Source organism: Ostrea edulis, chromosome 10, assembly GCF_947568905.1.
Source record: "Ostrea edulis chromosome 10, xbOstEdul1.1, whole genome shotgun sequence".
Lineage (NCBI taxonomy): Eukaryota > Metazoa > Mollusca > Bivalvia > Ostreida > Ostreidae > Ostrea > Ostrea edulis.
The window spans coordinates 28740596-28812684 of record NC_079173.1 but is presented as its reverse complement, the minus strand read 5'-3'; the positions used below and the strand labels follow the sequence as shown (position 1 = coordinate 28812684).

The window sequence follows — 72089 nt, the reverse complement described above, 5'->3', positions numbered from 1 at the left end:
CAACCAATTTTCCTTAACAACACACCTGAAATTTCAGTTCATATAATACAGCTGCACTGGAAAGTACATGTATGATACAAAAATATCACCATATAATTCTCTATTGACATGTATTCTATGTCTAAGTCTTTGGAATTATTTTACATTCATGTTAAAATTTGTAGTTTACAATACATACCCACAATTTTACTTTGTAAAATTATCAAATCAGACCTGTTTCTAAATTCATATGAAACAGAATTTATACAGAAACTTCTACGTGAGAAGAAAATATCTCTTGCTGTGGCCTTCATTTCGGCAGGCATTCAGATATTTCGACGACGTTTTATCTATTAACAATGATACCTTTCATTTATACATGTATGTCAATTCGATATATCCCTGCGAGCTCGAAATAAAAGACATCACATAGTCGTTCACTTCTGCTTCATTCTTAGATATTTTATTGAAAGTAGACATTAACGGCAAACTAACAACTCAACTTTATGACATACGGGATGATTTCAGCTTCTCTATCGTCAACTTCCCATATTTATGTAGCAATGTTCCATTATCACCTGCATATGGTGTTTATATCTCTCATCGGATTCGATACGCAAGAGCTTGTTCTGCGTATGGCCAGTTTTTAAATCGAGGCAAGCTACTGACAAACAAGTTGATGATACAGGGGTTTCAACAGTCTCGATTAAAGTCAGCATTTCGCAAATTCTGTGGTCGTTATAACGATCTAGTTTGCAAATACAACCTATCATTGGGTCAAATGCTGTCTGACTTGTTTCATACCGATTGTTAGTCCGTTTTTGACACACTGATCAAGATTTAGGGCCCACGGCGGGTGTGACCGGTTGGCGGAGGATGCATATTCCTCCTAGGCACCTGATCTCATGCTGGAGTCCGTGTTTGCCAAACTCTCTATTTTGTATTGCTTGTAGGAGTTATGAAACTGATCACTATTCGTTTTCTTCACCTTTCCTCTACACATGTACCTGTAAATATACATATTAGTAAGCTGTTCCCAAAACTATCATAACTAAATGTTTACAGCTTTATTCTCTTTTAGAGTATCTATGGAAACCCATTTTACCATAGCAACATGCATTAGAATCAATAAATTCCCGTCAAGAATCATCATACACATAATATGTATTAATAAAAATCATTTTCATCAAAATCCTGATATGCACAATATCAATTTGTAAGTACATGCAAGTAGAGCAAACACATGTTATTCAACATAATTCAATTTGATAATGCAGATGTCCTTGATAGCCCCTATATTTTCAATGAGGGATAAGTCTGATTTAATGTCCTCAGGACCTTTGAATTGTGTTTGCAGCCAATCTAGAGAAAAGGAAAGCAATTTGAATGGGTTCCAAATTTCCCACGGCCACACGCATGTATTTAGCAACGATGGAAGGATTTGCTTTCTAAAACACTGATTTTAAATACACCTTTACTTTTTCTAAGAAATACACTTTCTTTTTGTCATTTTTCAATGCCTTTCCTTTGTCATCCTTATCAGCTGATCTTTCCTTTGTCATCTTTATCAGCTGATCATGATAAAAAACATTTAATTTTTTTAAAAATTATTTATCATGATCAAATTTTGAAATGTCCAGCGTCTCGGACAAACAAAACTGCTGCATGTATCATACCATCTTAGCTTGATAGAAATGACCCTGTACCCTGTGTAAAGTAAGAAGTATATAATTAAAATCCTAATACATGTTCTGCTTGGTGTGTATACATATGATTGTAGTAGTTAGGGCTATATAAACCGTGGACATCGTCCTGGGTAGCTCAGTGGTTGGAGTACCTGACTAGTAATGCAGGGTCCGTGGTTCAATACCCGGTCCAGCTCGAGTTTTTCTCCTCTTCCCCATATGATTTTTACTCTAGATGGTATTTAGAAGTTAGAATTACGGGTCTTTCGGATATGACCTTAAAAACGGGGGTACCGTGTTGCGGCAGGCGTTGACACGATAAAGAACCCTCACAGATACGGCCTTGAGCGCTAAGCATGGGGCTAAAATTTGTGGTACTTCACTGACAGCCGGTGACGTCTCAACATAAGTGAAGAATTCTCGAGGGGACATGAAACAAACAAATAATCAATCGGATCAATGAGATCTGAGTCCTCCAAATAGTACGCTGCCATTGTGACATCTTTTAAATTTATTTATTATAATTTCTGATACATTGTATACACACTCTCTGGGGTATCTCCACATACCTACTTTTATATTGCTAATAAAAAAAAACCACCAGACTATAGGAACTCTTCAATTTCGGGAGATAAAATATTGCGCCATGGAAGTCATAATTTGAACGAAAAAGTTAGTGATAGATTTTATTATGGAATTTACATACCTAGATGGTAAGTAATGCAGCATTAATAGTGACACAAAGACTATGAAGTCAAATAACTTATCTGAAGTGAGCGGCAATGTCACCTGGGTGCACTTTAATTTCTAAAAACCGACCAGGGCTGAATGTAAATTTGTTTTTCAAATAATTATTTTGGAATATTTTTTTCCAAATATTTGTTTTGAATTCATTTCTGCATGGATTGGAATGAAATTCAAATTATAGAATACAAGAGACATGGCCACAATGCTCACCTGAGTGAACCTGGTCCTGATGTTCGTGAGAAGATCTAAATAAAAAAAAAAAAAAAGAAAAAAAGAATTTTCCCTCCGACAGACAACTGGTGGTGATCAGATAATCTCACGTAAGCTTTCAGCTCAGATGAGCTAACAAAAATATCGAACTAATCTGACTGACATACAGTGACGGGCGCAGTAATTTTTTATGGTAACACATGTGTTGAAGAAAATAAGTCAACATGAGCAATGGAAAGTATAACGCACTATCGCAAAAAATATTTCTCTCTATGGATGCTACCATCTTGATCCATTCAACAATTAAAAGTCTTTGCAGGCTGTGACTTTCGCATACTGTACAGTCAAGACCTCCGGTGACTAGGTTGACTCGGAAATAAAAAAAAAAAATAAATAAATAAATAAATACATAAATCCGGAATCTGAGAAAAGCAATGTGACTGTGACGTCACGGTCCATCTAACTTTTTTATTACAGCAGCCACTCGAGATGCATATTATTGATGAATAATGAAATATCCGTATGACTATTATGATTGATGTCATTATATTGAAATTTATAATCAATGAAATTGTAACAGAAAACAAGGGATTTTTTTTTTTTTTTTTTTTTAGAAACATCACATGAAAGACATCAACATATATAATACGTTGCTAATGCTATATTGTGGAAAGGAAATGTGAAAACATGGACAATTCCGTCGAAAACGTTTTTGAATTTGTACATCACAATATTCGACCTAAAACAGTATGGGGCACTGGTCCAGTTCATTATTATTATTATTATCAAAATAAAGAAAAACAGAGTTTGTTTCATTTTAAACCCTGCAATGTTTTTTTTACCTTTACTATTACGTGTATAGTGCAATACTTTATATATTTATTCACCAACCAAGAACCCCCAGGGAGTGTGTACAATTCTAAAAATAAGATTCATTATGAATACATGTTGCAAAATAGATCATGAATAAGTTTCCACATTGATGTGAAAATATATACATTTCTTATGTTTTAGCCTTTGATGTCTTTACAAATTGTAATGAATTTAGCCATTTCCTATGAAATAAAGAAATCTAGAGACCAATACAATAAAAAGCAATCTTCCTTCACAGACAAGCACCCCCCCCCCCCCCGGGAAAATGGTGGAGAGTTATCAAATTCTTACTATAAACTGAATAAGTCATACAAACCTGTGCCTACTGTCAAACACAATGCACTCTTTATTTTCATCCTGTTGATAAGGCAAACTTACTCTACACATATTTTGCTAATGTGAAAATTACAACTGAACCAGAGCTTCCTCTACATGGACCCGGCCCACTCCTAGATACATCAACTACATCTGAGTTAGATGATCTAACTATCACAGAACAAGAAGTAGCAGATTACTACGCCACCTGGACCTGATCACATCTCTCCTAGAGTATTAAAACCAGTATCATCGTCAATTAAAATACCACTAGCTACATGTAAGTTATTCAATCTTACACTTCAATATAACCCCAAACATTTGGAAATTAGCTATATATTCCAGTATATAAGAATAAGGGCGGTTCCCAAGATGCATCATGGAAATATAGACCCATATCCATATACCCATAACAAGTATAATATGAAAAGTAATGAGAAAAATTCTTCACAATTTTGTAATTGATAAAAACTTCTTATTTATGCATCAGTCTGGATTTCAGCCTGGTGACTCAACTGTCAACCAGCTAATAGATTTATATCATACAATTGCTTCAAACTTTGATAAAGATATAGAAATGAGATTTATTTTTGTGACGTTTCAAAAGCTTTTGATAAAGTATGGCATAAAGGTGCTTTACACAAGCTATATGCTTATTGAATATCTAATGATATTTGTCCAGTGGGTTGAGCAGTATCTTACAGACAGAAAACAAAAGGCAGTTATTGATGGATTTTCTTCCCTTACTGAAAAAACAAGTGCAGGGGTGCCCCAAGGCTCTGTCATCGGCCCTTTCTTATTCCTATTGTAATATAGCTAATACTCTTACTAATGATATAAGGCTGTTTGCAGATGACACTTCTATATGCTATCATTGAAAATGACTTATTTAGCAAACATCCTCCTTAATTAGTAACTTACAGCTTATAGAAAACTGGGAACATCATTGGGCAGTGGACTTTAACGCTGTTAAAACTTTTCAAGAAAAATATTCAGTTTCCCTATAGACAGTGTAACATTTGGCAATCAGGGTCCTGTAATTATTTCATCAACAATCCACACACATTTTGGTGTTAAACTTCATTCAGATGCAACTTAGAGTACACATATCTGAACAATTCCTGGAAATGCATCTTCTTGACTGAAATTAATAACAATGTTAAAGTCACGGTAAACAGCAAAGCACATACTGTCTATTTTTCTTTTATTCGTCCCCTATTAGAATATGCTGATGTTGTTTAGGACAGCTGTACCGATAAAGACGCCTAACAACTAGAAGACATACAAATATAGAAACTGCTAGAATAATTACTGGCTTAAGATACAATTCTTCTCGTTCATGTCTATATGAAGAACTGAGGTGGGATCTTCTTAGTGCTCGACGAAAAAATTACAAACTAGTATTATTCTTTGAAATAATAAATGGCTACTCGCCTCAATATTTTGCAGATCTTTTAGAACCCTATATCCCAAAACATCACTCATACAATCTTAGAAATGTCAAGAAGTCGATCCTTTAAGATTCATCGGATTAAAACAGTCACGTATTTGGAAAGCTTTCTTCCTTCTACGGTACAATTATTTAATAATCTTCCAGTGAACATTAAATTTTTTACCAATGTTTCAAAAAATGAAATTAAAAAAAAAACTTTTTTTATAGGAGTAGTGTTGACTTTTTTAATGTTGGTGATATAAAGTATGATATTATACATTGTCAGCTAAGAAATAAAGCCTGTAATTCGAACTCTGGTCCCCCCCCCCCCAACACTTTTCAGATTCTTCCAGATGTAATAATTGCGACACTGTGAGGATGTCCTGTTTATAAATGATAATTATAGACATGATATAAAAACAACAGGCCATGTAGCAAGTCTGAAACTGACTGTCAATGACGATGGAATTCTAATTTTTAAAATCATTTAAATTGATTAACACAAAATTTGCACACACCACTTTACATGCATTATTTCGTTTTTATTGGGGGTAGGGGTGGGGCGGGTCCTTGGTAACCATCTCTGTATCGTCACTATACACTCGATCAGTTGCATTACCCCCACCTCCACCCCATCCTCAGTTACATGTAAATAAAAATTTAAAACACGACTGTCACAATAGAATTCATTTTTGAGATGCTCTACAATATAATTAAAATTAGTAGAGGAGCGGATATACAAGTCTAATTTTAATTAGATTGAGATGCTCTACTGCTTTGGTTAGCTATTACTATGATATGCTCTTCTTGAGAAAGAAGTTAGATTTAAAAAGCAACAATTAAATTCTTCTCCTCCATATGTTTAAAATCAGTTTCCATAGTAGGTTTTAGTTAGCGTAAACCAATACAAGCACCAATACCCCACGATAGACTACTAGTATGCTTGAGAATTATATAATGTTTTTAATGATAATATATGTAACGATGTTTTCAGAGAAGATCCCTATAGTGATAAATGCACAGATTTACTTTTAAATCACTTGAATATGTAGAATGTAATTACGACCTCCCCATTGGGAGATATCAATTAAGACATCGATCAACTGGTGCCAGGTGCCACATTACAGCGATCAACATGTGCCCGACGCCACATTACAGCAATCAACAGGTGCCCAGCGCCACATTACAGCGATCAGCAGGTGCCTGGCGCAACTTTACGGCGATCAACAGGTGCCCAGCGCCACATTCAAGTTTAAAATCTGCAGACCTGTTTTGGAGCTGTACTGAACGCTACTGGGCAGTGTTTTTTATTCTCGGGAATTGATCGAGATGGTCAGCCTCGGTTTCGGAATAATACATAGAAAATAATAAACTTATGGATGGAAAGAGAAGGATACTATTATGCACAGTAATGTTTTTAATTCATTCGGTGGAAAATACATTAGTAGCATTGGGATGTACATAGTGAAGAAAAAAATCCTGCGAAAAAGTCCCCCCGCCCGATTTTGTTTTCGCCCGTTTTTGTATATGTATGTGTATATATCTTTTCACATACATACACTGTTTGTATGATACATCAATATTCATACATCATATTTATAGCAGATCGTGTTTTGAGAGAGAGAGAGAGAGAGAGAGAGAGAGAGAGAGAGAGAGAGAGTTACATGTACCTGAGGTTGAGTTATATTCTTCCCCTGCGTGTAATCCTACCTTAAAACAGACAGAAAAAAGGAAATTAATGAATACCGGTCGTGGTCGACATAACTGCTAAATACAGCCCTGTCTTTGGCAAATCCTTTTAGAACACATCAAATTCAAATATCGTATTTGATGAAAATAGGAAGTCATCCAGAATAATAATTTGAAATTGAAACTTTAAAATATACTTTATTTAGAGATAAAATCGCAATTTCAATCATTAAGTCACACGGGGGGAAAGTGGATCAGAAGCCAAATTTTGACTCGGGTTCGGAATGTGAAAAATCATGTGATGCGAAGTCACAACTTTCATTTCAGACTGCTTCGACGATGGATCTGAGAGGAATTCGGGGACTTGTCTGTTTCTTTCAGATCATAGTCTGTCTTATTTACCGATCTTCGGGTGAGGGAAAGTTAGTCATGGTTAATTTGGTAAGTTAATATTACTCTGTGCGCTGTGTATAATGCATGAATTCAACCTCGCCACACACCAGCCACACACACTGATACAGGGGCTCCTCGGTTGTCAGATATTGAAGTTTTGTATAATTTGTTCCCGAATAATGAATTTAATTTTTGTATTATTTGTTCCCGAATAATGAATTATATAAAAAAAAAGGTGTATTATGTGTACATTAAAAATCTTATTTTAATGTACACATGATACACCTAGCGGTTTTAAAACATCGGGGGGAAAAAAAGCGATTTTGGTGGTGAATTTTATTTATATAATTTATTATTCGGACACAAATAATGCAAAACTTCAATATTTGACAACCAAGCCTCTGTGCCTCACCAGGGCAGTGCTGGCGCTAGGTTACAGAATAATTTCGGTTTGGCTGAATATTTGGACTGACACCTTCACTGAATCTCAAATTAATAGTGATAAAGAGTTATTTTAACAATGACACTTGACACTTATCTGAAACGGACAGCAGTGTCACCTAAGTGCACATTATTTGCTAGATGGTAACAGGATGTTTCGCCTCAAAAGACGTTTCGCCTTGAGACATTTCACACTGAGACGGTTCGCTCCTATGTGCAATGCGAAACGTCCCATGCATTTTCCGATTACTTCGAAACGTTTTGTGATGATTTCTTGTCACATTTGAATCAAAATTATGCATGTATATCCAGTGGTGGATTTAGGGGGGTATATTTAAGGAAATCATGGTCCTTTGATTGGAAAAAAATTGTAATCAATAATCTTATAATTTATATTCGATAAATTTTGATTTATATTCGATAATCTTGATCAATAAAATGAACAAGATCATTGAATATAAAGCAAAGTTTATTAAAAATAAATAACAAGGTTTATCACATATAAATCAAAATTTTCGCATATGAATATCAAGATTATCGAATACAGTCAAAACTGCCATAGCGACCCACTGTATTGAGCAGCTCGCTTTCGTATGTGACCGTAAAAAGTTCTCCCCAAGGCGTAACCCTAAATATTATACCTGTATTAAACGACCACTTGTCTGACGCGACCAATGACCAAGGTTTTTACAACCATTTCGTGTAATTTCACGAAATTTTACCTTTATTCGTCCCATGCAACGTCTGTACATTTTTCAATGTGATTTCTACTTTCGATTTCAGTTGAGCATGCATGACTATTCTTTAATTTATCACCCCTAACACTTTCGTTTTAAAATGCACAGGTTCGGCAGTGATATTGTTTAGTCGGCCCCATGAATCAATTATTATACCCAAGCTGTCAACATGCAGGGTCGTGTGTGGTTAATTAATAAAATCCGAGTTGTTGTTTATTTAACAAAATCAAGGATCAGGAAAGCAAGGCTGGTATGTTTGAAGGTGTGAATTTTGGCAAACTTTAGGAAGTTCGGCACGGGGTAGATTAGAAATGTAACAATGACAAGTACATGTACTAAACAAATCATGTGTTTACTGCACACCTATAGCCTAGATTCTTAATCATTATTTATTTTATTGATAGGATTCATAAATTGATGTTAAATTAATTTTATTTCATTCTTATTACAGTTTGAAATCAATCTTAATTAAGTTTTGAAGCTACATGTACACTTTGTCTAGAGATAAAAGCAGGAATAAGTCTTATTGAGGTTTTGAAGCTGCACCATCTATGTCTAGAGATAAAACGTGTAGGTGATTTTTCACATTTCAGAAGCTCTTTCCATCTCTGTGCAGAGTCAAGCTGATACACATGTCGCTCACATTATACTGTTTTCCCTACATAATTTTACCAATTGTTCAGGGTAATGTGTGATAGATAAAAATGACAGTTTTATGTGTTGCCCCATATGCAGACATTATTAAAATCAAAGTACTGAGAGTACTGACATTGTTAAAATGATGCAAAACGTATGAGAAATGTTTGATGCTGTAATGTACTTACAGGTAATTTACAATGGATGTTGAAGAGTTTGAAGTTTATGTAGGATATTACAATATATCACATATATACAGAATTGTAAATCAAAATCAGAAAATGCAATTTTCCTTCAACAGCGTATACAACATTTCCCAAAAAACTAGTTAAAACGATATACTAGTATTCATAATAATTGTATGAAACTGTTTCTTTACAAAACTATTCAAAATTTCTGTAAAAAATTAAAAAAAGATATCGCATAATGATTGGATTGGATATTGTTTAACGTCCCTTTCGAGAATATTTCACTCATATGGAGACATCACCATTTCCGGTGAAGGGCCTGCAAAATTTAGGCCTATGCTCGGCGCTTATGGCCATTGAGCAGGGAGGGATCTTTATCGTGCCACACCTGCTGTGACACGGGACTTTGGTTTTTGCGATCTCATCCGAAGGACCGTCCCATTTAATCGCCTCTTATGACAAGCAAGGGGGTACTGAGGATCTATAGATGCTAACCCGGAAAGGATTCAATGAAAACAGAGTTATTGCCCTTGGATTCAATATATTGAAATACATTATTGATTATTTATATATAAATTAGATTTTTGAAATATATTATGCTTAACAAGGTTTTTTGCAATAACCATTAGAAAAGACTCTATCAAAATTTATGGTAATATCATGCATAAATTAAAATAAAATCATTGATTTTGTAAAACGTTCTGGCATCACAGGAGGGTGGAATTACTTTAAATACAACATAAGTGATCTTTAGAATAAAAGACCTGTTTTATACTGAAACAAAATTGCAAAATCATCTCATATATTTCATTCTCTGAAGATACATGTATTCTCCTGATTTGGGGGTGGGGGGGTGGGGGTAATAGCTAGTCTTTCTAGATGGATGTCAATTCATTCATTTTATTTGTGCACTTTTGTGAAATTTTACTTCCTGGTAAACAAACTGAATTACTTCATTATGTATCATAAACTGTGTTTAGAAACATACTGGTTTTGCTGGGCTTCTTAGTATCCAGCTTTTTTATACAGTGCTCCCTCGATATATTGCCCCCCCCCCCCCCCCCATTATAATGCTAATCCCGCTTATTGCCTGAAATCCTAAAGAACGGATTTCCCCCCATGTTCACACCCCCATTACAATGCAAACCCTGCATAATGCTATATGCCACTGATTTTCACAAACAAATGGTCAAATTTTATAGAGTTTACCCTCGATAATATTGCCAATTACCTAACACACATCTATTATTCAGTAATCACACCTGTACTTTGATAGTGGTGCTGTGAAGTGTGACAGTTTGGACAGGGTATTCAGGTGGCAGGCCGGGTTAATTACTAATAGTTAATTAATTGCAGAAATGAACTCGAGATAATTTAAATGTTAATGCAGAATGGAGTCCAAATAACTGTATGGTATTGAATTTCTATTGATTGCTCAGTGCATTGTCTGTAATGGCAAATGTGTTATAATGCCACCCCCGCTTTATTGCCCAAATTCGTCTTGAACAAAAGTTGGCAATATATTGAGGGAGCACTGTACATATTTCATTTTCAGAAATGACACAGAGGATTAAAATGAAATCTCTTTTGTTATATGATGATTAGTTTATAGAAAGAATCCCGTGGGGACCCAGGTTAAATAGGTCCTCAGTACCACTTGCTTGTCATAAGAGGCGACTAAATGGGACGGTCCTTCGGATGAGACCGCAAAAACCGGTGTCACAGCAGGTGTGGCACGATAAAGATCCCTCCCCGCTCAAAAACCGTAAGTGCCGAGCATAGGCCTAAATTTTGCAGCCCTTCACCGGCAGTGATGATGTCTCAATATGAGTGAGAGATTCTTGAGAGAGACGTTAAACAATATTTAATCAATCAAATAGAAAGATGATATACACTGTAGTATTCCAAATAACTAAGGGCTGTTCCAGAAATGATCAAATGGGGGGGGGGGGGGGGGGGGTGTCGGGCGGCAAATAATATTTTTTTGTGTGGGTGGTCGTATTTTTTCATGTTTTATTTGGTCCGTGGTTGGACTGTTAAAAAAATGTTTATTATGGATAGTGGGTAGTTTCTATTGTTTTTTAATTTTGTGCCACGTGGGTGTTGAGTTTTCAGAATATTTTTATTGTCGCTCTTGTCGTGTTGGTTACAAAACGTCGGAGGGAAAATTGAAAACGTGCTTTCGAAATCAGAAGTAACGTAGAACTATTTGAGTTAATTGTTGCTCTTTGTAGCGCATAACTTTCTATTTCCATTACGGCACTCTTCAAATTAGAGGCGCGTTTAGTAGGGTCCCTTGGGACGTGATGGCGGCGAACTCTGTAGATTATTACAGTTTACAGTGCATCGATCTTGGGAATATTTTGAAATCAATAGGTATTCCGTTTTTTAATAAGAATAGGCAAACCTTGGTTGATTTATGTGAGGGTACCGATGCGTTATATTTACATGTATCAGTCAGTGTGATGGTGATATAGAGGCCTCCATTAGAAGACGAACGATTCGTGGAAAAACATATCCATACCCATTTCATGATAATAGCATCGCTTGGACTCCCAATCTTTCCAACATTCCCGCCATAGATGCCTTTGATTGTTGATGTGACATCATTTCTTCAGAACTACTGTGATACAATGTCGCACAGGCATTACTGCGTTTTTTTTAAAATTAGATGGGTCATTGTAAAATGAGTTTTATCAATTTGATGGGTCATGGGGCAATTTTTTATTATTTTTCTTGTGGGTGCTTGGTATATACAAAAGGTGCCTCCCTACCCCCTACCCCCCCCCCCCCCCCCCCCCCATGTATTTATTTCTGGAATAATGTGATTTTGCATGAATATACATGCACGTGCATTTCAGTTTTTACAAAATAAACTTTAGAATCAGTCAAGTTTTCTGTTTGTCTGTAAAATTGTTTGTTACAGTAATGAAAATTATATTGTACACTTACTGTTTGATGTGGATCATAAAAAATATTGTCAATTTAATTGTATTTATATTATTATACCCCCCGCAACAAGTTGTAGGGGGGGGGGGGGTATACTGGAATCGGGTTGTCCGTCCGTCTGTAGACGCAATGGTTTCCGGACTCTAAAGCATTATCCTTTCCACCTACCATCACCATATCATATATATGGACTACCCATGGGATGAAGATGTTCCCTATCGATTTTGGGGTCAAAAGGTCAAAGGTCAAACGCACTGGACATCGAAGTATCAATATGGTTTCCGGGCTCTAAAGCGTTATCCATTCCACCTACAGTCACCATATCGTACATATGGACTACCCATGGGATGAAGATGTTCCCTATCGATTTTGGGGTCAAAAGGTCAAAGGTCAAGCGCACTGGACATCGAAGTAGCAATATGGTTTCCGGGCTCTAAAGCGTTATCCTTTCCACCTATAGTCACCATATCGTACATATGGACTACCCATGGGATGAAGATGTTCCCTATCGATTTTGGGGTCAAAAGGTCAAAGGTCACGTGCACTGGACATCGAAGTAGCAATATGGTTTCCATTTAAATTCTTTAATGGCTTTTTTCATCGCATGGAGATGCTGTGTTCCTAGATACCTTTTGGATCATAATACTGAAGTTTTACCTATTACCAACACCCTTTGGGAGATTGGGGTAAGCGGGGGGTATTCTTAGTGAGCATTGCTCACAGTACCTCTTGTTCAACCATGCAACATAAATCATTGAAAATATATGACTGGCATTAGGCCAATTCAACTTACATGTAATTAGTAGATTATCATCCGGGGTCACAAAAAATATGGGGCGGGTAGGAGGATTTTATTTTTTTATTTTATTTCCCAAGAAAAAAAAATTAAATAATGATAAAAGGCATCACCCAAAGTGTTAATCAAGTTAACATTCAAAGAATCCTTGGTAGAAGATATAAAACCAACATTTCGTGACTTTTATCATTTACTCATGTCACTGAGAAGCAAGTTTGTTTCAAATCGTAATTTTTGCGAAAATAACAAAAAATCGGGGTGGGGCCTTTTTTGAGGGACGGTGGGGTAATAATCTATCAATTAATTTTAATTGGCCTTATTATCAATTACATTGTAGCAGCTAGCATAAAGAAGAAAAATTTCACATAGATAATGTCAATGAAACTTGGTATAGCCTAATATCATTTGTAATGCTTGCATGAAAGTAGGACATACAGGACAAATTCATGTTTTTATTTATAATGATAAATATTTGATGTCAAATATGTTTACTCACTCAATTTATATTGCATTTATTTCCAATGAAAAAACCATATAGATAATGAACAATCTTTCCCATGAACTATGTTGTATGAAGTCAGTCTTATAAACAGATGGGGAAAAAGCTGTTGACTTTAGTGAATAAGATGATTATATCAAGATTTAATGGATAAAATATTTACATGTAGCATATGGAGTATGTATATACATATTAACAAGATCTGAGGAACTAATAACTTGGTATATGTTTAAGTTGATCATGTGGGCAATTCACATTGCTTTTTAATAGGTCACTTAGCTGAGTGACTCATTGACTGGTGGCCTATTGCTATCTGTTTTCATTTGCCATCGATTGTGAGACGTGTGTTGGTTGTAAACTTTCGAACATTTTCATCTTCTTCTCTTTAGCGGCTGAACCAATTCTAACCAATTTTGGTATATAACACCCATCATTGGTAAAGAGGAACAAAAAATAATGTGAATTTCATGGACCCTAGCTGCTTCCCTAAACCATCAACATTAATGCAATCTTCAAAAATCTTCTTTACTCCTGCATGGACATCAAGCAGTCATATTGTTTGCATGATTAAAATAAGAATGACTCAGCCCTCTACCAAACCCTGGATTTATGGTTCATTAGGCCCAAGGGTAGGACCAAGTTGGTCATTATATTGAAAATATGCTATATCTTAGAAAAACTTCTTTACTTTTGGACATCAAGGAGGCAAAATGTTTGCATGATTACATGTATAATGAGTGCTCAAGGCTCTACCAAAATTTTGAAATTTGATCCTGACCCCTGGGTTTAGGGTCCAGACTGGCCCAGTTTGGGGCTAAGTAAGTGATATATTGAAAGTGCATTATATCTTCAATAGTACTTCTGCACATGAAAGTGGTAAACTATTTGCATAATTATGATCTACTAGAATTGAGAAATTACACTAATTTCTTGCCTGATCTTGCAAGTATTTGTTAATATTCATAATTTGTTTGTATCATTGAACCTTACTGGTGGTTGTATCACTCTTGGATAGTGCAGTAGTGATCATTGTGTTTCTGTGGAAGTCTTACACAATTTCAGATATACACGTATGTACGTAAATTATTTTTGATCTCTGTCAGTGTTTTGCGCATCATTTATGTCATTAATTCATATTGTACAGAGTCTAATTTTTTGTGTATTGATTTATTGTATGGTAATTTGTCATTCACTTTTGTACACTAATTTATTGTACACTAATTTGTTGTACACTAATTTATTATGCGCTAATTTGTCATACATTTATTATTGTACACTTTCAGGTTTATCGTCATGGTGACCGGTCCCCTGTCATAATATTTCCTAAAGATTCTCACCAGGTTGAAGACTGGCCGAATGGGCTGGGTTGGCTCTCAAAGGTACATAGCATTCACTTTAAATGATGAATCAGATATTAAATGTGAAAATTTTACAAACTTATAAATCTATCTCACACCACGCTGTATATATGTGTGTGTCCTGAATATCAGAAAATATGCCCACCCAAGGTCATAGCATGGTAAAGTTGAAGTAGTTTGTATGGTCATTGCATGGCAAAGTGGACAGACTTTGTGGTCATTGCACAGTAAAGTGGACGGAGGTTATGTGGTCATTGCACGGTAAAATGGACTTAATTGGTGTGGTCTGCTTCCTCCCATCAACCTTGAATTGGCATATGCCTCAATATCAAATCAAGAACCGACCTTTTTAGCTTACCTGAGCTGAAAGCTTAAGTGAGCTTTTTTTGATGACCTTTGGCATGCCGTCTGTCAATCTGTCTGTAAACTTTTCACATTTTCATCTCCAGAACCGCATAGTCAATTTCATTGAAACTTGGCACAAATGGTCCTTAAGTAAAGGAGATTCAATGAGGGATCATGCTTCCTTCAAAAGGGAGATAAAGAAAAGGCAAAAAACTGATTTTAATGTATCGTATTACGGCTCTGAACTTTGAATTTTCTTGGATTTACAGTGACTTTTGTAAAAAAAAAAAAAAAAAAAAAAAAAAAAAGAACCATTGTTATCAGTACAGCATGGATTATACAGTTTTTGTATTCAAGGACATTGTTTGAATCTCTGGTGGAAAGACCTCTAATTGTTCGCGAACAATTAGGATTACTAGTTCTCTATTTTGTATGTAGACAGGAATGAGGCAGCATCAGAAATTGGGCCAGTGGCTGGGGAATCGCTATAGGATGGATAATACATTACTGAATGCTTCCTATCGTCATAACGAGGTAATCTGTAAATGAAGTAATTTATAAACAAGGAAATCTATAAACAGTGTAATCTATAACAAGGAAATTTATGAAAATGTTATGAGAGATTTACAAGTCATGCATGTTACAGCATGCTCAACAATTGTATTGTATGCTGTGAACTAAAAAAATTTCCTGGGAGCTGTAGTTTTCATCGCTTTCATGGTATGTAAATCATCTAGAAATTCAATTCCTCATCGAGGAAGCTATGGTACTGTAAAGAATGACAACTTTTCAATGACAAAATGTTGTATAGAGGATTCGTAAAGAATGACAACTCTCCAGTGACAAAATGTCATACTGAAGTTCAAAACTCCTTGTACAAATGCTATGATTAATTGCTATTGTGTATGGAGTTTTTAATAGTGTTACAGTATAGTTACATATGTAATGTGGAGTTACGAGTTGTATTATATGGTGTAGTTACATGTAATATTGAGTTACTAGTGGTGTTATGGTATAGTTACAAGTAATCTTGAGTTTCTAGTGGTGTTATGGTGTAGTTACATGTAATCTTGAGTTACTAGTGGTGTTATAGTATAGTTACATGTAATCTTGAGTTACTAGTTATGTTACATTATAGTTACATGTAATCTTGAGTTACTAGTGGTGTTATGGTTTAGTTACATGTAATCTTGAGTTACTAGTGGTGTTATAGTATAGTTACATGTAATATTGAGTTACTAGTGTTGGTATGGTATAGTTACATGAAATATTGAGTCACTAGTGGTGTTATGGTATAGTTACATGTAATATTGAGTTACTAGTGATGTTATAGTATAGTTACATGTAATATTGAGTTACTAGTGGTGTTATGGTATAGTTACAAGTAATCTTGAGTTTCTAGTGGTGTTATGGTGTAGTTACATGTAATCTTGAGTTACTAGTGGTGTTATAGTATAGTTACATGTAATATTGAGTTACTAGTGTTGGTATGGTATAGTTACATGAAATATTGAGTCACTAGTGGTGTTATGGTATAGTTACATGTAATATTGAGTTACTAGTGATGTTATAGTATAGTTACATGTAATATTGAGTTACTAGTGGTGTTATGGTATAGTTGCAAGTAATCTTGAGTTTCTAGTGGTGTTATGGTGTAGTTACATGTAATATTGAGTTACTAGTGGTGTTATGGTATAGTTACAAGTAATCTTGAGTTACTAGTGGTGTTATGGTATAGTTACATGTAATCTTGAGTTACTAGTGGTGTTATGGTATAGTTACATGTAATCTTGAGTTACTCGTGATGTTATGGTATAGTTACATGTAATCTTGAGTTACTAGTGGTGTTATGGTATAGTTACATGTAATCTTGAGTTACTAGTGGTGTTATGGTATAGTTACATGTAATATTGAGTTACTAGTGGTGTTACAGTATAGTTACATGTAATCTTGAGTTACTCGTGATGTTATGGTATAGTTACATGTAATCTTGAGTTACTAGTGGAGTTACATTATAGTTACATGTAATCTTGAGTTACTAGTGGTGTTATGGTATAGTTACATGTTATCTTGAGTTACTCGTGATGTTATGGTATAGTTACATGTAATCTTGAGTTACTAGTTATGTTACATTGTAGTTACATGTAATCTTCATTACTAGTGGTGTTATGGTATAGTTACATGTAATCTTGAGTTACTAGTGGTGTTACATTATAGTTACATGTAATCTTGAGTTACTAGTGGTGTTATGGTATAGTGTTACATGTAATCTTGAGTTACTAGTGGTGTTATGGTATAGTTACATGTAATCTTCGTTACTAGTGGTGTTATGGTATAGTTACATGTAATATTGAGTTACTAGTGGTGTTACAGTATAGTTACATGTAATCTTGAGTTACTAGTGGTGTTATGGTATAGTTACATGTAATATTGAGTTACTAGTGGTGTTACAGTATAGTTACATGTAATATTGAGTTACTAGTGGTGTTACAGTATAGTTACATGTAATATTGAGTTACTAGTGGTGTTACAGTATAGTTACATGTAATATTGAGTTACTAGTGGTGTTACAGTATAGTTACATGTAATATTGAGTTACTAGTGGTGTTACAGTATAGTTACATGTAATATTGAGTTACTAGTGGTGTTACAGTATAGTTACATGTAATCTTGAGTTACTAGTGGTGTTATGGTATAGTTACATGTAATATTGAGTTACTAGTGGTGTTACAGTATAGTTACATGTAATCTTGAGTTACTCGTGATGTTATGGTATAGTTACATGTAATCTTGAGTTACTAGTGGAGTTATATTATAGTTACATGTAATATTGAGTTACTAGTGGTGTTATGGTATAGTTACATGTAATCTTGAGTTACTAGTTATGTTACATTATAGTTACATGTAATCTTCATTACTAGTGGTGTTATGGTATAGTTACATGTAATCTTGAGTTACTAGTTATGTTACATTATAGTTACATGTAATCTTCATTACTAGTGGTGTTATAGTATAGATAAGATCGAATTAGAGGATTGTATATACCACATCATCAGGTAGTCTTGTATAAGGTTTTATTGATGTATTTCAGATTGAGATTGCTAGCTCAAACGAGGACCGGTGTTTGATGTCTGCCTACAGCAATCTGGCTGGACTCTATCCCCCCACTGAGCAGGAAAAATTTGACCCATCCATCAATTGGCAGCCGATTCCTGTCCACACAAGACCAGAGAAGGAAGACAATGTAAGCCTTCAAAAGTTATTGGTCAGCGTACATCTAGAGATGTGAGAGGGGGGGGGGGGGGGGGGGGTGCAGCGTACATCTAGAGATGTGTGTGTGTGAAGGGGGAGGGGGGGGATATCCTAATCAAGGATTCTATGTTTATGCTACTGAAAAATTTCGAGTAGCATAATTATAGTCGCTGTAATGTCCATCCATCTGAGCTCGTATCTCATAAACCTTTATCAGAAATTGATATACTTGATCACAAACGTTCCCCGAGATAAGGACTTGTGGACCAAGGTCTCTCAAGGTCATTATGGAAAGTTCAAGGTCAAAACATATGAAAGTTCCTTATTTCAACACTTTTTGATATGGAAGTTCCGTTTTTCTAAACCTTTCATCAGAAATTGAACACACAATCGATCACAAATATTTCTTGGAACAGGGAACTTTTGGACAAAGGACATTTGGAAAAAGTCAAAATTATTTGAAACATATACCTTATATAAGGAAAACATTCCATTATTTCAACAGTTTTTGAACAGATGACCATTTTCAATTCATTCGTCATAAGAAGTTCATTGGTTAGATGCACATGATGCAGTTCGGGGAGCATCCATCAGTTTTACTGATATTCTTGCAATATTAAACTTGAGCGCATACTATACACAGTCTTAAGCCTTATTCTGTTAAGTGTTTAGCCTCGTTGGTACATGTATATTCAATGTGGACTAAGCTATGAATTGATCTGGAGTGAAATATGAACTAGCCATAACAGTTTTAATACGAATGTTGTGAATTTCACACTTGTCAAAATGGATATTAAACAAGAAACTATTGAATGGGAGTTGCATAAATATAATATATCCACTCTTTTGATGTACAACATACTTTCATTTTCGCTTTTATTATGTAGGTCATCAATATGGGAATGTCCTGTCCACGATATGATGAACTGATGTCAGAAACATTGTCATCAGACACTGTGCAGAACGAAGAGACCAAAAACAAGGTGCGTAAAGCGTGTGCATCTGATTTGTTCTTCATTTATAAAATTCGAAAGACTTGGTGTATGATTGTGTTCTTCCATTCCACATTTACTGAATTATATAGAGTGTAACAGAAAAAACAGTTCTCCATTATATAGTGAGTGTAACAGAAAAAACAGTTCTCCATTATATAGTGAGTGTAACAGAAAAAACAGTTCTCCATTATATAGTGAGTGTAACAGAAAAAACAGTTCTCCATTATATAGTGAGTGTAACAGAAAAAACAGTTCTCCATTATATATAGAGAATGTAACAGAAAAATCAGTTCTTCATTATATATAGAGAATGTAACAGAAAAATCAGTTCTTCATTATATATAGAGAATGTAACAGAAAAATCAGTTCTCCATTACCGTATATACCCGCTTATAGGTCGGTTCGCCTATAAGTCGGTTGTATATTTTGTAGGCTATTTTGGAGGGATTTGCCATTGACCCACTTTTAAGTCGGTATAACTTTTTTCAAGAATCGCTTGACAATTTCTAACATTTTCACCTCTGTTTCACCCCTGTTTCAATAATATTTTGTGAAATGCGCTGATATTTAATCCTTTTCTCAACAAATCTATTTCTATTATATATACTTACGATGAATAAAATCATTATAATATGTAATTACTTGTACTTTATGCATATAATCTTAGAATACATGAATAATATAATATTTCCAGTCAACGTTAATCATGATAATCGTCGGAGTACGAAGTTGTTTAAAAAATACTCGACATTACCCTGTCCAAAAAAATGCTAGTTTTCTTAGGACTCGCCTATAAGTCGGATATAGAGTTTTGAACCAATTTTTATCTCCCAAAATTCCATATTATAGGCGAGTATATACGGTATATAGAGAATGTAACAGAAAAATCAGTTCTCCATTATATAGAGAATGTAACAGAAAATCAGTTCTACATTATAGAGAGAATGTAACAGAAAAATCAGTTCTCCATTATATAGAGAATGTAACAGAAAAATCAGTTCTCCATTATATAGAGAATGTAACAGAAAAAACAGTTCTCCATTATATAGTGAGTGTAACAGAAAAAACAGTTCTCCATTATATAGAGAATGTAACAGAAAAAACAGTTCTCCATTATATAGAGAATGTAACAGAAAAATCAGTTCTTCATTATATAGAGAATGTAACAGAAAATCAGTTCTTCATTATATAGAGAATGTAACAGAAAAATCAGTTCTCTATTACATGTATATAGAGAGTGTAACAGAAAATCAGTTCTCCATTACATAGAGAATGTAACAGAAAAATCAGTTCTTCATTATATAGAGAATGTAACAGAAAAATCAGTTCTCCTTTATATAGAGAATGTAACAGGAAAAAAATGTTCACAATGAATTTTTGTCCATTATGTTTTATTTTTTGAGTTCTCCCCACTTTCTGAGTTAGAATTCCTATAGAAGAAAAAACTGCACCAAATGCATGATCAATCTATGATAACTCTTCTGTTGTCTGTACTGTAGAAATTTTATGGTAACTCTATTGTTGTCTGTTTGTACTGTAGAAATTTTATGGCAACTCTATTGTTGTCTGTTTGTACTGTAGAAATTTTATGGTAACTCTATTGTTGTCTGTTTGTACTGTAGAAATTTTATGGTAACTCTATTGTTGTCTGTTTGTACTGTAGAAATTTTATGGTAACTCTATTGTTGTCTGTTTGTACTGTAGAAATTTTATGGTAACTCTATTGTTTTCTGTTTGTACTGTAGAATTTTATGGTAACTCTATTGTTTTCTGTTTGTACTGTAGAATTTTATGGTAACTCTATTGTTGTCTGGTTGTACTGTAGAAATTTTATGGTAACTCTATTGTTGTCTGTTTGTACTGTAGAAATTTTATGGTAACTCTATTGTTGTCTGTTTGTACTGTAGACATTTTATGGTAACTCTACTGTTGTCTGTTTGCACTGTAGAAATTTTATGACCTACTGAAGAAGAACACCGGACTTCCTGACGTCAACATTCAAAATGTCTGGCAGCCAGGAGACACACTGTATTGTGAGGTAATGACACTTTTCATTGTATCTAATTCTGTTTGTATATTGCATAGATGTCAAATTTCTCTGCTCACCGGAACTGAAATCTGAAATGAGCCTTTCTGTTGAGGGTTTGCATGTCTGTCTGTCTGTCTTACTTTCAGCCTGACATTAAACTGTAGAATTTTCTTCTTTTAAACTTCACCGGAGCCACTTTGTGTAGTCCATCCAAATGTGGCTTATTTTTAATATATCCTTTAATGAAGAAGAATAAAGATATTTTAAATGAAGGGTGTTCCTGGGGAGATGATAACAAAAAAATTAGGACGGGGTGTGGAGGATTGAAAGAACCAGGAATTCATTGGAAAGAAAGAATTCATATAAAATGTGGAGGGGGAGGGGAGGAGGGCGGTGAAGTCAAGTCCTACTTACAGTGCCATGGCTGCGTGTTGCACCTAAGATGTAGAAATAGGATGTGATTGCTCCACCGCCAAATGATCAATACTTAGTAATGAGAGTAACTGGTTTTCGAACCTTAAAAATGGAGGTCCTGTGTCACAACCAAATCTGTGGCATTTCACCTACAGCTGGTGATATCTCAATATGGGGGGGGGGGGGGGGGGGGATTCTCGTAGGGACACAAGACAAACAAATAAACCAAACTCTCCAAATAACACTAGTAGCTAGGTGATAGATCTTACAATTGTTATACTGATATTAAAGGACACTAGTACTAGCTGATAGATCTTACAATTGTTATACGATATTAAATAACACTAGTAGCTAGGTGATAGATCTTACAATTGTTATACTGATATTAAAGGACACTAGTACTAGCTGATAGATCTTACAATTGTTATACGATATTAAATAACACTAGTAGCTAGGTGATAGATCTTACAATTGTTATACTGATATTAAATAACACTAGTAGCTAGGTGATAGATCTTACAATTGTTATACTGATATTAAATGACACTAGTACTAGCTGATAGATCTTACAATTGTTATACTGATATTAAATAACACTAGTAGCTAGGTGATAGATCTTACAATTATTGTTATACTGATATTAAATAACACTAGTACTAACTGATAGATCTTACAATTGTTATACTGATATTAAATAACACTAGTAGCTAGGTGATAGATCTTACAATTGTTATACTGATATTAAGTAACACTAGTACTAGCTGATGGATCTTACAATTGTTATACTGATATTAAATGACACTAGTACTAGCTGATAGATCTTACAATTGTTATACTGATTTGAAATGATGGTCATGTAACATTTTGACTTTCTTGTATTGAGTTATGATTTTATGTGTACACTGAATTTATTGCTTATTTTACAGAAATCTCATAACATGACCCTTGACCCATGGGCCTTACAAAAGTATGGTAACACCACTGTTTACGATAAACTCAGGAAACTAGACGCTTGGCAGTTTCACCTTTTGTACTATACCAAAGAAATGGCCAAATTAAAGGGTGGTAAGTTGTTCACCCACTTACGATAATTTTAGAGAAGACCTTGCTTTAATGAGATACATTAAATAACGAGCTTTCGTGTGTGTGTGGGGGGGGGGGGGTGTTGTTTAAGCTTTACAAATTTTAGGTGTTGATTGATAGTGAAATTTTTTTTTATGTTACAATATGCAGCCTAGCTTATAAAGATGTACATCTTAGTACTGGGATTTCACTGGGAGAGAAAAAATCTTCAGCATCATTGCTCGACTGAATTGATATTAATCCTGGTCATACTATTGTCGGATTTTATTTTCCATCAATAGATGTGATCGATTTTAAAAACTAGATTTGTGTTTAGGAAGGAAATATTCTGTTGCTTATAGGTGTGATTGCATGTGTTTTGAAATATTTCAGGACCGCTTCTGAAGGAGATGAGAGACAACATGGTTAATGTATCAAAGGACAAGAATTACACAGGACCCAAGCTTTTCATGTTTTCTGGGGTAAAGTCAGTCACGATATAATCAATATTTACACAGGACCGGGGTAAAGTCAGTCACGATATAATCATTATATACAAAGGACCCAAGCTTTTCATGTTTTCTGGGGTAAAGTCAGTCACAATATAATCATTATTTACACAGGACCCAAGCTTTTCATGTTTTCTGGGGTAAAGTCAGTCACGTTATAATCATTATTTACACAGGACCCAAGCTTTTCATGTTTTCTGGGGTAAAGTCAGTAACGATACAATCATTATTTACACAGGACTGGGGTAAAATCAGTCACGATATGATCATTATTTACACAGGACTGGGGTAAAGTCAGTCACGATATAATCATTATTTACACAGGACCGGGGTAAAGTCAGTAATGATATAATCGTTATTTACACAGGACTGGGGTAAAGTCCGTCACAATAAAATCATTATTTACACAGGACTGGGGTAAAGTCAGTCACGATACAATAATTATTTACACAGGACCAGGGTAAAATCAGTCGCAATAAAATTATTATTTACGCTGGACTGGGGTAAACTCAGTCACGATATAATCATTATTTACACAGGACTGGGGTAAAGTCAGTAATGATATAATCATTATTTACACAGGACCAGGGTAAAGTCCGTCACGGTATAATCATTATTTACACAGGACTGGGGTAAAGTCAGTCATGATATAATCATTATTTACACAGGACCAGGGTAAAGTCAGTAATGATATAATCATTATATACACAGGACTGGGGTAAAGTCAGTCAGGATACAATCAATATTTACACAGGACCGGGGTAAAGTAAGTCAGGATATAATCAATATTTACACAAGACCGAGGTAAGGTCAGTCAGGATATAATCAATATTTACACAGGACTGGGGTAAAGTCAGTCATGATATAATCAATATATTTACACAGGACTGGGGTAAAGTCAGTCATGTTATAAATAAATCAATATATTTACACAGGACTGGGGTAAAGTCAGTCACGTTATAATCTGTTCAATATATTTACACAGGACTGGGGTAAAGTCAGTCATGTTATAATCAATATATTTACACAGGACTGGGGTAAAGTCAGTCACGATATAATCATTATTTACACAGGACTGGGGTAATGTCAGTCACGATATAATCAATAAAATTGTACAGGACCCAAACTTTCCATGCTTTATGGGGTAAAGTCAGCCAGTTACGTTACAGTAATACCCAGATTTAGATTTGCCTATTTAGGATGAGCCCAAGGAGGAAATGAGAAAAAATAAAATGGATGTGCTAGATTCACTCGACATACAAGATACTACAGGAAAATATTCGCCCCCGTTTTATTTTTATCCCTTTTACCCCTTCAGTGGGCAAATTTAAGACTGAGCGAAACAGTCCTCTATCTCATCTTTCTTTTAACACAGCTGTGTCTTGGAGAATTTAAAAAACGTCTGCACGTGACATGTAGAAAGGTGAAATTAACATGGGTGAAAATGGCCCTGTATACAGTATATTAAATCTGTAGGTAATATATCATTTTTATACGCCTACATAAAAATGCACGCATATTATGCTTTACTGCTGTTGCCCGTCTGTCCCTTTAACTTTGTCTTCACAACTCCTCCTAAACCCTTTGGTGGATTTTGATGAAACTTGGTACAAAGAAAGATCACAATGTAAAGTTATGCATATTGCTAGGGAAATGCTGTCCAATGTTTTTTTTAAAGGAGTTGTGGCCCTTGGACTTAATTTTTCTATTCAAAATACTTTGTCTTTGCAAATTTTCTTAAACCCTTTGGAGGATTTCAATGAAACTTAGTACATAGGAAGATCACAATGTGTAGATGTGCATATTACAAGGGGATCGAATGCCGTCACACTATTTTTGAAGAAGTTACAGCCCTTGGACTTAGATTAATTTAATGCAAAATACGTGATTGTTATTACAACTCTTATGAAATCCTTTTGTGGATAATCCATAATTCATATTGATCCACATTATTATCCTTGGATATAGATTTACTTGTTCAAATTCCTGGATCAATAATGTATGTGGACGTATCATGTACCGGTTTAGCGGTGCCCTATTTTTATACGCCCGTCAAAGACGGGACGTATTATGGTATGGCGTCGTCCGTCTGTCTGTCCATCTGTCCGGACCTTGTGGGCAGGATACAGACTGAACCATAAGCCCTAGGACATTACAACTTGGTACATTTGATCACCATGATGAGAGGAAGATGCCTATTGTTTTTCAAGATCAAAGGTCAAGGTCGTAGTATCACTTATTAGGAAAACCTTGTGGGCAGGATACAAACCGAACCGTAAGCTCCAGGATATTATAACTTGGTATATTTGATCACCATGATAAGAGGAAGATACCTATTGTTTTTCAAGGTCAAAGGTCAAGGTCGTAGTATCACTTTTTAGGAAAACCTTGTGGGCAGGATACAAACCGAACCGTAAGCTCCAGGATATTATAACTTGGTAGATTTGATCATCATGATGAGAGGAAGGTGCCTATTGTGTTTCAAGGTCAAAGGTCAAGGTCGTAGTATCACTTATTAGGAAAACCTTGTGGGCAGGATACAAACTGAACCGTTAGCATATTTATGAAGTAGCGCATTCTAAGGCTATCCCTCTTTATATCTTGATATCCATTTCTACAAGCATAATAATGAATTAGCTCACAGAGGACAGTGCTAACTTCACTAAAATATTAATCCCACTAAAATATGTTTTTCTTGAGCAAAATCTACGGACGTATTATGCCACGTTGACGTTGCTCTTGTTAACTTTTGTTTTACAGCATGACACGACCGTGGCAGCCTTACTGAGTGCCCTGGGTCTGTACGCTAACATCTCGTCCAGCCCTCCGTACACGGCTTGTGTGATGTTGGAGCTTTACAAAACGGACAGCTACTACTATGTGGAGACACACTACAAGGACAATCACCTGTCTGACCGAAACGCGTCCAGGATTTTAACTCTGGAAGGTCATAATGATTTCTTAGTTTTAAATGTCATGTGTCAACATTAATTTTATAGATATGTAGTCACAACTGGTTCAAACTGGTTATGATAGTATAGTGGTTAAAGCATTTACTTCAGAACTGGTTCAGACTGGTTGTGGTAGCCTTGTAACGTTCTTAGAGTACTTGCTTCAGAATTGGGAGGCCCTTAATTAACTTAGACAACTGTTCATTTAAATGAAATTCACAGATGTTTCCAATGTGACCTTCAAAACTGAGGTTCCATATCATGGTAGATGTAGGTGTTAAAAACCTCTCATTGCTACAGCTTTGAGTGCCATGAATCGGTCAAGATGTTTAGCATTTACCAATCACCTGGTGGCGTGTCTACACCGATGTAAAATTCTCAGGTAGGGCTAAAACAGCATTCAACTGAAGAAGATGAACAAACCCACAGACATGTAGACTTGTGTGTGTTATGATAAGATCTCAGAATGAGTAAGAGACTCAGGTGGGCATAGTGGCCCGTGGGCCTCGTTTCTTTTTGTACCACTCTGTAGGTTTTATCATTTCCTTCTGTACCACTCTGTAGGTTTTATTGTTTCCTTCTTTACCACTCTGTAAGTTTTATTGTTTCCTTCTGTACCACTCTGTAGGTTTTATTGTTTCCTTTCTGTACCACTCTAGGTTTTATTGTTTCCTTCTGTACCACTCTGTAGGTTTTATCATTTCTTTTTGTACCACTCTGTAGGTTTTATCGTTTCTTTTTGTACCACTCTGTAGGTTTTATCATTTCTTTTGTACCACTCTGTAGGTTTTATTGTTTCCTTCTGTACCACTCTGTAGGTTTTATTGTTTCCTTCTGTACCACTCTGTAGGTTTTATCGTTTCCTTCTGTACCACTCTAAGTTATATTGTCAAAGGTTCACTAAAACATAAGTCTTTTTTTTTTTTTGCTGCAGGATGTGACAAAAAATGTCGTTTGGATACATTTCTGTCCCTCACCGCCTCTGCAGTACCTACAGATTGGAGACGAGAGTGTGAAACTCACCACAGACCCAACAAATCCGGAATCCATCTAAGCACATGTACGTATGAAGCAGAAAATTAAAGTCTGCGAACGTAGATCACTCATGCATGTGTTCTCATGGTTATGCATGTGTTCACATGATCATACAATGTGTTCACACAATCATACAATGTGTTCACACAATCCATACATGCCAACTTTTAAAGATCTCCATGGGGATTTTGCGTGCAACGACCTTTTTTCTAAGCCCTAAATTCGTGACATTTTGTCATGAAAATAAATATTTGTCTTTTCAAATAAAATATTAATCTAATCATTGTACATACAGGTAACTCTCGAATTATCGCCACTCAATTCATCGCCATTTTCGTTATAACGCCGCATTTTTCTAGGAACATTTTTCCTGTTACTTAAAACTCTCGTTAAAACGCCAAATTCGCTATCGCCATTTGCCACAGTGTTTTCATTACAAAAGTCTATTTCAACATGTTAATTATCTCGATAAACCGCCATAGGTGCACATGGTCAGTGAAGCAGTAAATTGGTCATTATCGATCTCCGGCGTACACCTGGACAGAAGGATCCCAGTAATTGCTGTACATATTGAATAAACAAGAAAATTACTCGAGATGAACTGTAGTCAAGTTGTTTATACATCATAGAAACACATTTCAATTTAGCTATGGCTTCGCCACGAAAGAGGGTCCTGTTAAATTTCGATGAGAAAAAATCATTACGTACCAAGGACATCATCCAAAATGTACCCATCAGGATATTGCAAATCATTTTTTTTTTTGTTTTATGGGAAAAGTCTATAAAAAGAAGGACAGTGGGCGACATCTTAGCAGCAAAGGATGCAATTCTTGCAGACCCTGACCCAATCTCTGAAGGCTCGCCTGCCAGGAAACGGCACCGCAGTTCACTTAATACTGACTTAGAAAAGGCGTTGTTTATGTGGTTTACGCAAGTCAGGACAAAAGATAACTCTTACATATAAAAGAACGGTAACTCTATTTCTTCAAGATGGCAGTAATTCAATTCATCGCCAAATTCGTTATAATGCCATGATTTCATAAGAACAAAAGGTGGCGGTTTATCGAGAGTTGACTGTATATCATATATTAAACCAATATCAAGTGTGTTTGACCATTAACTTTAACAAAACTAAAAAAACAACACTTTGAAAGATATACATGATTATTTTATTAACTATTCAGCAAAAAGTTTAAAATAAACTAACATATCCTCTCCAACAACAAGTTACATACATATCAAATAATACGTAAAGTTGCATCCTTTCACCCCATAACATGACTGGACATATCAAAATTTAACTTTAAAAAGCACATGCATTTAGGTACGACTACAAAGGCGATCTTTCTGTCTGTATACATGAGCTTGCAGAGTCTGATGGAACAATCTGCATTGCAACCAGAAAAGGAGTGTTCTGCCCTGTTACGAAGTTTGCGAACAAAACCTTTGCACCCATGACGAAAAAAAAGTCATCAAAATATATATTTTTACTTGTAAATTAAGGCTACTTGCTGATGTCAAATTCAGTAGACTTGTACGAATTACGCATCACAAAGTTTATTGTATACTACGGCCCCTATAATTTTATAATACATTGCTATAGATTCAGATAGCCTATATTATGATAATTGAAAAAAAATATATATTTGACGTACCTATTGCATATTTTGGATGCTGTCAGTGAAAGGCGAAAATCAGGAATGTCCCGATTGTTTGGTGGTGACACTATCCTTGTTGTCATTCACGTTCGTGTAAAGAATATGTCAATTTGAAATCTGTTTTCCCGATTAATAATTACTATCAAAACATGCCCCTCACTGTGCAATAAACACCCCGACACAGGTAAACCAGGTAAATGACACCACCCCGATATCACGCGACACAGGTAAACAGCAATGGCTGACTATTGTCCCGATTTCTGATTGGCCAGCCACAAAGAAATGAAGTGGGATTTCAAATTCCGGTTGGAAATCGGGGTTCTTTGTCGTAAAATGGGAGATATTTTTAGAAAATGGGGATTTTGGGGTATTTTTGCAATCCCGATCGGGACATCAGAATTTGCTTTTTCAACTGCTTCAAATCGGGAGAATCCTGCACAAATCTGGAAAGTTGGCATGTATGACAGTCATACAATGTGTTCACACAATCATACAACATGTTCACACAATCATACAATGTGCTCACACAATCATACAATGTGTTCACACAATCATACAACATGTTCACACAATCATACAATGTGTTCACACAATCATACAATATGTTCACATAATCATACAATATGTTCACACAATCATACAATGTGTTCCCACAATCATACAATGTGTTCACACAATCATACAATGTCCACACAATCATACAATGTGTTCACACAATCATACAACATGTTCACACAATCATACAATGTGTTCCCACAATCATACAATGTGCTCACACAATCATGGATGTGTTCACACAACCATACAATGTGTTCACACAATCATGCAATGTGTTCACACAATCATGCAATGTGTTCACACAATCATACAATGTGTTCACACAATCATACAATGTGTTCACACAATCATGGATGTGTTCACACAATCATACAATGTGTTCCCACAATCATACAATGTGTTCACACAATCATACAACATGTTCACACAATCATACAATGTGTTCCCACAATCATACAATGTGCTCACACAATCATGGATGTGTTCACACAATCATGCAATGTGTTCACACAATCATGGATGTGTTCACACAATCATACAATGTGTTCACACAATCATACAATGTGTTCACACAATCATACAATGTGTTCACACAATCATACAATGTGTTCGCACAATCATACAAATTGAATATGTTCACACAATCATACAATGTGTTCGCACAATCATACAAATTGAATATGTTCACACAATCATACAATGTGTTCACACAATCATACAATGTGTTCCCACAATCATACAATGTGTTCACACAATCATACAATGTGTTCCCACAATCATACAATGTGTTCACACAATCATACAACATGTTCACACAATCATACAATGTGTTCCCACAATCATACAATGTGCTCACACAATCATGGATGTGTTCACACAATCATGCAATGTGTTCACACAATCATGGATGTGTTCACACAATCATACAATGTGTTCACACAATCATACAATGTGTTCGCACAATCATACAAATTGAATATGTTCACACAATCATACAATGTGTTCGCACAATCATACAAATTGAATATGTTCACACAATCATACAATGTGTTCACACAATCATACAACATGTTCACACAATCATACAATGTGTTCACACAATCATACAACATGTTCACACAATCATACAATGTGTTCACACAATCATGGATGTGTTCACACAATCATACAATGTGTTCCCACAATCATACAACATGTTCACACAATCATACAATGTGTTCACACAATCATACAGTGTGTTCACACAATCATACAACGTGTTCACACAATCATACAACATGTTCACACAATCATACAATGTGTTCCCACAATCATACAATGTGCTCACACAATCATACAACATGTTCACACAATCATACAATGTGTTCACACAATCATACAACATGTTCACACAATCATACAATGTGTTCCCACAATCATACAATGTGCTCACACAATCATGGATGTGTTCACACAATCATGCAATGTGTTCACACAATCATGGATGTGTTCACACAATCATACAATGTGTTCACACAATCATACAATGTGTTCACACAATCATGGATGTGTTCACACAATCATACAATGTGTTCACACAATCATACAATGTGTTCACACAATCATACAATGTGTTCGCACAATCATACAAATTGAATATGTTCACACAATCATACAATGTGTTCGCACAATCATACAAATTGAATATGTTCACACAATCATACAATGTGTTCACACAATCATACAACATGTTCACACAATCATACAATGTGTTCACACAATCATGGATGTGTTCACACAATCATACAATGTGTTCCCACAATCATACAACATGTTCACACAATCATACAACATGTTCACACAATCATACAGTGTGTTCACACAATCATACAACATGTTCACACAATCATACAATGTGTTCCCACAATCATACAATGTGTTCACACAATCATACAATGTGTTCACACAATCATACAACATGTTCACACAATCATACAATGTGTTCCCACAATCATACAAGATGTTCACACAATTATACAATGTGTTCACATAATCATACAATGTGTTCACACAATCATACAACGTGTTCACACAATCATACAACGTGTTCACACAATCATACAACATGTTCACACAATCATACAACGTGTTCACACAATCATACAATGTGCTCACACAATCATACAATGTGTTCACACAATCATACAATGTGTTCACACAATCATACAACATGTTCACACAATCATACAATGTGTTCACACAATCATACAATGTGTTCACACAATCATACAATGTGTTCCCACAATCATACAATGTGTTCCCACAATCATACAACATGTTCACACAATCATACAATGTTCACACAATCATACAATATGTTCACATAATCATACAATGTGTTCCCACAATCATACAATGTGTTCACACAATCATGGATGTGTTCACACAATCATACAATGTGTTCCCACAATCATACAACATGTTCACACAATCATACAATGTTCACACAATCATACAATATGTTCACATAATCATACAATGTGTTCCCACAATCATACAACATGTTCACACAATCATGGATGTGTTCACACTATGTTTACACATGCAGTCTCACACTAACAGCTTGTGTTTGTGCATGTATGTGTATGGTTGTAGCTTTTATGGAAAAATTTGAAAGCTGCAGTTTTTTGAAAAGCAAATTCTTTCAGTGCACAACATTAAAATGGAATTCTGGACGAGGAGAAAATGAAGTTATATTGAGATACTCTTTCAACATACTTTAATTATAAGATGCATCGATATAATTTCAAAATAATTTCAAAAATTTTAATACAATTGTTAATGAAAAGAAATGAATTGAATATTAAACATTGAAGGAAGTATATTATACATGTATTACATAGATAATTTATGGAGAATTGTTTTTTGCAGCGGAGATTATTTCTATATCCTTGGCAGTCGTTCTGATTGTGACTTTGGTGTGTCTGATAATCACCTGTGTGAAGTTCAAGCGATCGTCCTCAGAAGGGGGTTACAGAAGCTTTATCAACGCGTCCACGTAAGATCCGAATCACCAGCCCAGTCAATGCTCGGTGTAGCTAGGCCAGATGGATATTTACTGGAAAGAGGAATTTCTAAGAGGTGTTGGTCTCTAATTTGTGATACAGAAAGACTTTATTTTGGGGGGAAAATTTTCCCAGAAGTTCTTGTAATTCTATGCAGATCCTTGTACTTATGTGTTGTTTAAATATTTTGAGTTTTTAGTAAGTCTCCTAAATGATGTTTGCTGTTTTTCTTCATTTTTTTTGCCCCCATAATCGGAGATTTAGGGCATATAGTTTTGTCTGTTTGTTTGCGAAAACTTTAACCTTGGCCATAACTTTTGAATGCATGGTGATAGGGCTTTCATAATTCACATCTATTCCTTGTGACCTTGGAGTTTGACCTACTTTTGAAAAACATTAACCTTGGTCATAACTTTTGAATTATACTCTCCCATTTCACGTGATTATGTATATTCCTTGTGACATTAGACATTTCACATGATTATGTATTATATTCCTTGTGACATTAGACATTTCACATGATTATGTATATTCCTTGACATTAGACATTTCATGTGATTATGTATATTCCTTGTGACATTAGACCTTTCATTTGGTACTAAAATTACTTTAATGCCATCAGTGTTTCACTAACACATCTGTTTTTTTTTTTTACTCCTTTTTGATCGCTGCTAAATTTGTCTGAAGCGGAAATGGTTTGGTGCAAGTTTACAATATCTTATGGTATGGTAGACTTATATTCTTAGATGATCCTAAGCATTCAAGTTTTTCAATTTGTGGGTTTGGGGTATCAAAAGGGGGTGGGGGTTTTACTATAGAAGTCTACGAGAAAATTGTAAAACCACAATTTTTATTGCCTCAAACTTTTACATTGTTTGTTGCGAAATTCAATGAAATTTTGTATACAGGGTTTAGGATGGTAAATATAATGATGAACTAGAAATTTTCAAAATGGCCAACAAAACTGCATTAATTAAATGTTTTATCGTTTTCTGATCTGAACCAAATTTGCAATTTTCATAATAGGTGTTTGAAACTTTGATTTGACGTAATACTTAATATATATGTATTTGATATGTAAAATACAATGTCACCATTAACTAATAGTGTACTTTAGAAAAATAAAAACGTGTTTCCTCTTTGTTACACATATTTCACTTGTGTTGGAAGGTTTTCCTTTCATTTTGAGTGATCTCAGGGAAACTAACTTTCAGGGTTTTGCTAGATGAGTGCAAGTTGTAAAACAATATGCATTTTTTAAAATTATATTTAGTGAACTTAACTTCTTTTTTCGAGTAGGGATGCAATTGGTTTTCGTTCGAGACTTTCGTAACAGCAATAATAACTCGTTATCTAGGAGATAATTATATATATATGTATATAATAAAGAAAAAATTAGAATGCCGAAAATAACTCAACCAATTTTATTTTCAGTCTTCAAGAGTTATATGTATAATATATATATTTTACACAAAATGAATACATACATTGTCAAGTATAGTTGTAATTGTCAAGAAAATGATGGAAAACAGGTTTACGGTTACATGTACATTAAACATTCCATTCTCAATTTATATGCTTCTCGAGTTTTACAAATATTGACATGTTTTCATTTAATAAGCTTCCTTTGTTACATACTGAGTAATACTCACGTGTTTCAAAGTAGATACTCACTAATGTCTAAATCTGCAGGTATGAGCATGATCGGTTCATATTTTACTATAAAAAATATCGGAGGGAAATTCCGAGAAAATCTAGAGACAATTAACTTGTCATACATGCAATGATGGTTATTTTTATATGTTTAAAAACTTTAATTATTTTCATTTTTCAAATCTAGTGTCGATTTGTCTATTAAATTTTCACACACCTGCAACATACATGACAGGTAAGAAATTACATTGGGAACAAACATATATAAATTCATGACAAGAGCGCCTGAGCCATTACATTTTGCTAATGTATGTATATAATGTACCAAATGTAAACGATTGTATTTGCATTTTGATATTTCAACATATTTACTAGAATTTTTTGTTGAATATTTGTTTAGAGGGTTAATTTTTTGTCATTACTTTCTATCTGTAACTATACAGTTAGTAATTTGCTCACATATCTTTGACAACATAAATTCTGTTTTGCCTTGTCTTTAGTTTTCAGTTTTGCAGCTCTCGTGGGATGTCCTTGACAAGTGAGATTTCCTGATCAAAGCATTTTTTGTCTTTTTGTATAATTTAGGTGAAATAAATTGACCCATCTTTTTTAAATTCTCCAATGTCAAGGATTGCTGCAACAGTTCATCTGCAACTTTGAAAAAAATATTATTAATGGAAGAGTATCTAAAATTTCACAAAGAGCCACCGGCATTCTTCAGAAATGGTCTTTGAGCTGGATGTGCATTTATGTGCATTTTCTAATTATAGTGATCAGAATTGATGAAATTTTGCAACCTTTGGCTTTCCATATTTACAGTGGGTGCCAATGTTTTATGTGGCATGATTATGGCGTAGTATTTTCCATAATTATGATTTTTTTCATTAAAGAAAGGAAAACATTTTAAGCAAATGAGTCCCATATGAAACCTGTTAATACAGGGAATGATGAAATAACTACATGTAACAAGGTGTACAAGTTAATTAAGACCTCATTAATCTTGCGCCAAATTAAAGTCGAGCATAATACACAAAATCTTGGTATTCCCTATTTTGAGAGCATCATGTTTAATGTGTTTCCATTTGTTGATTGCTATAGATAGGTGTTCCTTTGCATTTTCACAAAATGAACTTAATAATACAGTTGAACTTCTGCACCTCAAACATTGATATCTCGAATACCATAGAGTTATGTCGAAGAGATTAAAAAGTCTCAACTACATGTTTATGTTTTTCAAACTCAAAATCTGGAATCCTTGGATATCTGAACGTTTTATTTTTCTCGGCCCCATCAAATTCGAGATAACGAAGTTTGACTGTATATAGATTTATTTTTGTTCTTCAACAAGGATGAAGAAAAATGCATTTTCATGAATGTTTTTGATGTTGACACGATTGTTTAAAAAATTACTAATAAAATTTGATTATTAAAGCCTAATGACTTTTGTCCTAATTAATCTAAAAAGTGTGCAAGACTCGATATGATAGATGTGTTGGATTTTCTTCCTCTGCAATGTACAATGTATTTGTTAAACTCATTGTGAAAAACCATTATGTACATCTTTTGGAAGGTAATACAGAATATTGTTGCGACTGCAGAGCATGCATAATTACTTGTAGGTGGCCGTCCAAAAGTTGACCTCTGCATTAATTACACGGAATCCGTGTTCCAGTACTCGCCTAATCCTCGGTTTTATCCTTGTGACATAATGCATGACTTTTTTCTCTGAAGCAGTCTATTATAATGTACGTGTTATAGGACTCTGTCTGCTCACCAACATCACCGTTCGTACTTTTGTTCCAAAACCGTATTTTGTGCAAAAGTCCCCATACAACTCGAATGAATGATTGATTATATACTATCGGAAAAAAGAAACTGCATTATTTAATCTATGAAAAAATAATAAAAAATAACAATGAACAAATTTTATTTTTTGTAATACTGTTAACGAATGTATTCGTTACAACATTTCATAATCCATTAATGTTAACGTCGAATAACGTCAATTTCAGCACACTCGAAAGACACTGGTATTCGAACTTGAATTAACAAAGTTAATAACGCGTGTGACCACCATTTGTATTCACGCATGCTTGACAACGGCGCCTCATTGATGCCACTAAAGTGTTCAGAAATGCTTGAGGGATGTTGTTTCAGATGTTGGTTAAAGCCTGGCCTAAATCAGCCAATGTCACTGGCTGATTTAGTAAACGGCGTAGACATCGTTCCATTTCATCCCAGACGTGCTCGATCGGCGATTAATCGGGGGAAACAGCTGGCCAAGGCAAGACATCGACATTCTGTTGAACAAAAAAGTCCCCGACTACACGTGCATCATGTGGCCTTGCGATGTCTTGCTGTAGAGTGATGTGATTTTGCCGTCTCTGTATGAAGGGTATCGCACGGCGCTGAATAATTTCGTCTCGATAACGTACGCCGATGAGATTTCCATTAACAATTTGTAGAGGGGTCCTTCCACGTGCTGTTATTCCACCCCACACCATAACGCTACCTCCACCGAATTGTGGACGTTGTACAACACAAGCGTCCTGGTACCGCTCCCCAACGCGACGATACACTCTATGTAACGGCCGTCAATGCTATCCAAATGAAATCTGGATTCATCAGTGAACAGAATATTGGCCCAGTCCTGTATTCTGAATCGCAGATGTCGTCTGCACCACGCTAGTCTAGCGATACGATGACGTTGAAGCAGTATTGGGCGCACCGCTGGACGTCTTGGTCTGATTTTGTGCTCGCGCAGACGATTACGCACAGTTCTTGGACTGATTGGTCGAAGTCCAGGAATGTTACGAGCAGTCAAACTTGCTGTCTGGAAACGATTTCTCAGGTGCACAAGTCTAATGTGGTTGTCCTGTCGACGCGATGTCACACGAGGACGCCCAGAACGTGGTCGATCACGAGTGTTACCAGATTGTTGGAAACGTCTCCATAATGACAGGATGGTGTTCCGATGAACTCCAAAGTGTCTTGCTACTATATTTTGTGCCATTCCAGCTTGAAGCATCCCACAGCAGGATTACGTTGGTTTTGCCGAGTCGTGGCATGACAGAATGGTAAATTTTGTCAAAATTAAAGTGCTTTCCTTAACGAATAGTGTCCAAACAAACCTTTTACACTTCTTACTTCAAACAGTATTGGCCAGTAAATCTCTTGCGTACGAACACTTCAATAAACAACATGTGTTCACTAACCATGAAAACGTCCGTGCATCTGAGTCGGGTATTATCAGATATTGTTAAAAAACATCACCTTTATCGATTGTTTAGATTTTATAAATATAAACAATAAATATAGAAAAATTATACTAAATTTTATAATGCAGCGTCTTTTTTCCGCTAGTATATATTGTTTAACACCCCTTTCAAGAATTTTTCACTTGCATGGTGACCATGACCGGTTAAAGACTTCAAAATTAAGGCCTATGCGTGGCGCTTACGGCCTTTGAGCATGAAGGGTTCTTTATCGTGCCACATCTGCTGCGACACGGGACCTCGGTTTTTGCAGTCTCATTCGAAGGTTTGCCCCATTTAGTCACCTCTCGCAACACGCAAGGGTTACTGAGGCCTATACTAACCCGAATACCCACAGAATAACTTGGATGAACCACGGTATAATTATACTGCACATTTCATAACTTGGCTGAATCACGGATACAAGATACGTAGTATGATTATACATGTAGTAAAACTAGTGAAAAAATTGCTTATGCTAAGAAACGAGACATAATTTTGCCTTTCGTTCTTGTATGTACATGTATATATCCATACACGAAATTTTGAAAACATTACAGAACATGATGTTTTTGGTTTCTTTATTGATAACACGTAACTGCTGAATATAGTTCTGAGATCCTTACAGGAAAGTTGAATATTAAATGAGAGTATTATCATGAGACAATTCACCATACACAGTACCAAAGAAATAACAGCGCAAGTTAATACAATTATATATAAACCCCAAGAACCATAAACCTCCACGTTAATAATCATCTCTTTTATACTTATACATATTACATCTTAAGCTCCGATGAATACATCCACCGCGAAATGTGAATAAACCAGCTGACGTCACAATTACCTAGCTAGGATATCAACATGTATCAATTACAATTGGTTGGTGTAGGTCATAAAGAATACTTTCTATTGATGGAATTTTTCTCCCTATCAAATGCTCTTTGTTTCGTTTTTTGGGTTTTAGGGGGGGGGGGGGGGGGGGGGGATCAGACTAAAACAATACATGATTGTACATTTCCTTTATGACAGCAGAAAATCTTCAATCAAAAAAGGCAAATGAAAAAAAAAATTAAAAAGATAAAACTCTATGAAAAATGTGTAACAAAATTTAACTCTCCGAGTCCAATTTGATCTACTACATGGTAATCTGTTGGACTGTGAGGAATGGTATACATGTACACACACTGTAACCGACTCGTATTGCACTAAAATTGATTGTACTGTACATCGTACAATATACACATGTTTAAAAGATAATCTATAACTTCTGGTTAGCGCTTCATAAAAATGTTTACACTCTTAACATCATTTTGCAATGAAAATTTTTAACAAATGTTATTTGACAATAACTCTTAATGACATCAAAATGCCACACTAAACAGTAACATTGATGTCAGATATCAATGCAACCAATCACAATCCAGCTTCCCTGGCTGTTCCATTCAGATGACACACACATGCATAGTTCTAAGAAATAGAATATTACAACACTAATAAATAGATTTGATGTAGTTAAGTTTTACAATATTGTCGAGGTTTTTTTTTTCTGAGTCACTTAAATAGGTGAATTATTGCTATTGGTCTGGGTCTGTCACCGTGCATTTAAACATGTGAGCATTTCAATTAAAACTCCTTGATAATTAACTTTCCAATTTGATATGGAGCATCTTTTCTACAAATGAGACGTAAATTTTAGGACTCCTACATATTCCCTGGGGGCCTTTAAGGGACATAACAAAAATTGACCAATTTTCAAAAATCTCCTCTACAACTGCACATCTGCAAGCAAAACTAAATGCACTGTCATGTAGAGCAGGAAGGCCTCTACCAAAGTCGTAAATTCCAGATAGAGGTTCTGACTCCAGGGCAGAGCCAAACTTGCATAGCTTATAGTGTCTTTAAATATGTGTAAATTTCAAGATTTGAATAACATCTTCATTTCTTCAATGCCATTGATAATAAATATATATTTCGAAGGATCAAGTAGTTCTTTACCAATATAGTAAATTTTCATGATCCCAGGGGTAGGGGTTTTGGTGGCTCTGGGCAAAACTGTTCGTAAGTGCATGATTGAATGCTTTTATCATTTGAAAGACTTCTTTAATTTTGCTGCTAATACTGTACATGCGAAAATATTTGCCCCATGTTATTTTCACCCTTTTTTCTCCTATCTCTCTTTTAACACCACTATGTCCGGGCGAATTTAAAACGGGGCAAAACCGTCTACATGTGTAGAAGAATATAATTGTATACAGTATATTTTTGAGTGGAACATTAAACAAATCATACAATCAATCTGTATATAAAAACTAACAATGCATTCAGAAAAGCAGAAAGGGATGTACCAAAACTGTTAAATTTCACAACCCCAGGGGTAAAGATTTAATTAAGTAGAGGTGGGGGGGGGGGTCAATATGGTCATATATTGTTGCTGACCTTTACATTTAATAAGCTTCTTCTATCATTTTACTGACACCTAATTAGTTTAGATAAAGTAAAAGGCTCTACCTTGCTAAATAATAAAATTTAGCTTAGATATGCAGAACAGGAAAATTACAGATTTTGTAGCCAATACTTTTAACCAATACTCAGGTGAGCAAAAAGTCGGGAGGACTTCTTGATTTACATCCAATGTGCTAATAATATTTATAATGCAATGATGTACAGATAAATACGCATAATTCAACTAGTCTTGTTTGCACATTGTTGCAATATTATCAGCAAAATTGGCGTAAAAAATAAAACATTTGATGCATTATCGCAAAATGATATGCCGTCAAAGAATGCCCATGTAAGCTATTTGATAGAATTCCTGTAGATAATACATGTCCATTACAAAGTCATGTGTAGTTATCATAACATTGCCAGAGCACCATTATCATCAAAGTCCATAACAGTATATAAATATATGGAATGTATAAATACTAATAAAATATATTTAGTATCAAAGTAATTCCACCCTCATGTGACGTCATGGATTTTTGCAAAATCTTTATTTCACTTCAATTTGTGCATGATAGAAATATATCTTCAGGAGCAATTTTATTCACTTGGTTTTATAAAATATCTGATAAACAATTTGATAATGAAAATTTTAATATTTTCTATAGATATAATCAATGATCCATAGTGTTAAAAAAATGTTGTCAAGGGCAATAACTCCTATGCTGGTATACCTCTATTGTATATGGTTTATTATACAATGATTTCCTTGATATCCACAATTAATTCATATATATCTATAAAGAAGCAGTTTTATGAAACTGATGAAATTAAAATTTTGTGATTTTAACCAGTTTTTATATAATTTCATTATGCTGTATTTAATGAAAATGTGCAGTTTTTCTGATGTTAATTGATATAAACTTTTGTTTACATCAACATCAGAAATATATGCCTGACATCTTTAAAACTCTGGCAAGTGAACATACAATGTACATATTTTCATCAGTTATTGATTAAATTAACCTATATTAATCAGGTGGAAATCAAGACAACTTTTTATTTTGAACCTTTAATTTTGTTAAATCCCATGAGGGTGGATCTACCTTAATCGACATATGATAATTCACATCACGTTATAACATAACATAGAGATTCTTAATCAACTGTATTACACGATACATTATAACTATTAACTTAAGGTGCAACTGCGACTTCCTCTTTAAGGAATCAACAATAATAAAGTTCACTGCCACGGCACATGATACGCCCGTCACATATTGTTAACAGTATAGATTGTACCCATTAAAACATTTTTTTTTTATATCACCTTAATTAAATGTCACAGTGACCTTAAAGTAGGATGCGGCACACCTTCTACCTAAGATGCATTAGTTGACCAATTTTGGTGATTCTAGGTCTAATAGTTTTCAAGTTATGAGCCGGACAAGTTTTTGCCATATATGGCCGTATCTTCTTAATGAAAAGTCACAGTGACCTAGTTTTAATGTGTGACACACCTTCTACCCAAGATGTATCTACAGACAAAGTTTGATGATTCTAGGCCTTGTAGTATTTAAGTTACGGGTCGGACACGAAAAAGCTAACAGACGGACGGACATGAACGCCATACCATAATACGTCCCGTCTTAAGACGGGCATATAAAAACTTCATCTAAAAATAATGCGCTAACACACATCAGATCTGATTTCTTTGACTTGGTAAAACATTATTTATGAACAGACACTGGTCATTATCATGACATCACAATCATCAAGTTTTGTAAGCAGACGTGAAATCAGAATCGAATTAAAGTAGTCCCTGGGCATTTACAGTGTGGGCTTTGACGGCTCAGTAAACAAAGCCCGGGTATAAGTCTCTATTAAGCATCAATAGGAAAAAAATATCAAAATATATGTTAAACAATCAGAAAACCTTGGATAAAGACACATCTGTACTAAGTATCTGTATTCAATCTGACACTGACACGGAACATTTCATGTATACACATCTGCACTAAGTATCTGCATTGAATCTGACATTGACACGGAACATTTCATGTAAACACATGCTTTGTGCAACAACAACCTAATACTGTGTGCGAACTTCCTTCAATATCTTCAAAAAATTTCATAAGAATTTAGGTCAGTGAACTATTTGGGTGCTCCGCTGGCCTTGCACATCTGACAGAAACATAGTTAAGGTTAACGTTGGAATGAAGTGATGTTGCCCTTTTGTGATATATAAATACATGTATATAAAATAAATCTGGAGGGCTTGTTTTTACATAATCAACACTTCATTCATCTGTAGTTCTGATCCTGTGTATTTTCATTGGTAACTGTTGTGTCTGAAGTTGTACCAAAGTCAGGAAAATCTGGCTGTAAGTCCAGAATGGTGCCAGACACACTTTCAGGAAGACAATATGGAATTTCTCTGGGCTTCAGGCAGGAGACACACTGAAAACAAAGGACGCGACATTAAATGATACTTTCAAATAATAGTAAGATACACTGTACTAGTGAAATACCAGAAAAGTACAATTCATACTTAATAAGTCAAGGACTGCAATCCACTCTCTCAAGAGAATGAAATGAGCAGATTGTAGCCCATGGGGTTATAGAAAACCTATAGAAAATCTATCCTCGTTATTAACTTAATAGTAATGAGTAAACATTCAGCTATGACGCAGCACTAAATATAATTATTATCCAATTCTTACAGCATTCATGTGAAAATCGTAACATTGGCCCTATTTACTAAGTAAACATAATTCATATTACACACAGCGCTTGTATGTCTCAAGTAAATAAGTAACATATCGCAGGTTTATTCTGCAGGGTGATAAATTTGGCTCATTTTAACGGTTAGATAGCTTTCCGCCAAAATTTCACTCGCCAAATATACACCCAATTGCGACTTCAGTAGTTGTAATTATAAGGAGATACATCTAACACTTCCTTGTCTGCCAAAATTCATTACGCTTAAATTATCAGCATACTTTTGAGCCAACAAATTGCCAAATTTTAGACCCACGAAAAAAACCCGCTATTCGGTAAATTGCAGTATAATTAATCATATAGAATACATGTATATTAAATCCAAGACTTAGTAATACTGGAAATATAAGTGAAGTTGAATATCTTTCATAGTTTGAAGAAATAAAGTTTCCTTATCCATTATATATTAGAATTGAAATCTGACATGATTTTTTGCCTATGCTAAGCATCTAACTAACTATGATGAAACAATTATTAACAGTGACTGTCATGTGTTTATGAAAAGAAATTTAGGATACAGCCCTGTTTTGATTTGGTGCATCACAATTCTCAACGAGACAATTAATCTGTATAATCATGCAGTCGGAACATGTGAACCACTTTAAGCAGGAAAAGGGGTCCCCCGGAGACACATTAACAGGTTATCTGTGTAATCAGTCGAACATGTGAACCAATTTACACAGGAAGTGGGACCAATTTACACAGGAAGTGGGGTCCCCTAGGCCCGAGCACATTAACGGGTTACCTGACTCTACACATATGCAGTGTCTCTCCATGTAGATTTAAAATACTGTACAACAGATTCTGAGCTTCAGCTAATAATGCACTGTATATAAATGGAAAGGAAGTCATGACGACTGTGTACAGAAATCCCTGTCAGTTACAAGAGAGTGTAAAATTAATCATAAATCTATCAATAGTTTATTTCTCATCACAAATAGATAAAAGTATATCCTCACAATGAGTGAAGAGAGGATAATGCCTTTCCTTTCTTTATATTGGCCTCTTATGTTTTAATCATGTAAATTGATATTGGCCTCTTATTGTCTTCATTATGTAAATTGTAAGCTGATATTGAACTCTTATGTTTTTATTACATAAATTGTAAGCTGATATTGAACTCTTGTTTTTATTACGTAAATTGTGAGCTGATATTGAACTCTTATGTTTTTATTACGTAAATTGTGAGCTGATATTGAACACGTTTTTATTACATAAATTGTAAGCTGATATTGAATACTTATGTTTTTATTACATAAATTGTAAGCTGATATTGAACTCTAATGTTTTTATTACGTAAATTGTGAGCTGATATTGAACACTGTATGATTAATTTTATCATGTAAATTGTAAGCTGATATTGAACTCTTGTTTTTATTACGTAAATTGTGAGCTGATATTGAACTCTTATGTTTTTATTACGTAAATTGTAAGCTGATATTGAACACTTATGTTTTTATTACATAAATTGTAAGCTGATATTGAACTCTTATGTTTTTATTACATAAATTGTAAGCTGATATTGAACACTTATGTTTTTATTACATAAATTGTAAGCTGATATTGATCTCTTAATATGTTTTTATTAATAAATTGTAAGCTGATATTGAACTCTTATGTTTTTATTACATAAATCGTAAGCTGATATTGAAACTTATGTTTTTATTACATAAATCGTAAGCTGCTATTGAAACTTATGTTTTTATTACATAAATCGTAAGCTGATATTGAACTCTTATGTTTTAATTACATAAATCGTAAGCTGATATTGAAACTTATGTTTTTGTTACATAAATTGTAAGCTGATATTGAAACTTATGTTTTTATTACATAAATCTTAAGCTGATATTGAACTCTTATGTTTTTATTACATAAATCGTAAGCTGATATTGAAACTTATGTTTTTATTACTTAAATTGTAAGCTGATATTGAACACTTACGTTTTTATTACATAAATTGTAAGCTGATATTGATCTCTTAATATGTTTTTATTAATAAATTGTAAGCTGATATTGAACTCTTATGTTTTTATTACATAAATCGTAAGCTGATATTGAAACTTGTTTTTATTACATAAATCGTAAGCTGATATTGAAACTTATGTTTTTATTACATAAATCGTAAGCTGATATTGAACTCTTATGTTTTAATTACATAAATCGTAAGCTGATATTGAAACTTATGTTTTTATTACATAAATTGTAAGCTGATATTGAAACTTATGTTTTTATTACATAAATCGTAAGCTGATATTGAACTCTTATGTTTTTATTACATAAATCGTAAGCTGATATTGAAACTTATGTTTTTATTACATAAATCGTAAGCTGATATTGAAACTTATGTTTTAATTACATAAATTGTAAGCTGATATTGAAACTTATGTTTTTATTACATAAATCGTAAGCTGATATTGAAACTTATGTTTTTATTACATAAATCGTAAGCTGATATTGAAAACTTATGTTTTTATTACATAAATCGTAAGCTGATATTCATGAATGTCTTAAATGTTGTAAGTTAGGTAACACATGCAGAAACTAACACAGATTAAACACAGGATTTTCTAGTATATTAAATTCCGAGGTAAAAAAAAATATAAAAAAATACACTGCATGCAAATGTGAATTTCAAAACCACGGCAATGGTGAAGAATATTAAATAATCACAACTGTTACAGATATATTTTTCTAATTGTGAATTCCCTCTTTTCACCATACAATATTAAAATACAAACTTCATTATCTAAAGCAATACATGTACATTATACGTACACTAAATCAGATTCTTTGTTCTTGCACCCTATAAACTTTATTTTCTGATGCCTAATGCTTATGAAAGTTATAATCTTTAAAGTTCCATTTGGGTATTTGTGTGATACACTCGTAATACAGTGTGTAGATTACTTTTTAATCAATGACTTGGGTGGCTGTACTGGACCAGTCTGAACAGGTTGAATGAAGATAGGAGGAAGTCAGTTTAGAAATGAAAGGAAATTACAACCTTTTGACAAAAATTCTGTATCTGAATAATGTATATATCTTCTTTCTGGCCTATTCATCATTGCTATATCAGACAAAAGTATGCATGGAATCGTGAACACTTTATACATAAACCATCTAGTGGTGAAGGGGTTAAATTTGGCTAAATTAGATGAATGAAATTAAAAAAAATTATCTGGAACATATATTCAAATGGCTATAAATTAAAATTTTTGTTTACTATGTTGAGTTTTGAATGAATATTGTAGAACAGAGACGATGCACAGATCTGACATTTCAGTCCAGGTGACCTACAAACGTACATGTGCTGCTATAGTGAGTCGTTTTAGTCTCGTCAAGTCACATCAACATGCAATGAAAAAAAACCACTAATGGAAGTTTAAAATTGGATGCTAACAGGCAGAGATAGGGAAACCTTCTCTATTAATACAGAAGAGGAGCTCTCTCGTCCACAGGTGAGTGTTCTGTCTATCAAGAGAAAACAGAGAAAGTACATTCTGAAAACAGAAAATCTTCCCTCATTTATTTGTCAAACTGGAACTTGGAACTATAGTTCTGAGTTTATTAAGAGCTTGGAACTATAGTTCTGAGTTTATTAAGAGCTTGGAAATTTAGTTCCGAGTTTATCAAGACCTTGGAAATATAGTTCTTAGTTTACTAAGAGCTTGGAAATATAGTTCTGAGTTTACGAAGAGCTTGGAAATATAGTTCTGCTTGATTACGAAGAGCTTGGAAATATAGTTCTGAGTTGATTAACCTATCATGGTATATGTACAATACAATACTGTGGAATCAAACACAGTTAATCAGGTTTCCATGGATATCCGTGAAGTTAACACCTCAATGTTATACACAATTTTAAAAACACGTTTCAATGAAAGAAGTGCAAAATTACATTCAAACAAAACTGTAAAATATTGAAAATCCTTGCAAACCCCCATCCCCACCCCATGAATGTGAATGATTCTACAGTAATTGTCTACACTAATTGTTAAATTGTTAAATATCTAATAGTATCTGAGTAATTATACATCATGTGGATCATTAATTTTGATAATTATAGTTAGGTCACACCAATTTGTAAAATAGTTGTTCGGATTTTTAAACAAAAACAGTGAGGCGAGAGGGCAAATGGAAATAAAAATTATGAGGCAAGCGAATACAAGAAAATATTTTTAATTGAATTAAGTGTGATTTTAAAAAGTGAACGCCTAAAAATAAAGATAAAAAATCATCAGATATCATTTGTTTACCACATATTAAACTTAATATTTTTCAAATTTATTGATATAGTTTACAATAAATAAGAAGTATTTCAGGTTTCAAAAACTTATTTTCTTTATACCTACATACATGTATATGTAATACATGTACTTTGCAACATTAACTGATAAGGTCTTTTTGAAGAATTTTATTTAAGTTTCATTTCTACAAACTTTAGATTCAGAGATATGCATATTGCTAGGGACACGTCCAGTTTTGAAATCTCCATTGCATCGCTTTGAGCATTTTCTTGAATTTTGATAGGACAACACCAAACCTTTTGTGAATTTATCGTTAAATGTCGGTTTAAAATAGTCCTCGATCAGTACCCCTTGCTTGTTGTAAGAGGCGAATAAATGAGGCGGTCCTTCAGATAGGACTGCAAAAACTGAGATCTGTGTCACAGCAGGTGTGGCACGATAAAGATCCCTCCCTGCCAAAAGTGCTGAGCATAGGCCTAAATTTTGCAGCCCTTCACCGGCAATGGTAACGTCTTCATGTGAGTGAAATATTCTCAAGAGATACTTTAGACAATATATAATTAATCAATCAATCGTACGCTGTCAATGTTCTCTAAGTAGTGGCATCGAATAGCACTTCAAAAGTTTCATCGGCTTCCAGTTCGACTGCAGCATAAGGAACAACTTCCAATCCAGTGTTATGAAGTATCGTACTTAAAACACCATATTATACTGTTAGGAAATTTCTCGAGAGCCTGCGCTTCTGTCCTTTGTCAGCACATACATCAAGGTCATTTGTGCACTTGTTGTAAAAAGTCGAAAATATTTTACAATTATTTTTGAACACGTGGGCGGATATTGTTTTTTGTAAATATTATAATTTGGATTTATTAACAATAGAAGCAGCGAATCCGACAAACTAGATTACAAATTGGCATGGCCTTACACACTACAATACTGACAAAATACTTTACACAGTAACCAGAAAAACTGACTTATCAATGATACTTGACATTTCATACTTACAGGAATTCTTTCAAAGAAATGGATTCCATTGGTAACTAAGCAAAACCAAATCTACAACAAGAATAAATATTTTATTTATCTTCACATGACCATGTCATTTATCTCTCTTTAGAGTCTGTTAAGAGTGTAACTACAGAAGAACTGTGTGAACTCTCTAGAATCTGTTTAGAGTGAACTCACAACCTCCCGGTTACTAAGCGAGTACTCTACCACTGAGCTACCGTGACCGGTACTGATGTCTTAGTACTGATGTCTTAGTACTAGTCATACAGCATAGTCAGCATGGCTTCCCTCATTAATCATTATACAGGTGTTCCATCAATTAATACATCAAGCATCTCTAATATTTTCACATTTCAAAAAATCCTGACACCATGTCAGACAGAAGACATTCAGCAATATAGACAGTGACCGTGCACTTCTCCAGAATTAGAAGTGAAAGTCACATGTCTTTCAGAGATGACCTTCAAACTGCAGTCTCATGTCACGACATGATATTAGAAGTGAAAGTCACAGGTCTTTCAGAGATGACCTTCAAACTGCAGTCTCATGTCACGACATGATATTAGAAGTGAAAGTCACAGGTCTTTCAGAGATGACCTTCAAACTGCAGTCTCATGTCACGACATGATATTAGAAGTGAAAGTCACAGGTCTTTCAGAGATGACCTTCAAACTGCAGTCTCATGTCACGACATGATATTAGAAGTGAAAGTCACATGTCTTTCAGAGATGACCTTCAAACTGCAGTCTCATGTCACGACATGATATTAGAAGTGAAAGTCACATGTCTTTCAGAGATGACCTTCAAACTGCGGCCTCATGTCACAACACGATAAAGAACCCTCACTGCTGGGGCCCTGAGCACCACTCGTACTGATACAGAAGGTTATATCTCTGTATAAACAGAAAATTCTCAAATAGAAAAATTAATAAAACGAACACCACATTTAAAACTTTGCAATTTGAACATATGCTTCATCACAGTGTATACCATATAAAGAGATTTTCTGCAGTCATTAATTTTCTTGCACCAGTGAAAATTACAATTATTGAAAGAAAAAAAATGTATACAGATATATATGTAGGTATAATGCAAATGCAGACATTGGAAACATGGAATATAATTAGCTGCCAAACAGGGATAAAATTGTGAAAATTTCCAACCCCAGAAAATACCTGTTCTGCAGAGAACGTAACAGTGAATACTCACCAAATACAAAACGATAAGAATGTACGCCAGGACTAGCACCGACACCAATAAGTACAACGCCCAGTGGTCGGGAAGGCTGCGGACATAGACCGATATAAAAAACAGGTTTATCCCAATCACCAGCACCGCTAATAAACCAGTGAAGATGGTCATGAACCTACAGTGTAAAATATAAAACCTTACCTTATACAAAATGCAAAACCTTACAGTATGAAAGCAAAATACAAGATAGTGGAAAATAGACCAAAATACAAAATCTAGAGCAAAAGAAAGCTAATTGAAAAATTTCTGTGGCAAGCAAGGATGTTTGCTAATTAATCTCACTTTCCCCTCCCCATTGTATAAAAAAGTATACTAATAGGAAGAATTTTTATGCCGTAAAATTATTCTCAAACAGTTGACAAATTTGTAGAATGATATGGCTTGATTGATAAGTCTTGAAGTGGCTGCTTTATTTCATATTTTATGTCATTTGGTCACTGAAAATACCTTCCATTCTTGAAATCACCCATAATCTGTTCTGAACTTGTAAACGTCAGAATCGGAATTAGAGCAAATGGTAGCTGTAGACTCATCAACACATTCAGCATGTCATTCATAACCGTTAAATCCTGGATCCCTGAGAAAGTGGCCACGAGGATTGTGGGTAAAATGGCGATACTTCGAGTAAGCAAAACTCGCATCCAACGCTTCCATTTGAGATTCAGAAATCCCTGCATAGATGAAATCATGAAGAATCAATCTCAACATTAAACATCTGTTAAATTATGATTTAAATCGACAAGTGGTATGTTATATTAGTACTTTTAGAATTAATCTCTTTAACGTTAAACGTCTGTTAATGATTGAAATCAACTAGTGCTAGTTGGTACTTTTGATACACTTCTCTCAAAATAAATAAAGAAGAGGCCCATGATCCACATCACCATTGTCATTTTTAAAAGATTACTCCCATTTAATTTAAACAATATTTAATTCAAAAATGAATAGAATTGGGCAGCAGGCACTGCCTATTCTAGCCCTCTTCCATGCAAACTTTGACCCCATCTTGTGGCCCAACCTAGCCCCAAAGTGTCCTGGCATAATCATGATGCAAAGTCATGAAGAAAGAAATATGTAAGGCATTACCATTAGGAATCCACACACAAAATACTTTAAGGTAGCTCATTACACTAAATTCTATATGATAGCTCAATATAGTTGCTTGCATAATAATATCACTAATCATAGCCCTGTTGTTTTTGAGAAGATTTTTCAACATTTCCCCCTATATATTTACTTATAAAACTTTGATCCCCCACTCTACCCTGAGGGCCATGATTTGATATTGATTTCAGAATCTGCACTACCGTATATCAGAGTTTTTATCAGAAAAGCTCACACGAGTCTCTAGTGCTGGTAAGCTAAAAACTTGGGTCAGCACTATCTGAGGGTTCTTACATATTTGACCAATCATGGCCTTGCTGATCCCCTATTGTGGCCTGATCCTACCCCCAGGGGCTATAATCTATAGCTAATCATGACCTTGCTATTCTGTTCCACTTCTTCTCCACAACCAAATGATATAAAATGCAACTGGTTTCAATTGGTTACATAGGAAATAAATTTATTATCCCAGTCCAAAAAATGGTAAGTGGAGATTTACCAGGTTTTGTTCTTCAGTCTCATTGTATGGAATACAACCAAGGGGGAATCCCCTTACACCCTTGATTGGACCTGGATGACTTATCTAATAAATTCTCAGTATTGATTTGCTAGAGTATATAAATTCTTTGTGTTGATTGGCTACAGACTAAGAGTATATAAATTCTCAGTGTTGATTGGATAGAGTATAATATAAATTCTAAGTGTTGATTGGCTAGAGAATATAAATTCTTAGTGTTGATTGGCTATAGTATAATATAAATTCTCAGTGTTGATTGGCTAGAGTATATTAATATGAATTCTAAGTGTTAATTGGATAAAGTATAAAAATTGGCTAGGGTATATAAACTCTTAGTGTTGATTGGCTAGAGTATATAAATTCTCAGTGTTGATTGGCTAGAGTATATAAATTCTAAGTGTTGATTGGCTAGAGTATACAAATTGCCTGACTAGAGCATATAAATTCTTAGTGTTGATTGGCTAGAGTATATAAATTCTCAGTGTTGATTGGCTAGAGTATATAAATTCTATAAAATACCTCCATGACAAACTGTCCTGTGTAAGTCCCAGTCATTGTTGAACTTTGACCTGCAGCCAAAATACCAACAGCCCAAACATACATTGCTGCTAATCCAAACTGACATCCCAAAAACACACCCTGAAATTATAAATCTCAAAACTGACATCCCAAAAACACACCCTGAAATTACATATCACACAACTGAGGAAAATATAAAATAAATAATATTATCATAAATTCTCTTCCTTTTATAATGAAAAGAAGTTTAATACTCATTATTTGGATTGCTGGAGAGTATAGGAGATTTCTCTCTTTTTGAATTCTATCCCCATACTATGCAGAACAATGATTCAATTTGTAGAGATGGTATTACTGTACCTACAAGAGTACTAGTAGCTATCGTAACATGCCAGTCACAAGGTCATGTAGCCTGGGTGTTTTTTTAAGCCATGAGTTGTAAAAACTTACTGAAAGTATAGTACCAGCCACAGGGTTTGAAACTAACTAACTTTGGTCGCCATGTGGGCTACTGAAACTTGCAATTGTAGGGGCACATATCAAAATTTAGCCGCCCAATGACTAGAAAAGATAACGGAAGTTTGAAATCATGGAAGACCAACCGACCACGATATTACACCCTATGCCCCATGCATGCAATGAGCATGTTTCCCAGCCTTTTTCGTGAAGAAGAGGTATCAAGTATTAACTCTCATTACAAATAATTCACATCCGCTTCCACATTTTCTAACCACAATCGGTTAGTCTTCCATGATTCCAACAACTTCTGTTGTCTTATCGTAATCACCTTGATACTCATTTCTGTCAGACTGTATTTTTTGTTTCTTGGGTTCACTGACCCCATTTATAAATCGCCATATTGTCGGTAATTCAAAATCACTTAGATCGATGCTTTGCAGAGAAGTGACTCTAAAAGATAATTATGAAGCACTTTGCATATCACAAACTTTTTCTAAAGAAAAAAACCCCGAAATGATTAATTCTGACAAAATTGAAAAGCAATTATATTTATTTCGTAAATGTTCCAATCGCCATGTGGGCAACTTGAACCATAATTTTATTTCGCCCACTTGCAAATTTAGTTGCAAATGGCGAGTGGGCGACTGTTAATTTCAAACCCTGAGCCATCATCAAGATGCAACATACTTTCTTTTGAAATGATACAAATAAATTAAAAGTCCTAGCTTAAAAACTGTGGCAGGAGGTAAATAGATAAACAAAGAGTTCTGTATTTTAAATAAATATTTTCCCAATATTGACTAAGATCAACAACCTTTAACTTTCTCAACAAAAAAAAAAAAAATTGAGGAAAATCAAAATTTTGGCCACATGCACCTCTTCAATACCCATAAAAATACCCTGCAAAATAAGAAGGTCCTCACTTAAAAACTGTGGGAGGAGTTCGACAAACAAATTATGGACCTCTTAACACCACTGAATTTCAAATAAAGTGACAGAAATCCTATTTACAAGTGAGGTTGAAATGGATCAAAATCATAACGAGATATAGCGTGATCCACAGTGAAGTTTCAGCTTGATATGTGACAGAGAAATGAGGTCCAGAAGACCCAAAATGGATAGATGACTTGATATCCGACTTCAGATATAATGAATGAATATTGTTTAACGTCCCTCTCGAGAATATTTCACTCATATGGAGATGTCACAACTGCTGGTGAAGCGCTGCAAAATTCAGGCCTATGCTCGGCGCTTATGGCCTTTGAGCAGGGAGGGATCTTTATCATGCCACACTTGCTGTGACACGGGACTTCGGTATTTGCAGTCTCATCTGAAGGACCACCGCATTTAGTCACCTCTTACAACAAGCAAGGGGTATTGAGGTACCATAATAAGGGACGTCTAAAGATGGTCATAAATAAACTGGACATCACAATGTGACACGCATCAGATAAAAATACTCGAACTGAACATTACAATGTGTTATACATGTAATTAAATACATGGAATTCTTATTATATCACGAAATTTCGTTGGTCGTAGGTATCATGTCCAGGATATTACTTTCAAATATGACATTGTTTTTATGTTTCTACTTTTAATTAGTAAAACATTTCTTTCAATAGTATTTTGTATTTCCTACATTTACATATTTAAAGAGAAGACGTTTTTAATACATTTTATCGTCTTCCTCACTGACTGTAGGTTCACTCTGTCCCACTTTGGCACTCAAAGCTCTATTAAATGTACCTCCTACACAGGAGAGCTCTTATCTCGAAACTGACGTATTGACCAATGACATTGTGTGAGTGATCACGTGTCCTGGTTCATTATTGGAATCGACTTAATCAAAACCTGACAAAATTCCAATTGTTTAATAGTCATGTAATTTTTATATGCCCGTCTTTAGACGGGACGTATTATGGTACAGCGATGTCTGCACACTGTACGTCCGTTCGTTCGGGGTTTTCTCTTTATAATTTCATTTCCCTTTCACATATCATGCTGAAACTTGCCGTGTAGCTTCTTTGTGGGTCACTCTAGATCATACTGCAATTTTGATCCATTTCGACCTTTTTTCCAGGAGTTTTGCCCCTTTATTTGGAAATAATTATTATATGGAGGGTACCGCCCTACTCCTCCCACAGTTTCCAAGTGAGAGCCTTCTTATTTTGTGGAGTGTTTGTATGGGTATTGAAGATGTGCATATGGGGTAGATTTTGATTTTCTACAATTTTTGAGAAAATTACAGGTTGTTGAACTTAGTCTATTTGGAAATTAATATTCTATGGAGGGTACATAATTTGTCTACCCTACTCCTCCAACAGTTTTCAAGTGAGGGCCTTCTTATTTTGTGGAGTGTTTGTATGGGTATTGAAGATGTGCATGTGAGATGGATTTTGATTTTCTACAATTTTTGAGAAAATTACAGGTTGTTGAACTTAGTCTATTTGGAAATTAATATTCTATGGAGGGTACATAATTTGTCTGCCCAACTCCTCCCACAGTTTTCAAGTGAGGACCATCTTATTTTGTGGAGTGTTTGTTTGGGTATTGAAGATGTGCGTCTGGGGAAGGATTTTGATTTCCTTCCATTTTTGAAAAAATTACAGGTTGTTGAACTTGGTCCATTTTGAGGAAATTTCGATTTTTAAGCTAAGACCCTTTGTTCGTAAGAAAGTTTGTCACAGCCTCATGATGGCTGATACTACCTGAAGCAAAGGTATACAAATTATAGCACAAGAAAAACACCCTATGTAAGCATTTCACGGGCGTATTATGTACCATTTGCGGTACTCTTGTTATTCTTTTTTGTCTGTTGGTCATATCTATTATATAAATATAAGTTCCCCATTGGAAATAAGCTTTAATGGGTTATCCTTAGGTAATATCATCAATGTCATGTTTTCCATAAAGTTACATATTCTTTAACTGTTTTCACTGCAATAGTGTTATAGATTATGTCAGCTAGGTTTCAATTGGAATTTACTTTAAATTCATAATCATGACATTTCTATGATATTTTATACCTGAATGATATAAAAATGAAATAATCTTCTCTAATTACTTCACTAAATAATTCCTATAACACATGAATGGGCTTCTGTCATATGTTCCTTTCAATGTACAGTTTCCTCGGAGTAGTTACAACGACTGGTTCAACACTGTCTGGATATGATTTTTCCTAAGCAACATTTAACACAATGAGTTTTCTACACATACAAATGTAGCCAATATATATTACGTACCCCTCTAAAAATATCAACTTCAAGTTTTGTTGCCTGAAATTAGAAGAAAAAAAACAATTCATTTTTTAAAAAATAAATATTCTAAATATTTTTGAAATTCATTTAGGCTAGCAACGACACTGCCGGTTGAGACCATTAATTTTCTTACCAAATAATATCATTCTGTTGCATGATTTGTTTATCAAAGGACACTCTAAAATGATTGGTCTCTTTTTACAAAGAACACTGAATTCAAACAATTTAATAACATAAACGTGATAAAAACATTCACTGTATTAATGTATCAACATAAGGAAAATACTAGCACTTTGCCAAAATCATGGGCCACAAAGCTCACCTGAGCAACACAAATTCATATCATCATAAAGGGATATTGCATGTACATTATATAATATATACCTTACCTTCCTCTATAGCATAATTCAACTAAATATATGTATACCGTATTCATCCTGTTGAGCTCCCCCCTTTCAGGTTCTTCTTTCAACTCCCAAAGATTAAGAGCCCCCCCCCCCCCCCCCCCCCCCCCCCCCCCATTTAGATAAGTATGACTTACCTTATACCATTACTATATATCTTTGTGTATTTACCATGATGTCATTTTGATGATTTGAAACAATAAATCAATGAAGATCTGAGTGGATAATATTATTGTAAAGAAAGTGTAACAATAACTGAGTGGATAATATTATTGTAAAGAAAGTGTAACAATAACTGAGTGGATAATATTATTGTAAAGAAAGTGTAACAATAACTCATTTAGAATTTGATATTTATTGAAAAATTTCCTTATTATAAGTTAAATTTTCACTGGAAATATTTCAACACGAAGTACAAATAACTGCCCCCCCCCCCCCCCCCCCCCCCCAAGTTTTTAAGCCCCCGGGGTGCTCAATATAATGAATACAGTACTTGTATAATAATTTCAATATCTAAAACTAAGGAGGCAGGCAGCATCTTTCATTGAAGAAATATCTACCAAAGGATGCTTGGTGCCAAAGTTAGTTCAAATTGGCCTAGTGTTAAGGAAAACAACAAACTGTTAACATTGACATACATGTACAACAGACAAACTGTAATCAAAATGGCCTCTGTCAGGAGTGAAATTAAAGCTTGGGTCCTTACAGCATAATACTGTCAGAGAAGCAGGCATGTAACAGACTGCTGACACTACTGTCAGGTACATGTACCGAGAGGGGGGGGGTGGGGGGGGGGGGGGGGGGGGGTGTGGCTCCCTCGACCTAGATCTGCCAGTAAGCTTTGTAACAATGCGCAATAAGCTCAATATGATTGGTCCAGTTTGTTTTGTAAAAATGTCCAAGATTAATTATATATACTGGAGATAATGTTACAACTATTAGTTACAATTAGTACTATGATAATTAAGGAAAGCATCTTAAAGTTGATACATTGAATTTTAATTTTTATACATTAATTATATCAAGAGTACTAAATTGAATGCTGTTAGCAATCACATCATTATAATTCAATTTATTCAAATGCTAATTAAAAACATTAAGCTGTCAATCAAGGGAAAAGTGCTGACTCGTGCATATTTTGCAGATCTTTGAGGAGGGAATGTGTCTGGTGCTTTATTGTATAAAAGAAGAAACCAACATAAAGATTCTGGAAACTTTCCAAGTTTTTCTTTAATGATCAAATTAACTACAATTTAAGAATATCCATAAAAAAAAGAATCAATGTTTTATCAAAATTCTTACCAGCTGGAAAGATACCAACTCTCTACAAACAGTTACTATACATTAGACCAATCAAAATATACTGTAGTTGTCCAGTAAGTCATGTGACTTTAAAACGATTACCGGGTATTCTGGGAAAGAATTATACACAATCATGTAAGATATGCTTGTTGTCAGAGAAATGCCTCAGCATTGAGCCCCACATCTTCACAACATTGGTTACCTCGCACTAACCCTTGACATCAGTGACTATTAAAAAGTTGGGCTCGTTCTGATTGTTTCCACAAAAGAGTTGAAACCAACGAGAATGCGGTTCTATTTATAACAACGCAGAGTGAGAGAATCTGAGATTCAAATGAAAACATGTGTATTGATACCTACAGTTATGGCTATTTCAATCGTTTAAGCAATATATTGTCTTAAGCAAAAAGGTTTCCAAACTTGATCTACAGTACTGTCAATAAACGTAATTAGTAGTGTAAATATTACAATTTCGCATGTTTATCAATATAGCAGCTAGTATCAGATTGCGTTATTTGTATCCATGTACACCATAACAAGATGCAGTGATTTCATTGGATGTTTTATTTATAGTGGATTGCGTAATGGTCTAATGAACCCAACTTTTATATAGCAACTGATGTCAAGGGTTAATGCGAGGTAACGAATCAATAACCCTCGACTTGTGAAGATGTGAGCCCAAGTACTGCTGAAATTTTTTTCACACTCAGCATTTTCCATTAGAAAATAAACACACAATATTGCCATGGAAATTTCTACAACACTGCAAGAAAACAAATAATTTTATTATACTTACATTGAAAATGGAAGCGTGGGGACTACCGCTCTTTACACAGGTGTCATACTGAAAGCATACAAGAACTTCAATTCAGTCACTGAAAAATGATTGATTTGTCCCCCCCCCCCCCCCCCCCAAATAGTAGCTAGCATCCTATGCCTGTGTAATTAATATATATAACAATGACACTGTAAATTATCTCAGCAAAACTATACAGTCGATCACTTTTATAAAATATGCATAAAGGGAAATATTGATGCATTAAACTTACTAAAACACAATGACACCCACATTATTCAACAATAATCGACACTATGTGTAATAAAGTTACTATAAAGCGTGACCGCCCATGTAATAAAGTTACTGAAGTAAGAGGCCCACCACATCAGTGACGTTTCTGCCGTAGAATCCCTCAGCAAACACCGCCGTTACAAACACATTGATAATGAAGGACACAAACAGAGCAATGGACGCCTCCACAAAAAAGTATTTGTTGGCCTCCCGGACATGATCTTTCTTAGATCGATCCACATCTCGAGACTGAAAATACATAATCATGTCATTTCTCAATACATTGATCCACATCTCGAGACTGAAAATACAGAATCATGTCATTTCTCAATACATTGATCCACATCTCGAGACTGAAAATACAGAATCATGTCATTTCTCAATACATTGATCCACATCTCGAGACTGAAAATACAGAATCATGTAATTTCTCAATAGATCGATCCACATCTCAAGACTGAAAATACAAAATCATGTCATTGCTCAATATCTATAACTATCTGCAAATCATAAACAAAATTATATTCTGTCGTTCAATGTAACTCATAACCATACGACTTTATAATATTGTTGAAAAACAACTTTTAATTGAGTTTGAGAAAAATTTGCAAGACTAGTAAGCTACAGCACTGTCAAGTGAAAAACAATTGTAGCGAACCAATTGCTACATTAACCTACACGTAATACTATATGTAGGGTAACTCCAGCCATACATTTAACCACTGATTATTCTGAAAGAGAAGTAGTCAGGAATACAACAGTCCACTGATTATTCTGACAGAGAAGTAGTCAGGAATACAACAGTCCACTGATTATTCTGACAGAGAAGTAGTCAGGGATAAAAACTGGTTTATGGTTACTGTATCTTACAGCATTCTTCAATAAGGGTCAAGTTTACACATTCTAAGACATTTTTCAATAAGGGTCAAGTTTACACATTCTAAGGCATTTTTCAATAAGGGTCAAGTTTACACATTCTAAGGCATTTTTCAATAAGGGTCAAGTTTACACATTCTAAGGCATTTTTCAATAAGGGTCAAGTTTACACATTCTAAGGCATTTTTCAATAAGGGTCAAGTTTACACATTATAAGGCATTTTTCAATAAGGGTCAAGTTTACACATTCTAAGGCATTTTTCAATAAGGGTCAAGTTTACACATTCTAAGGCATTGCTTACCTTAACAAGGGCCGAGTGTAGATAGATGTTATGTGGCATGATGATGGCACCGATGATAGCGACCGCCTGTAGAATCTGATCTGGACCGCACCCCTCACAGTACGGTACAAACATGCCCTTCAGTAACGAGGGCTGGTCTGGACTAACGATGACATACTAAAAACATAAAGCTATAACTTATTAAAAGTAGAGACTGGTCTATAATTGGATGCTATGGATGGATAATCTTTTTTAAACAAAGGTAATACATGAGCCAGTTTCCAAGGATTTGGAAAACATTTATCACTGCTTATATTGATTATCTTAAATAAACACCACATTCTTGTACGTAATCACAAGTATCAAATGTCCAATAATCATCATGGTTACGGTAAAAATGAAAAAGGATCTTTCTTGTGCCACACTTGCTATGACAAGGGACCTCAGTTTTTGCGGTCTCATCCATAGGACCGCCCCATATAGTCGCCTTCTACGACAAGCAAGGATTACTGAGGACCTATTCTAACTCGGATCCCGACAGGACTGAAAAAAGACAATAAGTTAATTTCTTCTCAGACCAATATTTGAACCTGGTTAATATTTCAGTTTAGAATGGTGATTCATACTTACTATATTTTATAACAAATTGTTTTATGTGAATGTACATTTTATTATGTAACCTCTGATGGAATAAATGATAAAGATTTAAATTTTCACACCAAATCTCATGAGAATTTTTCACATGAGAACTCATGACATCTCATGGAAATAAACTTCAAAATTTGTTTGGATTTTTCTCATGAGAATTTGTCAAAATATTAATGTGAATCTCACCTAATTTGCATTTTAAAAAACTAACACTAAATCTCAGGTTAGAGTCAAACGTGAGATTCAAACATGAGCTTCACATGTGAATTGACTTTCACAATTTTGGTAAGGGATGTTAATTTCTAAAATTTTACATAATTTTCAAAGTCTGGTCTTAAAATTTAAAATAGAATTTTAAAAAGTGGGAGTTTGAAATAAAATTTTGGAATTATTGGCGAAAATTTATACAAAATTTCGAGTAAATTAATTCAAACTTTTTTAAAAATCGGTGTTCTGTTTGGAAAAATATATCAACCAAGTTAATAAATTACAACATTTGATTAGAACTAGTTTAGAGTCTTAACTACCTGTATCATAAATTATAAGACTGAAATATACATATAGGAGTATAAAAATAGATGATACATTGGATGAAACAGAAACTGTAAGATCATGCAGGTTTAGAAGTTTTTGATTAAATTAATGAATCCTTCCGCCATAAAATATAATCCCTGCAAAACCCTTTCAAAATTTGAATGGACACCAAATTTTTCACCTAGATAGGATTCAGTAATAGATATGTAATATGTTTGCACCAATGGGATCAGTATTGAACCAGTAAATACTTAGTTAGTTGTAACATCCTGTGCAGTTGTGCTCAAAAGCTCAGGAGCTAACTTCCTTGTTTCAATTTAGTATCAATAGCACTTAAAAGATGTTATTTTTAGTGTTTTACACAAAAACACTATAATACCAACTTTGGCCCTGTCCTGGGGTCAAAACCTTTACCCTGGGGATCATGAAATTTACATTTTTGGTAAAGGCCTTCCTGCTCTACATCATGATGCACTTAATTCTCTTACAAATCTGATGTTCTGTAGAGAAGAAGATTTTTGAAAATTGGTCACTTTATCACAGCTTTTGCCCTGGTCCTCAGGTCCCAGGGGTACAGGAGACCTGAAATTTCAAATTCATGCCAGCCTTGTCCAAAAGATGTTTCATACCCAATTTTAAAAGAATTGGAATGGTAGTTATCAAGAAGAAGTTAAAAATGTTCAAATGTTAACGCACAATGCACGATGGATGACGATGGACACAGACCAAATGCAATCAGTCACTCAGGTGACCTAAAAATTTGAATGAAAATAACTGCTTAAACATTTTTAAAAATTATCAAAGAAAACTTTTCTGTTTCTTTCATTTAGCTAGATTCTCTTAGTTACGCTTTTCTGCTTACCTCATAACCAAAGGTGACAGCCATAATTAAAATGAGGAATGCAAAGAATGCCTCCAGTTTACGAAGACCGTATTTATCAAGGAGGAGGAATGTGAATGTGTCTGCAATAGTGATCAGCACACCTCCATACAGGGGAATTCTGAAGGGAAAAAAAATACAATATAGTGATCAGCACACCTCCATACAGGGGAATTCTGAAGGGAAAAAAATACTATATAGTGATCAGCACATCTCCATACAGGGGAATTCTGAAGGGAAAAAAATACTATATAGTGATCAGCACATCTCCAGACAGGGGAATTCTGAAGGGAAAAAAATACAATATAGTGATCAGCACACCTCCATACAGGGGAATTCTGAAGGGAAAAAAATACTATATAGTGATCAGCACATCTCCATACAGGGGAATTCTGAAGGGAAAAAAAATACTATATAGTGATCAGCACATCTCCAGACAGGGGAATTCTGAAGGGAAAAAAATACAATATAGTGATCAGCACACCTCCATACAGGGGAATTCTGACGGGAAAAAAATACTATATAGTGATCAGCACACCTCCATACAGGGGAATTCTGAAGGGAAAAAATACTATATAGTGATCAGCACACCTCCATACAGGGGAATTCTGAAGGGAAAAAATACTATATAGTGATCAGCACACCTCCATACAGGGGAATTCTGAAGGGAAAAAAATACTATACAGTGATCAGCACACCTCCATACAGGGGAATTCTGAAGGGGAAAAAATACTATATAGTGATCAGCACACCTCCATACAGGGGAATTCTAATGGTGAAAAATACATACTTACTTCCCATCTGAGAGCAGATAAAAGGCTATAGCTGTTCCAATCACCTCCTGCATGTCAGAGCCTACAAAACAGATTTCTTAAAATTGAGTAATGATTACATTCTCTACAGTCAAAAACACATCCTTTGCTGTATCGCTGTCTGCATACACGTACATGTATTATACATAGACATTTTCAGTAGTTTAACAGGAAAGGGGAAAAAATTATGACTGGATATGGAATCGAACCTAGGACCCCTGCATTGCTAGTCAGGTGCTCTAACCACTGAGCTACCCAGGCTGATATCCACAGTCCATATAGCACTAACTACTACATCCCCCCTCCTTAACTTGTCTTTGTCCTCAAAAATACACAACCCAGATTCTTTTACTACCGGCAGGACTTTCAACTTATTAGTCAAGGACATTCACTGGCACCAAATGTAAAACATTTTATAAAGGAAACTTCAAGGAGAAAATTCATGGCTGGACCAGGAATTGACCCCATGATACCTGCATTACTTATAAGTCAGGTGCTCTAATCATTGAGTTCTCCAAGCCAAAATCCACGATTCATATCCTGTAAACCAACTTTTATTCATGTAAAGAAATTTTCATAATGTTAGTGAGAACCTTAAATGTTGTCTCATAATCATATTTTTCACTGAGAACCAGTCCTTTAATATTTCTTGCATTTATTCAACATTACCTTGGTCACAAAAATTAGTTGCCACAAACCATTTATTATCTAACATTACCTTGATCACAAAAATTAGTCACCACAAACCATTCATTATTTAACATTACCTTGGTCACAAAAATTGGCATACACCATTCTATTCATTGCGAGATAAAGTCTGCACAAATAAGAGTTGGTTTAACATGTTTAAAGTAGCCTAAATCACTACAGTTTTATTTATTAATAATATACCTGTACTAGGAAATTTTTTAAATCAAACTTTCAACTTGATAAACTGTATCAAAGAGTTCTACATCTCAAATTAAACAAGAGGTACTGTGAGCAATACCTGTCGCTTATCCCATCTCCCAAAGGGAGTCCATATGTATGATATGGTGACTGTAGGTGGAAAGGATAACGCTTTAGAGCCAGGAAACCATTGCATACAGATGGACGGACAGACAACCCGATTCCAGTATAGCCCCCCCCCCCCTTCCTCCATAATTGCGTGTGTGTGTGTGTGTGTGTGTATAATAACTTGATCTGGACTTCGCACATGGGACAGGGAAATTAAAGAAGCAATGTATGTTACAGACAAGAAGTTAAACCTACCAATGATGGCTATTTCTACCATGATCCACAGCACAAAGCGTGGAATTCTGGGATAGCTTCTGTAGCAGACTTCTGCAAGATGCATACCAGTCACTACCCCGAGGCGAGCAGACAACCTCTGCATGAGGAGACCTAGAAACGTGGCAGACATCAGCACCCATAACAACTGAAAGAGAGCCAATAGCATTTTTTAAATGTGCATCATTGTATACATAGGGATGTGACAAGTTTACAGGGATGTGACAAGTTTACAGGGATGTGACAAGTTTACAGGGATGTGACAAGTTTACAGGTATGTGACAAGTTTACAGGTATGTGATAAGTACACACTTATATGACAAGTTAATAGATGAAAAGTTTATAGGGATGTGACAAGTTTCTGACCATATATCTAACTCCATATTCCCTGTAATTTACCTTGAATTGAGCTAAGGATCCAGACCGTAGATCCGACTCTATATTCCCTGGATCCAGGTAAGCAATACTCATGAGAAAACCAGGCCCAGTGAAAGCCCATAACTTTCTAAAGCTGAAAATTGGATGCTGAAAATGATAGAAAACTTACAATGTTCAAGGTCAATATATGTAAGTCAAGATTTTAAAAGGGTGGGCTAACATTTAAGAGCAAATATACACATACACAATCTCTGGATTTAAAATTCAGTGGAAATACTAAAGTGTGACCAAATATTACTCCAGCAACTGAGTTATATTACATGGATGCCAACTTATAAAGATAATTTTTCATAAACTGAATTCCCGATTTTACAGTTCCAGATTAAAATCTCTTTTCTTAATCATTCATTATAAAATTATTATGCAAAATAATACATTAATACCCTTGCATGTACAACATGTGATCACAGTGCATAATCAAATAGTATACAGTATGATTTCAGAAAATATGGGGGAACCGAAATAAATAAATGGGGCATTTGTTCTCAAACAACCTACAGTTACAGTGGGATTTTCCCCCCTCTTATATAACTGGTACTAATAAACAATACCATTCCCAATGTCAAATACTATCAAGTTTTCCCAACTTTTGAGACTAGAGGCTTTCAAATGACATTTTGCAAATAATAAGGGCCATTTTTAGGGCAAAATTATAAAAAAAAAAAAAAAAAAAAGATAAGGGCCTTTTTAAAGGATTTTTAAGGACTTTTTAGACAAAAATAAGGGTTAAATTTACAAATCAATAGGAAAGAAAAGATGTTTTACTCACCATTTGCAAGAGCAATAATACAAAAACTAATTACCCACTCAGAAGATCATACCAGTGGTCATCAACAGCCATATTCGGCATTCAGCACAAACCATGATATAATTCAGGAGGACTCCCATGGCTCACAATCAATGCTGAATATAGCTGATAACCATCAAGATGTCTTCTGAGATGTACATTTAATCAACATATTCATTTTCTGAAAGTATACTAAGACTAAATTTAATGAATTCCAACACTTACTTTATGTCAAATTTATTCAAACTTTCAAAATTTGAAAGTGTAGGAATTTCAACAAAAAATTAGGGCTTTTTTAGGATTCTAAAGCTCAAATAAGGAAAACAAGGGCTGTTGTAGAAAAATAAGGGCCCGCTTGAAAGCCTGAGACTACAAACTGCCCAGTAGGTAACTGCTATAACATATCGTAATTCGAGATGTACGAAATGCTGTACAAGTTCATTAATTTCTCAAACAGAAGTACAGGTCAATAGAATGGCACTAATTTATAAGACTATAAACGATGAATACTTGACAAATTATAAAATTCTTTAAAATCTGGCTTATTTAGTATCAATTTTAATCAAATCAAATAAATGCAATTTGTTTAATATACGAAAAGAAAATCCCACTTTGTTCTATTTCGATACTTATCACAATATTTTCTCTCATTTGTACTGTATCTTGTTTTAACGTCCCTCTCGGTAACTGCAGTCACTACCTGTCTTAATGACTTAGGTTTGTCGGGACTGGAATTTGAACCCCGAGCTTCTGTATGAGGGGCAAACGCTCTACCTCTAGACCAAAGCAATAGGTATGACTGTACCACTCCCATATGGCAGAAAATACACCCGAGTTATAAATTACATACACCGAGTTAAAAATTTCACAGGAGGTTTAAATACGAGAGTTCTGGCTCACTATCGGTGGTTGATTTGTGATATTTATGGCAGTGTTATGAAACGTAAATTTTGACCCTTTTCGTCTCTTTAATCCCCCCACCCCCAAAACTAATATTTAAAATGGTCCTAATGACCCTTGGTTTTCAAAGTTAGTGTAAAACTGAAAAGGTAAAAATCCCCTAAAGACCCATTTGGACCAAATCTGCCCATGTTTAAAGTCTAGAAATAATATAATTGTAAAACAATAAATAACCTGCTCATCCTCAGGAATGGAGACTTTGTTGTTAAAGTAACTGGAGGCTATGCTACTGCTGCTGGCTACGCTCGGTTTGATTGGCTGGTTCTCTGAGCTCTGTCCCTCACTTGGTTCCTCCCTCACCTCTCGTTTTGCCCCTCCCATCTCCTTTATCTCTAAACTGTCACTGTCGCTCATCAGTATTTATTTCTACAACCATTGAATATATTATGTGAACAGTAGTGAAAGCAATTATTTCAGCCACCCTAGATCAAGTCAGTAATAGCGAGCCAGCGCAAAGCGCTGGTTCGTACTGCGAGCTCTAATGACTAGAGCGCGGGAAATAATCCGAGCTAAATACAAACCTCTAACAAGGAAAATTTTTTGACGCCAATCCCAGAAGTGCCTTGTCAAAAATGGCCGAGATCTCGCAAGTCACACCTTGGAATATGATTGTGAACTTACGTGGATTATCATCCTAATCCTGTGGCCTCCTAGCTTCAAAACTTAGTGCAGCATTAGGCGAAATGTTCATCGAAGTGCAATGTTTATGAAAGGCAGGCTAAGATGTGCGACGTCATGTCTACGTTTTGATGTACATCATAATAAGACTGACAGTGGCAGATCTAAATACGTACTTGTTATTTCCATCTGTAAAAGTCATACTACCGGGACAATATTGAATATACGTAAACATTAGGCATACGTAATATGGCATCGAATACAAATTGTGTATAATCAACTGCAAACCAAAAATCTGATTAAAATACTAAATTATCAATAGGAATTTATTACTCTAACAAGAAAAAAGGGAGACTAACTTGAATTGTTAGAATATGTGGAAGAGCACAGGTACTGAATTAGTGTTATTTAAAAAAATTACAAAAAAAATCAAAGGAATTCGGTCAGATTGAAAACATTTTTTTTAAAATCTAGCTGGGTTTTTTTTGTTTTTTGTTTTTTTGTTTTGTTGTTTTTGTTTTGACTAATCCATTTCCTTTTAACGTGTCCAGTAATGCAAACCGACTCCAGCATTTACACGTTTTCCAGAATCAAAATATGAATGCTTGCGAAGAGAAGTCGATGAAGGCTATGCCTCTCGACTTCTCTAAAGAGAATAGCCTTTAGTCTTGCCCAAACTTTCATACATTTAGCCGTTTTAAGACAAGAGGGCCATCATTTTATTTTATTGTAACATTTAAGCCCCCGGTACACGGCAAACTGTCTCAAAACAAGACGTCTCGTTGTGAAACACGTCACGCATTCTTGTGTGCATGATCATTATGCTGTGTTTGTTCTGGCCTCGAATGAAAGCACAATACTTCAATTATTAAATAAATACACAGATACATGACTATACGGTTGTACACAATACGCCAAGAGACAATATACAATCTCCTACGGACTAAAATACAGTACCTTTCCATTCAAAATGTTCCCGATGATAAATTAGTGTCCAATATTACTTATATCACACGGTTAACATTTAATACATATTCAGATACTGTCATTATCATGCATCGTATGCCCTGTCACATCGGCAATTTTTTGATGGCCGATCCCGATTCAATACATTTCATATCATCCGATACGTCTTTTTACCATAGAGCTACTACAGAGTACAGCATATTGTATTTTCTTTTACAAATATCAAATATGGGACAAAAGTGAAAGACATATGTTGATAATAAAAGTTACACTTTTTTCATATAAAAAAATGTCGATTATATCAGGCCTATTCAGTTCAGTCTCATTTTTAAAATCAATAAGGGACCAGTCAATATTTATTGGGGAGTTGAGACCGGTGCAAAATGCAATAGGACACACATTTTTTGACTTACATACTGATAGGATTCAAACTTTTTATTTTCAACTCTGTCGGATAGGACAGCTAGAGCTAGAGAGAGAGAGAGAGAGAGAGAGAGAGAGAGAGAGAGAGAGAGAGAGAGAGAGAGAGAGAGAGAGAGAGGGGGGGGGGGAGTTGCAAATGTATAAAAAATAACGTATTTCAAACTTTTAATTCAACTATATTACAAACAATAATACCGTTTCAAATTGTATGTATGCTTTATTTCATGTCCAAGTTTGATATACTAGAGACAATTTGGAATAAAGTAAGTTGAACCTTTGACAATTTTTAATATCAAGACATTTAGGCCTATTAATTATAGATCACAAAAGAACTATTCATGCAGTTGTCAATAAAATTGCGAAAATTACATGTAACTTTTGCATGGAGTATGAATTTCAATCATAGAAAGTAATAATGGTTATCATGTTGGCCATAACTTGAAGGATACAGAACAAAATTTAACTAAAGTATAAACACATCTTTAATATAATTTGATATTATCCCAATATAACCTATCATTGGGTCATATGCTCTCTGACGTGTTTCATACCGTTCTTGACACACTGATGTTGACTACGGATAACTCCGTTTACCTGATCAAGATACATGTATAGAGCTCACGGAGGGTGTGACCGGTCGACAGGGGATGCTTACTCCTCCTAGGCACCTGATCCCATCTCTGGTATATCCAGGGGTCCGTGTTTGCCCGGCAACTCTCTATTGCTTATAGGAGTTATGAGATTGATCCCTGTTCGTTATCTTCACCTTTCATAAAGAATACTGAGATGTGAAAAATACTTGTAAGTACATGAGACAACAATTCTGTAAAATAGTAATTTAAAAATATGCAAAATGTAGCACTTTAAACAACAATTTAATAAAAAGAAAAAATAAGATGAAAATAATGAGATTTGTAACTTCACTAGACAAATTACCGAATAAATAAGACAACGTAAAAATAGTTTCTCATGAGATTGAATCCTTCAGCTGATATAACTGGAGAGACAAATTTTAAGTGATAATTTTGAAGAACTCCAGAAATTTTCAAAGTGAAGTAAAAATGTTGTTTAATCATATACATATATATTTATTTATTAGATAGGACAGACACTTTTCAATTACACATCTGATATAGGACAGCAACTTTTTTTTGTATTTTTAGAAGATAGGATATAGGGTTTTTAAAAAATGGAAATATGGAATGCACCGGTCTGAACCCCCAATAAATATTGACCGGTCCCTAAACGCCGACCAAAAATAAAATAATCCGAAACTTTGGATTTAAACCAGTCATTTAGGGCAGCATAACAAAAGCATTCATTTGACAGTTGAGGAATTAAAGGTGCATAATTTAGAGATGTAGTAAATACTTTCCAAAAAAACATCAAAAGATAAAGAAAATTACATTAAATTGATTGATTGATTGTATCTTGCTTAACGTCTCGCTCGATAATTTTTCACTCATATGGAGATGTCACTGACCAAGACCGGTGAAGGGCTTCAAATTTAGGCCTTGCTCGGTGCTTATGGCCATCGAGCAGTGAGGGTTCTTTAGCGTGCCACACCCACTGTGACACGGGTCATCCGTTTTTTAAGGTCATCAGCGTGATATTCACACCTGATGCCGAGCGTTAACGAGACACCGAGAAGCATCATTTGTCATAGAGTGACCACGTTATCGGACAGAGCAGCCACTGAAATAAAATTGAAGTCTTTTATCTTATTTCTGGAAAGAAATATTCCCGTTAACATACTGTAATTACAATACATTTACAGAGGAAGAAAAGAAACCCTTGGAATCATCATGTAACTTTTTCTGCGCGACTGTATGCATTAGTAAATTTTGCTGAAACAGCCAAAAGGTGTGTCAAAGTTGAGAATGGACTGTTTTAATGGTGACATTCCTTGTATGGATAAGTCATGGATAAGTCATATGAGGATGCAGATCCAGGGGTATGCCGTTTGATGAGAACAACTTCACAGATAATGGCGCGGAAAATATCGACGAAAATATACATTTCGCAAGATTTGAATTTCATCGCTTTTAAACACGAAAACTGCGCAAACTGTTTCATTTAAAACACATGTAAAGTAGTCTTACATGTAGGCATGAAATGAATTAATTTTGCTGAAAAAAATTAAAAGTCCAGAAACATTCGATGTGTCCTTTAACAGCAGATTACATAGCCTTGGTGAGGTTGTAGGGGCTCTCCGAGGAGATATTGGCGTACTGCGCACCGACATGACATGTCAAATGGGATCAGTGGAAAAGAATATGGGTTCTCAGTTAAATGAGATCAGTCGCAGAGAAAAGACAAGCCTCAGTCAATTGCTGAGCCATAGGAAACTAAGAGGATTTCCAGTCAACCGGTAGTGACTAGCAGCCAGGAGAGTCCTTGGGTACCTAGGGGACGGGTATGGCTGCTCAGTATTTGGAAAGTCTTAATTTGCGAATTGGGAATTTCGATTTTGTACACCAAATATATGTTGGTCCTTTACGAATGCTGCAGTTGACCATCAGACGGCGGCTAATCCAGCAATTTAATTAAAGGTGTGTATATCTACTTATTAGCAGAATATAAAGTAGTTCTAATTGAAAACTGTGGGAGGAGTTCACTAAACAAACCATGTGCTCTCTTTGTAATGTTTCCTCAAAACAGACTAAGTTCAGTAACCTGTATTTTTCTCAAAAGTTTAAGAAAATCAAAATCCTTGCCACATGCACATCTTCAATATCCATACCCACACTCTGTAAAACAAGATGGAGTTTGCCTAACAAATGATGTACCCTACATATAACTATAATTTTCAAATAAAGGGGTATAACTCCTGCAAGACCGGTCAAAATGGATTAAAATTGCAAAATGATCTAGAATGATCCACAAAGAAGCTACAGAGCAAGTTTCAGCTTTATATGTGATAGAGACGTGCAACTCCAAAGGGACGGGCGGATGTGCAGGTATCGCTGTACCATAATACATCTCATCTAAAGACGGGCGTATAATAAAAACAAAATGATTCCAAACTTTGTTTGGTTAATGTAACTATGTGCCTCAAAATTTGATTACTGGCGATAAGGATGGGAAGATACAACATCCAACTGCCCTTTCAAAAGACGAAATTCTTCAAAACCATGCTTCAGGTTTAGACAAATTTAATATCCCAGTCAATGGGTCGAATGAATATGAGTTACCGTACCTATTTTGGATTCCTAAACTTCATAAAAACCCTTACAAACAAAGATACTTTGCTGGATCCAGTAAATGTTCTACCAAACCCCTATCTTTGCTCCTCACGAAGACATTAACAGTTGTGAAGGAGAAATGTCAAACGTACTGTGCGACTATATATGCCAGAAGTGGTGTAAATCAAATGTGGATTCTAAAAAATTCTAAAGAACTTTTAGTAAACTTGAAATCACAAAACGATTCTCAAATCAACAACATCAAAACGTATGATTTTTCAACTCTTTACACGACCACTCCTCACAATAGATTAAAGACTAGACTTTTTGACATCATAGACAGTTGCTTCTTCAACAAAAATGGAAAACGCAAATATTCCTATCCACTGATCAGTCATCCAAAAAATTACTTTGTTGAAATGAAAAATATGTTAGAGATCCTCATTGACAATATCTTCGTGGTCTTTGGTGATCAGGTCTTTCAACAGTCTGTTGGAATCTCCATGGGCTCGAATTGTGCTCCTTTGTTATCTGACCTGTTTTTATATTCCTATGAAGCAGAATTTATTAAACATCTTCTACGTGAGAAGAAAAATTCTCTTGCTGTGGCCTTCAATTCGGCATTTAGATATATCGACGATGTATTATGTATTAAAATGATAATTTTCATTCATATGTCGATTCAATATATCCCAGTGAACTCGAAATAAAAGACACCAAAGAGTCGTCCACTTGTGCTCCATACTACTGAAAAACAAGTTGTGGATACAGGGGTTTCAACAGTCTATCATTGGGTCAAATGCTGTCTGACGTGTTTCGTACCGATTGTTAGGCCGTTCTTAGCACACTAATTTTGACTCCGAATAACTCAGTTTATCTGACCAAGATATATGGATCACGGCGGGTGTGACAGGTCAACAGGGTATGCTTACTCCTCCTAGGCACCTGATACCCACCTCTGGTGTGTCCAGTGGTCCGTGTTTGCCCAACTATATATCTTGTATTGCTTATAGGAGTTATGGGATTGATCACTATTCGTTATCTTCACCTTTCATATACATGGCTATTTGAGGACCCCTCCCCAACCAAAAAAAAAGGAAATAACTTACGTCTGCTTCTGAAATTCCAGGCTGAGAGTTAAATGTATTAAACCGGGGATGACAATAGCCCAGTTTGCACTTTGCGGCAACTTTCTTCAAGTCAGAAACCCAAATGCCAGATACACTGCACACTGCCTCAGAGATACTGCAATATCGTAGCCCTTAACGACTATGGTTTCGAACTCTGGCATATGTTTATGAGTGGGCACCGAAACGAGGCTTCCGTACGACGTTACAACAGGCCTTAAGAATTCACT

The 72089-nt window shown here is 34.9% G+C and overlaps 2 protein-coding genes across 4 annotated transcripts; one reads left to right on the top strand and one right to left on the bottom strand.

The window, feature by feature from the left end:
• The first annotated feature begins 7223 nt into the window (after positions 1-7223).
• On the top strand, positions 7224-35866 carry LOC125665701 (lysosomal acid phosphatase-like). Its single transcript, XM_048898486.2, has 11 exons — positions 7224-7371; positions 14853-14948; positions 15711-15806; positions 18364-18516; positions 19412-19507; positions 21468-21557; positions 22889-23027; positions 23418-23506; positions 26294-26480; positions 27419-27544; positions 32646-35866. The coding sequence occupies exons 1-11, from the start codon at positions 7270-7272 to the stop codon at positions 32774-32776; spliced, it is 1305 nt and encodes a 434-aa protein (XP_048754443.2). The 5' UTR covers positions 7224-7269; the 3' UTR covers positions 32777-35866.
• Positions 35867-38250: 2384 nt separating this feature from the next.
• LOC125665696 (natural resistance-associated macrophage protein 2-like) lies at positions 38251-67395 on the bottom strand. 3 transcript variants are annotated; one of them, XM_048898477.2, is made up of 16 exons: positions 67116-67395; positions 65715-65906; positions 63755-63880; positions 63338-63503; positions 62069-62129; positions 61257-61395; positions 59234-59389; positions 58146-58304; positions 57783-57830; positions 55266-55298; positions 51559-51678; positions 49866-50089; positions 49377-49533; positions 48165-48215; positions 46313-46383; positions 42464-42591 (listed from the first exon to the last, which is right to left on the bottom strand). In XM_048898477.2, exons 2-15 carry the CDS (start codon positions 65892-65894, stop codon positions 46339-46341), a joined length of 1665 nt encoding a protein of 554 aa, XP_048754434.1. In that variant the 5' UTR covers positions 65895-65906; positions 67116-67395; the 3' UTR covers positions 42464-42591; positions 46313-46338. The 3 variants fall into 3 exon arrangements, with proteins under 3 accessions (XP_048754424.1, XP_048754434.1, XP_056008381.1); XM_056152406.1 differs by having other exon boundaries at positions 42478-42591; positions 46331-46383; XM_048898467.2 differs by lacking the exon at positions 46313-46383 and having other exon boundaries at positions 38251-42591; positions 67116-67393.
• Between the last annotated feature and the right edge of the window lie 4694 nt (positions 67396-72089).

What these genes read in the sequence shown, in the direction of transcription:
- LOC125665701 (XM_048898486.2), top strand. Translation starts at nt 7,270, where the DNA reads ATGGATCTGAGAGGAATTCGGGGACTTGTCTGTTTCTTTCAGATCATA. An exon ending in AGTTAGTCATGGTTAATTTG is followed by an intron (nt 7,372 to 14,852) that starts GTAAGTTAATAT and finishes GTACACTTTCAG; the next exon opens with GTTTATCGTCATGGTGACCG. An exon ending in AGCTTTTCATGTTTTCTGGG is followed by an intron (nt 23,507 to 26,293) that starts GTAAAGTCAGTC and finishes TTTGTTTTACAG; the next exon opens with CATGACACGACCGTGGCAGC.
- LOC125665696 (XM_048898467.2), bottom strand. Translation starts at nt 65,894, where the DNA reads ATGAGCGACAGTGACAGTTTAGAGATAAAGGAGATGGGAGGGGCAAAA. An exon ending in CCATTCCTGAGGATGAGCAG is followed by an intron (nt 63,881 to 65,714) that starts GTTATTTATTGT and finishes TATCATTTTCAG; the next exon opens with CATCCAATTTTCAGCTTTAG. An exon ending in CAGGACAGTTTGTCATGGAG is followed by an intron (nt 50,090 to 51,558) that starts GTATTTTATAGA and finishes TCATCTATGCAG; the next exon opens with GGATTTCTGAATCTCAAATG.